The 72,089-nt window shown below is 34.9% G+C and overlaps 2 protein-coding genes across 3 annotated transcripts in view; both read right to left on the minus strand.

Moving 5' to 3' along the window:
- Nucleotides 1–410: 410 nt before the first annotated feature.
- On the minus strand, nucleotides 411–9,185 carry LOC138932246 (alkaline phosphatase 4). Of its 2 annotated transcripts, XM_070293894.1 has the most exons (8): nucleotides 8,790–9,185; nucleotides 6,973–7,075; nucleotides 5,816–6,036; nucleotides 5,127–5,319; nucleotides 3,065–3,231; nucleotides 2,459–2,770; nucleotides 1,598–2,021; nucleotides 412–1,040 (listed from the first exon to the last, which is right to left on the minus strand). In XM_070293894.1, exons 2-8 carry the CDS (start codon nucleotides 7,055–7,057, stop codon nucleotides 805–807), a joined length of 1,638 nt encoding a protein of 545 aa, XP_070149995.1. In that variant the 5' UTR covers nucleotides 7,058–7,075; nucleotides 8,790–9,185; the 3' UTR covers nucleotides 412–804. The 2 variants fall into 2 exon arrangements, with proteins under 2 accessions (XP_070149996.1, XP_070149995.1); XM_070293895.1 differs by lacking the exon at nucleotides 8,790–9,185 and having other exon boundaries at nucleotides 411–1,040; nucleotides 5,816–6,016; nucleotides 6,973–7,060.
- A 37,068-nt stretch (nucleotides 9,186–46,253) lies between these two features.
- LOC138932520 (uncharacterized) overlaps nucleotides 46,254–72,089 on the minus strand; it is a 185,957-nt gene continuing 160,121 nt past the window's right edge. Inside the window, exon 5 of the mRNA XM_070294432.1 lies at nucleotides 46,254–48,984. Coding sequence (XP_070150533.1) covers nucleotides 48,670–48,984 — 315 coding nt within the window. The 3' untranslated portion in view covers nucleotides 46,254–48,669. The remainder of the gene's footprint in view (nucleotides 48,985–72,089) is intronic.

Here is a 72,089-nt window from a genome sequence, read left to right on the forward strand (position 1 = left end):
AATATTTACAAAACGACATAATGAGGAACTTTATTTCAATAATAATTTATATATAATCGCCTAGTTAAAGCATCTAGGCCGAAAGTTTTTTTATTAGTTTATAACAAAATATCTTTTTATGACGTACTAATATCTACATTGATTTATATTTATTTTATATAAGTAACATGTTAAATTAAAGTATAGCATACCATTTTTCTTATATTTCAGAAAACAATATTTATAATTTTTTCATTACATGTGTTCTTTATTTTATATAATTTTATCTATACATATTTTTTCATAAAATCAACTATACAAAAATATTAAAAGTTTTTTCCTAATGATTCTTTGACAATATTAAATGATATTTTTGCTTGAAAGTATTATTGTCTTAAAAATAATTATCGCAATATGTATCATTCAATCAAATCGTAATCATTTTTTGCACTTAAATATTATCACAATAAATAAAATTATAAGAAAGTTAACATATCATCATAATATAATTACATCTACGGAAAATAAGCGAGGTATATTATGAAGACATCGTATACGATATTCGCGAGTGCGACTTATTGTTACTTTAGTTTATCAAAATGTTATACATTTGCGCTTCAAAAAAAAGCACAAACGTTGTGTTATTTAATAAAATTTACAGTTAAAATATTTTCAGTAGATGCAAGAAAATGATAGTATCCGTAAAATAAATATAATTTGTACTAATTTATCGAAATGAGTTTCTTTTGCAGCAGCATATAATCATTCATTTTGGCTAAAGAAATGAATTATCGTTGAAATGAAATGTATTATTGTTTATCCGAGTCATATAAACGTCATTATTAAAAAATTTATTATTAAAGAAAAGACCATTGGAACCATGTTCGATATAGTGTTTTGTGCTGCCGAATTTAACTTGTTTAGTGCATTCACATCATAAAAGTAACGATGGTAAGCGTTGTCGCAATGAGATGGCCAATCTTTAAAGCATGCCGCGTATGCCACGGCATGAGCGATGTAATTCTGCTCAAAAGTACCTCGGAACAAATGCGCGTAAGGGCCTGTAAAAGATTTTATTATTTTATTATTTTATTATATTTTATTATTTTATTATTTTATTATTTTATTATTTTATTATTTTATTATTTTATTATTTTATTATTTTATTATTTTATTATTTTATTATTTTATTATTTTATTATTTTATTATTTTATTATTTTATTATTTTATTATTTTATTATTTTATTATTTTATTATTTTATTATTTTATTATTTTATTATTTTATTATTTTATTGTTTTATTATTTCATTATTTTATTATTTATCCCATATCATTTTGAAATTATTTACAAAAATGAATAATTGCTATCTTATTTTATTCAAATTAATTTTATTGATTCAAACAATTGAAACGTAACATGTTGCAAAAACAAAATTTATATTCATGAAATGACGTAAAGCTTTTTTTTATTCTTTAGCTACAGAATAAAATTGCTTCCTTAAAAAATAACTAAAAGTAAACTGTTTTAAAAATATGATACAACTTTTAAAAATCTAGAAAAGAATCTTACTGTTAACGAATGGAAACTTTGTTAAGGAAAAAATTGTTTTTCTTACCGATAGCATAAACTCCAACATCTTCCCCGCCATGACTCTCATCCTTAAGGTATCTGCCAGCAAAATGCATGTAAAAAGGATCATTTGATCGAGTCGGATCTATGGCGACGTTTCTCCAAGTCTCATTAACGTTGTTGCTATCGTTTCTCCGATGATAAAAGAATCCAGGACCATTAGCATAGGAGAGCGTCTCATAGGGTTGTTGATTAGACTTGTTGGCGAAACCAAGAATGTCGTTACCTCTTACCGGATATCCATTCAGTGTGAACGAATGTGAATGATCAGCTGTGACAATGATTAATGTCTCTTCCAAGTTTACGAATCGAAGAGCTGCCTTGACCGCCTCCTCAAGTTCGTACAGTTCGCGCAGTGCTAGTTGCGCCCAATTGTTATGATGAGCTATATCGATCTTGCCGCTTTCAACCTAGAAAATCACATAAAAATAATAGTTAAAGAATGAAAAAGCGTTAATTTTTTTCTATATTAATTCTGTTAATATTCAAATTACGATCTTCTATAAGACTTTGAACTTAGGCAAAGATTGCAGCGCTCTCAAATTACGCATGGAATAATGCGTTCAAGTAATACGACCTCGACAAGCATCCGGGAAGACGAAACCCTAAGAACGTGTATTTAGGAACGTATTATGCGAAAATGGTCATTATTGTGTAATTTACATTTAGAATCGTATCATCATCAATTCATCAAAATTTTAGTGTATAGTCTCGATTAACGTTTTTATCCCATTAATGACATTTTAATATTTATCGAACGTTGTTCTCGCATAATGCTCGGTTCCGCGTCGCAATCTAACTTACGTTTGATATAAATATTCAGTGTTGTACAGTGACGATTACTGACCATTAGCAAGAATCCATTTTTGTTCTTCTTTAGCAATTTTATTGCCTGCGTCGTCATATTCACTAACGAGGGAGTCTCGGCGCTTTTTACAGCGTGGTAGGGCATGTGATTAGGCGAAAAAACGCCGAGGATGTGCGATGTTTTATTGATGTCGATAGACATGAGGTCTTGCGTATTGTTAACAGCTCTTCCTTTGGCATGAATTGCTTGCCATTCTTTTATTAAATTTCTACCATCAGATCGCTGACAGGAATTGTAGTCAATTGGTTCCACGTTCATGCCCAAGTATTGCGCACCGCCACCCATAATAACCTTTAGAAGACATCGCCAATATTAGATGCAAATTACACAACTTACGATTCTAAATTATTTCAGCTCCAAAGTATGTAATATACATTTATTGAAAATTTCTAAAAAAGTGCTATGAAATTAAGAAAATTGTGATAAATTTATATATATCTTATTGTACAATCACTTCTAATTTTAATTCAAATTTTTTAGATGTACACGTATATACAATTCAATTTACTATTAAATATGAATCTGTTAATTTCGGGATTATATTTTGATTTATACATATACGAAAACGCAGATACGATAAATTACTTTAAATTGATTCCCCGGTTCATCCTCAATAAGTTGTCTGGCGATATCTTTGATACAATTTCGCTGGTTTGTTGGTATCAAGGTATCGCACTCCCAGTCTCGATCGTTAGTATGCGCATAAAGTCCCGCGGGAGTAGCGTGGGTGATACGAGTGGTGGTAACAAATCCTGTTAATTAATCAAATATGAATTATCTTGGAAATTTATTTATTATAGTAATAATGATAGCAGAGAACAAAATTAAAATTCCATTAATTTAAAAATGACTTTCTTTAAGTTTGATATATCAAGAGATTAATTCTAAAAATTATTAAAGTTTATAATATTAACAATAAAGTTTCTAACATTATAATAAAGAGATTATAAGAGAAAATATTAAATGTGTGTAAAAATGTGTATGTTTTATTATTATTGTTTATTATTATCGTATAGTTTATTGTCTGTAAAAGATATTTTATATTAATTTATATATATATATATATATATATATTAGCGTAAAATAGCTATTGGCGAGGTGCCAAGGTGCAATGGAAAATAAACGTATTATATAGATTAATCGGCGAGTCAGATTGTCACATGAAAAACTTCCATTATTTCACCAAAGTAGAAATCAGTCATGGGCGACCGATTGTCCTCGACAAGATAGAAGGTCGGCACATGACCTTCTCGTTTATTGAGAAGACTTTCACTGTATATAACTTCAACAAGATCCATTCAACACCAACACTTACGTTAATAGAATAGCCGATCATGCGTGGCATGTGTTCTCTACAGAATTGACACTGTATTCATACACTATGCGGGTACAATATTCATATTCAAATGGCACTTTTAAAAATGTCTTTAATAATCACTGAAAAAATCAAAATTTTGTCATATTAAATATAGCATTTTTGATTAAATGGATTTTTAAGCTTTAATTTGAAAAACAAATCATTTAATTGAATGAAAGTCTAAAAAAATATTTTTTTAACTCGCTAAATCCCCAACACATCTTAATATAAAAAATGTAAATTACATTTTTTACCATGAAATTAATTCGGAATTACTAATAATATTTCGATTTGGATTTGTTTGTACAATATAAATACAAAATACAAAATAGTTAAATACAAAATACACATTACCAAAAGATTATGTAGTTTACCATATCTAAAACGTGATATATATAAAATATTATATGTATATTGATACAGGAAAATTTATTACAATTTCAAGAAAATTGTTAATATATATATATATATATGATTGAATCTATATATATTGTATGTGCATGTGTGTATGTATGTATAATCATATAAGTAAAATCTAATTTTATCACGTAAGCTTATTGCGTATCGCGAAAAACAGAAATGTTTGATAGATTTATTATCTTGCGAAATATATATCGTGTTGAGTAGAAAATTTAATTAACTGGCAATAATCGGCGATACATAAGAAAGATTCTAATCTGTTTTCTCAGACTTCCTATAAGAATTTTTGTGATATTTAAATCTTAAGTGCAAATTTATGTCAAGGTTTGATCGCATATGATATAGATTTTCTTATTTTATTTGTCGGTCGATTAAAGTTCTAAACGGCAATCGAAGGACAAGTCTGTTATCGCTACTGAGTGATAACTTTTAATTAATTCTCAATTAACTCTACTAGATATTTTCTTTCTCGATAGAATTGCTTTTAATTTAGACAAAATTATATTAAATTATAAATCTCGTTTAAAACTAATTCCTAATAACTCTGTAAATAATTTTTAATTAACGGAGATATAGAAATGATATTTTTACGCTATGTCGTAACTTTTTGATCGAATTATTATCTTAATTTTTCGCCAGCATTGTGCCATTATATTAGCTGTGATTAAAATACTTTCAATTATTAAGTATTCGTTATTATGTAAATAAGAAACGAAGCATTAACATTTGTAAGCAAATGGAAAACATGAGCAAAATTTATTCACATAAATTCCAAAATGTTTTAAGAAATAATTTATGTAAAATATGAGCCGTTTTGAAATCTTTCAAGATTAATAAACGGTTGTAGTCTTCGGAAATCAAAGCTCTTACCTGTGTCCATGCCGGACTGTTGTGCCCAATTGGCCATGGTGGACAATTTGCTAATTTCATTGATTTTCTTATCGCATTTTTTGTCATCGGCTCTGCTATCCAATCCAATAACGTGATATCGGGTTTTTACACCAGAAAATATCGCAGTAGCCGTTCCAGCGGAATCGGGCACTTGCTTATTCACATTGTAAGTCTACAAATGCGTAATAATCATAAGGCAATTATGCGAATTATATTTATATTTATTATTTATTGTGATTCTGATAATTAAAAATGTAATGTTGATTTAAGTAAGCAGATTTGATGTCTTATCGATATTATTGATAACTAATCTGTTGAAATTTTCAAAGCACAATATTTTATCGATATATTAAAATCAACATTACGTTATCTTTTCCGGTAAGATAAAATGTATTAATCACGTCGTTGATATTAATGCGCGAGATAAATTGGTATAAAACTTTCATATTTATTGTTAGTAAGTAATTAGAAGATTGATGAGAATTAATTGTAATGCATGTGAGCATTGCGTTTCTCATATTTTCTCGACACGGATAAGCGCGGCGAGTCCTTATCAAACGCGGCGACGGAATTAAACGGCTTAACGTGACAGGATTTTCAAATATCTTCGCGCCTCGCGAGACCGCCGTCGAGATTAAAGGCACGATCAATGCAATTTAAATATCTACCTTGGCGAAACCAGTGTTGGGGAACTTCTCGAACTCGAGTTGATATTCCTCACCGGTTTGACCATTGAGCTGACCTACGTAGATTCGACCAGACGTGATAGTGGACAGACCCATGCCGTCCCCGATAAAGATGATCACATTCTTGGCACGGTTCTCATTGTTCTGGTGCGCCAGGATCTTGTGTAGGGTCTTTTGGCCGGACTTCAGCCAGAAGGACATATCTGATGAGAGATCAAAGTTTCGCCTCGTTGCGAAGACTAATACTAATCGATTGATTATGATATTCGTAAGCAACACCAAAGCTCAAAAGAACCATCAAAAAATATGTCTCACAAGGTCATTAGAATAAAATATTTTTAGCCATAGCTATATTAACAAATAATGTCTTACAAGTGAGATTTGTTTTTTAAGATTATAATCTTATCTGTGATATATATACAATAGATGAAGATTTACGCAATCAGAATTAACGGTAATAAGCGAACGTGCAAAACTTTAAACGGGCTTTAAACATTTATTTCATTTGAATATAGATTCTCTAAAATATCAGAGGATAAAATTTAAGAAATGAAATGCATATTATGCATTTTCTGATAAAATTCGTTGTGAACAATTTTATATTAGTATAAACTTTTCAACATTTTGATTAAAAAATTTGATTTTATGAACATATAAATATTATCTATACATATCTATTATCTAGTGGAACATAGACACGAAAAAAATTTCAAAGTTATCGGTTTATATACGGTATTAACGATAATTAATCAAAAGCGAACTTCGTATGACGGTCATTTTCATCGGTGTTTCATCATAAAACATATTTTTGCGCAAGTTTAATTTAAGCATTAAGAAAACAATCTGCTCCTTTTTTAAATTTATCAAGACAAATTGCACATATTGTTTATAATTCTGTCTTTCTTTGTGATTATTATGTATTTAAAATTTGTGGCCTATTTACCTATTAATCAAATATTAATGTAATCGTGGAAAAAAATTAGAAAAATATGAAATCTTAAGCACATATCTATATATTCATTTACGATATATAACTGAAAATCAATTGCGGTTTTAATATTTGCTCAAAATCTTTGGAATTTAATTCTGATAACAGAATTATTTCATAAAATATGAATTATAAAATATGAATTACAAACCTTCGTAATCCGTAGATCCTTTACGTAACGCTTTAGAATCCTGAAAAACCGCTATGATGCATAGTAACAAGATATATTGCTTCATTGTATATGTCTTTTCTTCCTGCAACATATCGGATAAATAATTCGTCATTACTTTCTGTAAAGAAACAATTTAACAGTAAAAACGTTTTGTGCGAGATATATATTTATTGTTTATATAATAATTTGTATTACAATGTATTGAAGGTGGCCCGAAATGGGACCGACATGTCTATTACTAAAGTTCATCATATAGTTATTTTTAACTCCTTTTTTATCTTTATTTGAGAAACAATTTAGCTTCTCTTATCCACCTAATTACAGATCGAATAATATTTATTATATCGGTAAACAGGGTTGTGAAAAACTCGTCAACATTAAATTTGTTTAAACATAAATGTTGATTTATTAACATTTATTTTAACGTTAACATTTTAACGTTACATTCCTTATTTCAGTAGTGTCGATTATGGCGATCTATTATTCATTCGTTATTTAAAAAATTTATTTTTATTTTGTATTACTTACAATTAGTCAAAGGTTTTCAACGTAAATAATGAAAAATGAATAACTAATATAATACTAATATAAGATATTTGAAAAAAACTTCAAGCAAAAAACATATTTTATGAACTTAGATAATTATTGCTTTGTTTTTTATTATGCTGTAAGTTTCGCTAACGTTCTTTGTTTTAGGTAAATAGAATTTAGTATAATTCAGTACAAACAGTTTATTTCATACAATTTTCGAAGTTGAATATTTATAAGATGTTTATAACAGTGTATAATTAGTTCTTGGAAATACCTCGGAAAAAAATATTAGCTTTAATTTTTGCTTCATTGGCATTTTTTACGCGCAGCGCAACGTCTGTGCATAAATTAGTTCGCCAGTTTCGTTTTCTTTAATATTCGCAGTTACTGATTCGCGTTTACTGATATTGTACTCTGTATAAATCGCGGCTCACCCGATGCGATCAGCTGTTCCTAATTTGATACGCCATTGGCTTTGCGATTATCATATGTGACAAAGGGGAACTATACAGGGGTCAGTTACCAAGCTAATAAAATTACTATTTCACCGAATGTGTATCCTGCTTACATCGAAGAATTTTAAGTAGATATCTGTTTCACATAATTTCTTCATGTTTATATAAACTATTTAAACATTTATATGTACGATTCTTTTTTATATCTCTGTTTTGAAGCAAAAAAAAAAAAACAATTATTGTGTAACTTTATAATTTCTTTACGAGATGCTTATATTATTATTATAGATACATCGGATCGGAAATTGGTTAATTACGGTACTATGCATAATAATCGCATGTAATTACGCGGTTACGCGTAAGAAGATTTCGAGGAGTAATATGATTACTAACAAATCAAAACGAGTTTGTCATTTATATGTACCATAGTACATTAAATATATATATCCGACAGTATATTAAATATTTTTCGGGTAAAATATTACATTATTATATTATAATATTTGTAGTAATTTTACCGTCGTTTCTATTAATTATTTGCTTTTTGAGTCAGTTTTTCTTTTAAATCTAAAGTCAATTTAAAAATTATATTGAATTAATTTCTAATAATTCAGTAATCTGTCAGAATGTCGCTTGAATAATATATGATATGCATCTATCGATTATGTATATGTAGATAGAGTCGCTTGTCGACCTACTTCCTATCTGGTTTTCTTATCTAAAAACTGTTCAAGTCTTTACATATGTTTCTCGCACCCTAATGCGGTTTTAATCTTACACGCGGCGAACAGGAAACTAAGTTACACATACCTGAGTCGTTTTGGGAAGGAATACGCGAATACGATGTATTCAATGTACTATGGCACTCCTCGACGGTGTCAAATCAGTCCGATTGGACTCGTCGATATGTCAATTCAACAACGCCTCGGCGATGCGCGACTTGAAGCGTGACATTCTCGGGAATGAAGCGCGCGTTACTGCAGATAGCGTCCTTTAAATCTCGTCGCTTAATCACCTCTTGCCGCTTCTCTGGGTCGATTGGCTGTCGATAGGATCGTGACAAAAGCTGCCTGGGTTCTTTTCGAATTGCGCGACGCGGCCGGAAAATGCGAGTTTAAAGTCGAAGCGAGATACCGGAGCGAGCCAGCTTTGTCACTTTATATAGCGTTTCAAAGGCCGTGACAGATTATGTGTGCACGAGGTGGCAAAGCGTGCAAGGGACACTGAGTACGCGGATTCTGTATGCGGAAAGGGAGGGGGGCAGAGAGATCCCCCTCGTGTGCTGCTAATCCGACCATAATTGACAGGCTCCGTGCTATTTTATCTTATGTCTACAATACGGATTAATTCGTAAGCACGAGGCACCTTATCACGAGATCTTCCTTTGTCTCGAAGCAACACAAATGAAAAAAAAGAAGTTGTCTTTTCACTTTTATCTCAGTTTTAATTAGACAAATTTCAATTTGCATAATATATCAATTTCGTTCATTAAAAAAATTTTTTTTATGCAGATATAGTCTTCTTTAGGGAAAATTCGAAATGAATCATTGTTTATTAATATTTCTTAATATATAACAATAAACTTTTTGGATAATTAAAATACGGTTTAAAATAGCTTTACTTTAAGAAAGGTCTTCGCATTATTACTTTTTTATGTGCCGAGCAATAGCGAGCCATTCCGAAGATAATGAAAATAAAACGATATGATATGATTTAAATTATCCAATCGTAGAAGTAATGAAGCAATCTCAATATTATCGTTAATAAAAAAATATAAATGTTCGCTCCATGATATGTTATTTTTTAATTAAAATAAAAATGTCTGTAACATGCATGTGATATTCTAATAATAATCCTCAATTTGTAGACACTAAATCTGAAATTAGTTTTTTCCGCGAGAATTATTATATAATTGACATTCCATTGTTAGTTTACAAAACGCGCAGCGTTGTCGCCGGCACGTGCGTTAAACAAAATAGTGATTTAGCTCCGTTATTTATTACGTCTCATTTTTTAGAATTGTATTTTTGTTCTTTAAAATAAGCTAAGATTTCTTTAGAAATATATTATTGTAACTATATTGTTTGTTTAAGTATATTTTCTTGTAATATTGAAATTCTTTTTTATTCTATTAAAATTGACGTGCAATATAATTATTAGTCTTCTAGTTATATATTTTTAAAAACTTTTTCGGCTATTAAAGTATATAAGAAATCTCGAAAATTAAAGAATCTGAAGTATTAAAACACAAGAAAACTTTATAGTCTGAGAAGGATCTATAGGTACTGCAACAAAATTTCTTATTTGTATTTCTTAATTTTCTATATTACTGGGGTTATCATATTAAAAAATATATATGTAATATTTATTCTCTCATCATTTTTTCATTATTCATCCGCGCATTATTTCTTTATCATATATTATTCTTAATCATTTATATATATATATATTAAATTTTTTTTTATTATTTTTAATAATTTATATGTATATATTAAATTTTTTTAAATTATTTTTAATAATTTATATGTGTATTATATTAATTTTTTATTTAAAAAAAAAAGAGAGACAAGACATCAGTTTTCGAAATCATTTTATTATTTTTTGAAATGTGATATAAAATATTAATATTGATCTTATGATTAGTAGCCGCACTTTTCAAATCTTGATAATAATATCAATTCAAATTTTGTTGTTTAACTCATTAAATTTGATATTATTATGCACAATTTTATTTTGTTTTAGCAATTAATATGAGCTTTTATATAAGATCAAAGATATTAATCGGATTGATTACAGACATTTTCGTATCATGCTTTTGAGGAGTGAACATATACTTCTTTTATACTGATTAAGATTTGGTATCAAACTATGCATGATGATTGCGTAAAAAAACGTATTTATTAAATCATGACAATAATTTTATTTGTTACTATTATACATGGTACTCTGATTTTTTCAATTATTAATATAGATTCAGAATTTTTTTTTTTTTTATTCTGTACAATTACTTACGTGAAATTATAGAAGTTCCTTCGCGCGATTCAACTTTATATAAAAATTATTATAAAGCGCTTACGAAGTCATTGCGCGACAATTGCTTCATTCATTGTTAGTACAGATATATTCAGTATTCATGATTAGCGCATTAAATTGCGTTATGTGTGTGTGTGTGTGTATCTGTGTGTGCGGCCAATGATAAAAAAATTCATTATTAACACGTAAATTCGCGCGTAATTTATTCATGAGTTAGTTGTAACATCAGATTAATCTAGTTTGCAGGTGCACTTATTGATTTAAGATAGTTGCATTACAGGCTATATTATGTTTATCGTCGAGGAAGATCTGTTTTCCTTAACTGCGCATTTAAAAAAAAATTCGGTGCATATTTTTTGTTAAGCGTATGACAATATATTGAATACAAGAATTTGGAGATGATGACGTTAAGTAAAATTTTTTGCTAAGGAAAATAAAAAATGATAATAAAAAGAAAACATGTGTAAGTTTTACTTCGTGACTTGTGAAAGTCGATTGATGCTTCAGCAGTATTTTGAGGCAATGTATTGCGCGATTGATATATGGTATTTATAGATTGTGCAATGATCAGCGTGTTTTGCAAATAAGAAAGTCCTGTATAAACAAGTAATTAAAGTTCCATAAAATCAGTAATTCGGACGATATCGAATTTATGGTATTTGAGAAACAATGTGATGCAAAGTGAACGCTAATTGCAAATTTGTAGTCGATCTTAAGTTCTAAGAGGTGTGAATCAAAGTTTCTGTCTCGCGATTGGCGGCTGTTATCAACACATGAGACAGGTGAGAGTCTGGCGTGTTCCTCGATCGTGGATCGCGCGAGTAGAGCACGTGATAATACGGGAAAGCACGTTTCTGTGATAATGCTGCCGTGATCAGCGGCTGATTATCACAGCCACAAGTAGTATCGCAACGATTTTCGTTTGTTATCGCAATGTAACAAGCAGTAATGACGCATTGCGTATCTGTTAATCTGTCTACTACCAGATACTGTATTTGTAGAGCTTAGGAAATACTGAAGGGATAAAAATCGTCAGAGATTTTCACAACTCTTGAAATCGTAGATTTAATGTAAAATTGATTTCTCTTCTTAATTTAAAAATTATTTCATAAATGAGATATAATTATATATAATTAATGATCACATTTCGTAACTGAAAAAATATTTATAGTGGAAAAATTAATTAATTTGATCTAATTACTCTTTTTGATTGTCTACGTAAATATATTTTTGCATGTTTTATAAATGTTGAATCTTTTTTTTTTCTTAAAAAAAAAAAATTGTTGAAAGTAAAAATTATTATTCTGAAAATTACAAGCCTGCTTTAAAATATTAGATTTATTTTTCCAATTTTCTAAAGAATTTCAGAAACTTTACTTTTAGGTGTACTTAAAGGTGTTTAGATAAATCTTGTATGAAAATGAGAAGCACAAATACTAATTTCACGTTAGCATGTTATCTTAAATGTATTTTGCTATCATTAGAGCTCAATCTGGAACAAAGAGTTTCTTTACTATAAGTGCGAGCGTGTTTAAAGAAAATTGCATTAGAAGCAAAACTTTATCAAAAAATCCATGATTATCGGTGAATCTTTTCTTTATGAGTGTGCCGCGTAAATTCCGATATTATATCTTCTATCATAATCTTTAATCGAATCTTTAATCGAAAATATATCGATGTAAATAGTCGCAAAATAAAATCATCATATTCTATCAAATATATAAAAGATATAGAGAAAAGGATCAAGATTTATTAAGACTATTAATATAGTAAATTGATATTTTAATATAGTAAATTGATATTTTTAAGAAAGCTGTTTGGTCACAAAATTATTTATGGAAAATATAAAATTTTTATTAAAAGTTTTAATTAACTATTTTATCTATACCAGATAACAAGATTTGAATAACACAGTGGATGATAAAAGAATACTTACTTGCAACCAAGAAGGAATTTATCGTTACATCGTTCGATAATAAAGAAATCTTTGAGTATGCAAATCATTTTATGAAAAGAGGAAACAATTAAAAAAGTCAAGAGAATTAAATCTTTAACTATTCTAAAACTTTGTTTTAAATGTATTTCACTATAATATTTTCATATTTTCATTTAAGCTTTTTTTAATATTACACAGCGCTTACAATCCATTCACGCAAAGCATATATTATTTGACATTCTATTTTTTTTTATTCGATTGTTCGACGTTAAGTGAAATGCATTTTTAAAAATATAAATATTATAAAAGAGATATTTTAGTAGACAAAATTGTAATGTATTCTAGGATACATAAACATCTTCCTTTTGTATGAGGTCAAGAAATTTTTTACGATTAACAATTTAATTGCTTTTTCACTAATATTGATTAATATGGAAGGGCTATATCTCACCTCACTCCTGTATTTATCTTAATATAGAGTTACGCATGCTAAAAATATTGTATATACAATTCTACTTTGAGAAAAGCTTGTTAAACTCAAAAATTTTCTTAATTCGACTTTAAATAGAAAAAAATATCGAAAGATGTATCCGCTGCTGAAAGACTTTTATTTTGGTTAATAAAATTTTTAAATATTATTTTAAATTATCAATATCTGCTTGCTACATTTTATGTGTCTTATCCTGTGCATGCTAATAATTGCTACGAGGTGGTAGAGAGAAAAGGAGAGAGAGAGAGAGAGAGGAGATGGAGGTGGAGTGAATAAAAGCAAAATTGCATATCCGAGAAATGTGTGGGGGGTCATTGTCTGTGACGGGATGGACTGCGTATGTCAGCATTATACAAGAATCTAGGTGACGCAGAGTCGGAATACAAGATATCCATGATCGTGGCTGCGAGATGCTGCGCCTCGTCTCGTCCAGTCTGCAATGAGATCTCAAAGATCTCAATTATCAAATGATTTTCGATTCAAACGGCGATACGCAGAGCCACATTTGCAATTGTGCGCGTGAACCGTTTCACCCGAACATTCGGGGTTTTACATATACAGCCCAAAATCACAACAATGATTGTCTCGAATTTTTATTCAAAAACAAATCATTTATTTTCTAGATTAACATATTACTCACAATCAGTATCTTTTTGAGTATATCATTAAGCATTTACGAATGTTTCTACACATGACTCTCTTTGCTTTTATTTCAGTTTTAAATAATAATAATATAAAATAATTATGGAAAAAAAATATACAAAGATACGTTCTCATTTTCCCATGCTGTGTACTCATAAACTTGAAATTCTAGATGATAGCATTTTTAGGGTTTCCTGTTTTTTTTTTTTTTTTTTTTTTTAATTCAGTAATCAGATTTCATGAAAAAAAGAACAGGAAATGTAATTGAAAATCTTGTAACCGCGAGACTTCAAAATTTTTAGAATTATACAACGGAAGGGCTCTCCAACAAAATAACTTCTATGACTTTTACTTTACGTGTAAATGCGAGATAGAAGTAGCATCGTGCGAGTTGTAGAATCTAAATTCGTCGTTCGCTATGCAAAATACGAGAAACGCGTGAAAGCGTTCGCGGTTCGATTTCCGCCGAAAAATAGTCGAGTCGTTTCACGCGATGCGACCGCCCGCTTGGAAGTTTCGGTACTATTTCTACGGTGCTATGTTGCTACATATGTATATATCGGTGCCGACTAGATCCACAGTGCAGATATGCGTAAAACTGCACGCAGCGTCGGCGACCGAGCGTTAATTGCGAAAGCAAACAATTGTTTTGCGCGAGCTGAGCTTGCCGCCCTCCGTTGTGTCGCGCGCGTACGGATTTTCCACGGGGCGACAACTTAGTTTCGCGCTTCGTGCATACGTCACACATTTACATATCGCAATGTCAACGCGTGAGCGGATTTCACTGCGTAAAAGGCGAAAAACCACGTCACGAAACTTTCGTGTTTAATCTCGAATTTCGCCTCTCTCGCCTTCCACGCGCTTTGAATAAGAGCGGCTGCGCGAGATACACGGAGATTCTCGCCGCGTCATAAAGAAGCTAATAAAGCTGCTACTGATTGTGCACTTATGCGTGAATTAAAGTTCCTTAAATATATATATATATATATATATATATATATATATATATATATATATGGAAACATGACGCGTTAATTAATATTTGTCTCGGATAAATTGGATCTACGTAGACTAAAGAAAATATTTAAATTAGATTATGCGCGCAATTACGCTCTTGTTAAAATTAATTATTTGAAATAAAATTTTTTTGTATTTTTCAAAATTTTATCATAGAAGAAATTAGATTATCAAATGTATGGGAATAAAATTTAATTAGTCCTTCGAGAAACTCATGTATTACTTCATATACCATATTACAGAATAAATATAATTTAGAGATATAAAAATGTTAAGATTCTCTCTGTGCACTCATCAAATTATCTTAATCGGGATGTTATCTCGCGGACAGGTACCATGATTTTCTTTCACAAACTTCTCACGACTACGAATTCTTGATAAGGAATATTGTTTTATCCATTGCTACGTTGGAGGGGGTCCAATGGACGAATACTCAGGGATATATCTTGCGCGTGCTGATAAGAAACTTTGCAGCTTCTCACTAAAGTCGTCGAAAGATTAGAGTACAACTCACTTCGAGCTTCTGGCGAGTACCAGCTTTCATAAATTTCATATATATATATATTTGAATATTCTTCGTTTAATATCTTTTACGAAATATCGCTTAAAAAGAGATAATATTACATAACATTATATATGTATACCTAGAAGTGGATAGAGAATAAATTTTTTATCATGATTGATATGGGGAAATTTATAAATTATATTTTATAAAAATACGCATTGTGTGTAAAGTGCAACTGTCATATTTCTCTCTTTTGCCGATACGTAACATTTATTGTATTTGCATACATACGAACATCCTGTGATTCCGACACTTTGAAACCGGCGTTTAGAAAGTAGAACGAGACTATTTCCGCGCAAAGTATAATGTGTGTCTCATGTTGCCGGCGTCTTATTCGTAATTAATTCACCCTTAAGCCCGGATTGTAAGTCGGATTTTCTCTCTCTCTCTCTCTCTCTCTCTCTCTCTCTTTCTCTCTTCCTTTCGCGGCGGACTGGCTCTTTTAGCGAACCATCAGCAATTCGACCTCATACAGTTATACACCGCTACGTCGGACCAATATCCTGGGTCCTGCGGGATCTCCCGGCTGTCGCTCACACGCGGAAAGACCACGCGAGTACGTGCACGCACGTACACCAGCGAGTATCACGAGTTACAGGCGTACGTACGCAGGCTATGTAATGGGGAATATGCAAACTTGGGATGCGAAGTAAACACAGACCGTAAACTGCCGTGTTAATTTCAAGACCGGGTTTGGGTAGAACCGAGACGCTCGCTGTTTTAATTAACCGCGGACCCGGAGCCGCCACCGTGATATCGTGATTAAGAATTATGACGCGTAGTGGGAGTCGTCTACACGTGCGCGCGCGTGTTACGTTTGGCGTTATTCTTCAGAAATTTTATACCATGGACGGGGTTGCGCGGAAGGGTGCACGGTTAAGTTGCGACTATGACTATATCGATTAAAAGTTATACGCGGCATTTGTTCTTTTTTCACCATCATTCTATACGTGATGATGAAACGCAACTAACGTAGCGGTTGCAGAATCGCGCAATTTAGGAATATTCTTTGTTTGCGGTAAGATATACCGTATTAGCACCAAAATATGAAATTACCTTCGTGCATTCGCGTTAGCTACATGAATTTGAGGACAACAGCTTGCCTACTAGGATATTTGCATAGAAATTTAATATCTAACTGAATAAATAACAGCTAATAATGCGTGTCTTTGGTGAAACTAAAATAGAGAAACTTAAAATCGGTATTCTTTAAACATCTTCTATATTATATAAAATGACGCGGAAGATATCTTTATCTTCCCTACGTTCTCTTTACATTCGTTTTTATCTTTCGTAAAAATATCAGTGTTAACAAACTCTTCTTCGCAGAAATAGATGATAATTTACATCTGTTATTTACCGTTTTCTTTTCGGGCTTTATTATTCCCGCGAGATTATTTTTCGTTTGCGTATCTGTAATTTGATGAATGTGGGCGCGCGTGACAACGTCGTTCTTTTTATTGAAATGTATACATGAAACGTACTACATTTCGATAATTTTTTGTGACCGCAATGGCTACAGGCGCGATCAATGTTCATGACGTCTAACAGATCCATTAATGCTGGAATAAGGCAAATCTCGCGTTTTATTCGGCATGTTGTACTCATAAATCCAGTCCGGACGTAAAATCGAACATACATTTCGGACCTCTATCGCGATCACTACTACACGTATAAATGTATACAGCCTATTAAACTGCATTCGCATAAAGAAATCGATTTAATTATATCATCTTCGCAAGATATTATTGCTGACCGATTTCATAAATTCTGATCGCTATATAATCTTGTAATAGCGGTTTTTACATATGTTTACAAGAAATTATGACAACAGCTAGAAAAATGCGAAATAGAGAAAACCAATAGGAAAGAATTTATTTCGTGAAACAAGAAGAAAAATAATTATAGAAACAATAAATAATATTTTTCTCGGATAAATGTTTATCTATGGTCTTGGAGGATTAAATCCTACTGTGCGATGAAAAAATAAATTTGTATTACACACAGGCGCGAATCACATATAATTTCTCTCGTAAAAAATTACGTACACTTCGGTTATTCTACTTTATATCTTTCTATCTATTCTGCCATTTAATGTAATTTGTATACGTTATGCTCTCTTTGTCCGCGTTTTCCACCGATATTTTTACTCATTTTGTCAAAAAATTTGTAGCGAAACGAACTTAGAGTATGAGCCAACCGCGTTTTTCACGTAGTATGCTAAAGTTGTTAGATCCCAAATTGACAAAGCTCGCGGGACGATTCGATTATATCGAATAATCCAGTTAGTACTACCATTTAGAATTTTATCTTTCTCCCGATCGAGTTAGTTGGCTGGCGATAATCGATATTAAAAAACGACGTGGAAAAAAAAGCTGGAATTAACGTCACGGGAATAATCGATCATTTCGCGAAAGGACGAAAGCGGCTATAATAATTATCGTTACTATTAATGGATCGGAATAACTCGAAGTGATGTCGAATCGCGGAAAAGTCGGGTATTATCGGCTGGATATCGGCAAAGAATGTTCCTTCTCGTTTCCAATTCTCGATTTTCTTTTTGTCAAACGTTTTGCTTTACGGGAAACGACAGATGGAAAAATTTTATGTGGATCTATATCAACAGATTATTCAAAATTTATTTTTTTATAACACTTATACTAAAATTATACTAAAATTTATAACATTTTATAAGATAATGTTTAAAAAAAGAATATATATATATATATATATATAAATTGTTTTCTTGAAGCAAGAAAAGAGAATTGTATTTTTTACGCAAAAGTAATCGATTCTATTAGATGAAGGAAACTAAAATAGAAAATGAAATAAGAGTTTTTCTGCTATAAATCTAATTATTTTCTTTATATTTTATCTGTGCGGTAAAGATCTTACAAAGATCTAACTGGTATTTTAAGAATTATCATGAGACGGGAATAGACGACTGAAAAGATCAACTTTGTTTTGATGGTCCGGGCATAAATCGACAAAAGTCGCGATGTAATCGAAAGAGTGCGATCTGTTATTCTGTCGCGAGAATTGAGACATAAAGCTCTCTGACCGTAATTCCGAAAGGACTACGACGTGGTCTTCGTGGTGAGAGTGGCAGGATAAGAGTGGAAGCGGGAGTAATCGAGGTTGATGTAGCCGTGAGGAAGATCTTTCAGGCCCTTGGTCCACGCGTGACCTATAACTCCTGCTTCGAGGTTCAAAGGTCACGTAGTGGCCGCTTCAAGTATATTTTGAAAGCTGGCTATATGTGGAAAAGAGGAAGAGAAAGGGAGAGGCCATCGCTCTTTGAAAAAGCAAACTTTTAACCCTGTGACGCTTTTCTCGGCATAGAAAAGCGTTGGTCAATAGCGTTTCCGAAGGGGGATCACTTATATCACCTTTTAAGTAGAATGATCAGAATGGTTGCCATGCATCATATTATGTTTAGAATTCGTAATAACATTCACTGAGATATTTACATTTTCTGCATACACATTAATATTTATCACGTACAATGGAGCGATTTATTTCGTTCATTGATTCGAGCACATTAAATTGCGGGTCGTTTCCGATTAATTTATAATTAATCCGACATTGTAATATTTTCTTGCCGATAAATGCTTTAAATATTAAAGTGCGAAAACGCCCCTCACAACTGAACGCTCAAATATTATTCTAAAAAGAATCATGTGGCGCAAGTAAATATATAAATTATAAATAACGGGCGCGTTTGTTATGTTTTTTAATATACTAATACTAGAACAACACAACGCGCGCTTCGCGCGCGCCATTTATTCTTTTTCGTTAAACATTTTTAACGATACGTACACAAAATAACTATCAAAATATGCAATGACAGCCGCTTACGAAGTAAGCGCAATGACAGAATCAATCAGCATCGCGGAAAAGCGACAACAATAAACTTTGAGACTTTCGAGTATCGACTTTACACGCCTTTTTTAGAGAGGGATAGGACAATTAATTAATGAATGAACACAATGCGATATATATGTATATATATATATATATACGAAAAATTTAATTTTTGCCAAGTTGGATATAACCGATCAAACTACGGCTGGCATTGTCGAAACTTTCGAAAAGTTAATGGTAAAATCGTAGATTCGTTAGATGGAAAATTTATTATAGATGATACTCGAGTGTGCCGTGTCATCGGATCATTTCAAGTAACGTTTCTTTTTTACGGTTCTAACAGCAAGTCCGCGAGTGCTTAAAGCTCTCTCGTGTCGTGGAAGAGATACATAAAGAGAGAACAGGAAAGAAAATAGAATAAAAGAATACGCGGATACGCGAGGATGAGCGTGGATCTGAAATCGCGGGATTACCAAGTCCACAAATCTGATCGTCCGTAGAATTAAACGTTTTGCCGAGTTGGGATTACCGTAATTGTCCATCGTCTTCGACAATATGCAAATACTCGTGATTTCTACATCTTCCTTCTTTTCAGACGATCTCGTGTAAGCGCTTAATTAAGCGCGCGCGTCTTACAGTCCATTTTCGGTGATGTATAAGGGCACGATAAGTTGGCGGAATTAACATGAGATCTTATCCTTGTACCACGATACATCATTCGTCGCGTCAAGATTTACTATAAATCACCATCGACAAATCGCGATAAAATTTCATATTGCGATATCATGAATCAAATATAATTTATATGACGTTTGAATTATTTCTGGAGTTTGATTTATGCCAAATTTTTCGCTAACAGATTTAATCGATTGATTCTGCTTATATCTCTGATACTTCGAAATTAACTTATTCTAATTTCCTGCGATATCTTGTACAATCTTTGTATAGTTGACTCTCTTCGCGAAGGATATTTTGGATGTAGTAAACGTCAAGCGAAAAGAGCTCGATGGCGTCGACTAGCAATTCTTAGTCTCGCGCGTAGATTTACGTTGCGATATAGAAATGTGTGCGCGCGCAAACCGGATATCCGAGTATTCGGATTTCCGAACGACACCGATCCGGATTGTATTGATACAGCAGTCTGGAACCGGGATCATTGCGCAGGAAAGTAGACAGCGTTGGCTATCGAATCGAGTGTATTCCGTCCGAAGGATCGAGGGGTGGATTTATCACGAAAATGCTTCGCTCGCAGTAATCATTTTTTTTACCGGCGATGAAACGCGCGGTAGTGACGCGTGCGACAGATTTATTGCAAGCTCGAGAGGGGAAAGGGTGAAGTATTTCGCGTTGCAGTTATTAACCCGAACTGCGTATGTACGCGTGTGCGTATAATAATTGCGAACATATTTTACAATTTATTCTATTGTGGGATTTATGGTAATCTATTGGCGGATTCGGAGTGCGTTATTTATTATTGTTTCGCCTATTACGTGTCTGTGTGGAAAATGTTGGCAATATTTCAATAGCATATTAACGACGCAATATCGTGTTTTAAAAATTTATAGTGGATTTCATTGACAGAATTTTTACTTTCCACAGTTTTTATGCTCCAAATTCTCTGTAATATAACATATCCTTTTCATCACGTTCATTTTTTAATTCTCCACAATAACATACGCGAACACGTACATATTTTTACTTTCCACAATTTCTAGCTTTTAAAAATTTCATGATACATTTTATATTTTTTATGAATATTAATGATCGAAAATTATACATTCTCCTACAAAGTTGCAACTATTGAACATTCACAAAGGTAGCTTAGCTTTGTTAGGAATTATGATTCAATCTCTCGTTTAGTTTCTCGCATTAAGTAAGGCGCATTCCAATGCGCTTCAGGAAGTCACAGACGCGAGCAGGATGAAGTTCGTTGACCCAATCCATAATTAACCGTACATACGGAATTCCGGGGACAATGTGTGCGCTTGAAGGATCGCGCTGGCATAATGTGAACCCGGACCTTTGATTCGAGCGAGTAAGATCAAGGAGGAGCGAGTCTTCCCTGGGAAAATCAACGCTGACGTTTCCCAAAACGCGCGCGCGCGCGTCCCGCTCGCATTCTATGTAAATAGTAATCCAGTTTGCTCAAGGATCAGCAACCCTCAGATTCGAGAGCTTTGGCCGATGGAGGTTTCCGTCTTTGCGCCTTCGTCCTTGATCCTTCCGGCTTACCCCGCGAGTCTGGTACCGTCTTATCGTAACTTCTCACTCTCTCCTTTCCTTCCTCTGACATACGGAACTGGTGGCCCGCCGTGGAAAAGATTATATATCAGCTCCTGCCGATCATCGAATTTTCCATTCACCAGATTCACGTGCACTCTGCGTTCTGAACTTTTTATTTTTTCATTTCTTATAAATTTCCCATGCGTTACAAGTTTCAGAAATTAAGAGTTTTAGAGAATCAAAATTGCAGCAAGTAAGTCAAATGATAACAATTAGAACAGTTGGAAAGAGAAAATTATATTATGCAACTCACACGAAAATTAAATGATATAGTTCTGCGCGTGAGATTTGAATATTATTACTTTTTATTATCAAGCAAGATTTATATATATATATATATATATATATATATATATATATATATAATTTTATTATATAATTTTAAATATAATATGATATTATATTAAGATAATTCTGATCTTTTTAATATAAAAATTTAAGTAAGCGGCTTGGATATCAAGACAAGACATTGACATGTAATCTAAACAAAAAGCGATTAAGAGCGATTTTAAAACGCGATTGAAGTCGGTTGGCTTTGATGTTTCGGTTGAGTAAGTGGCTGGACTTAATCGTTTTCTCGCAGGCGTCTCGTTCCAAGTTTCAAGAAGTCCTAAGAAAAGATTTGCACTGTTTGGGAGGTTGAGCACGGTCGAACATTTTGTCGGTAGACTTTGCGACGAAACACTTTCATTAAGATAGAAACTTAATTAGGGTGCCCTCAGAGTCGAAGAAGTTTACAACTTGCTTGCAATAAATCAATTTTGTTTCAAAATTCATTAAAATCTCAACTAAAATTGATCAATTTTACGAAATATCACTCCTTTAACTATTTATAAGAATAAATTAGTTAAAATTACGATTTTTATCTTTTAAAACCAGTTAACATCAGTATCATTGAATTTTATAGAAAGAACACCGATAAATAAATTTTATAGAGAGAATTCCAATAAATAAATTTATTTTTAATTCTTTTAATTTAATTATTTAATTAACTTATCTTTTTTCTCCTTATTTTTAATTTTGTATTAATTTTATAATTAGATCCACATAATAAGTGTGTGATTTTTTTTATATCGTATATTAATTATCGATTTAAATTATGTATACGCTTTTTGCGTATTTTCATTATGAGAATTTATAAAAAATTATAGGCTGTACATAAGAAGATATATTTTTAGAAACAGAAATTATTGTTTCGTCAGTATTTTGAGAGTGTAGTCTCGTCTCACAACATAAAACGTTAAAACGAAATATCAAGTGGCATGTTACGTCAGTGCGTAACTCCAAGGGAAGAAGGATAAGTCGCGCAACATGGTCCGTCTTGATTTCCCTGTAGAGCAGTACGCGCATCAGGAGATGCTTCGTTCCCCATACATCAACGGGTCGTTTCTCCTTGTCGGACATCTTAAATTTGTGCGACATCAGTCGGTGAGACGAGGATGAGGCCGGCTACGACTTATAAGATTCCTGCAGTCGTCAAAGATTTAAAAGATATTAAAACTTCATTAGAAATAAAATCGTCTCTCAAAGTAATGTCATAAAGTTTCTTCCTTGCGGAGATGAAGCCTTCGAATAATGATGTCGATGATATACATTTTTTTTTTTTTTAATTATTATCTATTGAGAATGGCATAAATATATTCGGATTGTATTTGCGATTTGAGAGTGACGCTTAAAATATCGTGTTTTGAATCTAGAATGTATACGGATGAAAAGATATCTGAGATCACGCGATCAGTGGATAAAATTTGTTTGTAGTTTTATGATCGTAGGATAATACGAATTTCGCGATATCTTTCTTTTCTCTCGACGTTAGAGAGGAAGGAATTATTTCGCGCATCTAAAAATGCACCGCGCAAAATTGATGTATTTTGAAGGTCCGCGGCTCCAGGAGAAGATAACTACTAATTTGTCTAATCCATCTTTGCACCGGCTACGTACATCTTAGGGAGTAATGGATTCGAGAGAGGTGCTGTGCTCGGACAGATGATCGATGGGCGGAAAACTTAGGAACAATAGAGGTTCAAGGACGTAAACTTCATCCGAAGGAGCGGAGGATTGCTTTAAAGGGCGTAGAAGGATGAACAGGGCATACTAGACAAGATTCATGATAAATAATGATCAATATTAATCTGTCGGAGTGAAAAAACGTCTATAACGATTCTTCTTTATTTAGGATTCAGCGGATAAAAATGAACCGCATAGATATGAAGTGTTTTTCCCGCGGCAATGCAGCATTTATATTCTAATACACAACGCGGCTGCATTTTATGCGAGCAATGCTTACCTCGCATCGATGATCTCGTATAATTTAATGCTTAATGGTTTTGATTTTGGCTTTCGCATTATTATATATTTTTGCATGCGAAATAAAATATTATTGTTACTATATATATAATATGTAGATATTTTGTTATTATTCAATGGTGCACCAGCAAATATTTGGTTTTATCAACGTTACTTGATACAGAAATATGTATGTAATCGAGATTAATCGAACGGATTATGCGTTACAAGGAAGAAGTGGCGTAAAAGTTTCGAAATAGGGAAAATATTTCGGAGATGTCGTGTCAAAAGCGTTTAACATATGAAAGCTTTTAACTTTTTCCCCATCTTTCGTAAAATACATTCAATACAGAACAGCAAAGTATAATCGTAAGATGCAAAAGCAAGCATTCTTTCGACGAAGAACAGGTTCCTGCATTTTCATTCTTTCGCGAACTTGTTATTCTCTCCATCGTTCTCAACAGGTTTCCATGCGATTTTATCTATCCAGCAATGTTTAAGCATCTCGTGTCAATATAAAGTTGGATGATGTGGGACGAGCGATCAGTGGATAAGATATCCTTCCATTTATTCAGTAAACTCGGAAACATCTTTTTCTGATTTTCAGTTGTATACCGTGAAGCTTGAAAGCTTTACTTGGCAAAACTTTTTGCAATTCTTGCTTGTAATTGGCAAACTATTGTAATCTCGAGATTCTTACACAAAGATTTTTGTCTTCAATTAATCTTTAGAAAATACTGCTAAAGTATTGGACGATAATTGCGAGACATCCTGTATACAAAAACTACACAGTATTCCTTTTTAGAGAAATTTACTTTTGAAATATTGTGTTTTAAGACCTTCTAAGACCTTATTAAACGAATTAAATCTTTAGAAAGATATGACAAGAATATGAGAGATAACAAAAAATCGTCTCGATAAAGCGCATGTAACAGAAACAAATTATCTCTGGGAAATAAGGAACGTCGGGTTGCGGCGAAGCATATTTTCCGTCTGATAAATTACGAGGGCGCCGCGCGGCGACTATAGAACTTTAACCCGGTGAACGTGATCCTCATTTTTATCGCGAGGCCCACCACCGTTATTAGGAGCTCGGCGCTATCGCGTGCACAGTTATTACGCGCATGATTTAGGGCGCGGTCGAGCAGGAACAAGAAATGAAAACGCGAGGAAAAGAGAGCGCGAAGCAAACGTCTTGATTCGATAATTGAAAGATTAATCTAAGACGCGCTATTTCCGGCAGCTGCGAGAGAGAACTGTACGAGCCAGCTACGCGAGCGAGGATTTTAATTTTGCGACGAGGTAGGCATCTCTCCTCTCTCTTTCCCTCCGTTTCCCTCACTTTCTGTGCACCATCGCGAGCTATTTCATATTCATGGCGCAGGTAGAGCTGTTCTGTTAATTCCATCGTCGCGAGGAACTCGCGTCGCGAAGCGGGTGTACACGATGCCTCGGAAATATGTGCCACAAATCATAAACCGCCTTCGTGGGCGGGAAATTGAATCGAAGGCGCGGAAGCGGCGTAGTTACGACTTGCTTAAACCGTTCGATCGATCGATAAATCTCGACGCTTGAAAGAGGGCTATATAATTCCGGCATAGATCGTTATGCGCTTGTCTTTTGTATTCTCCGTGAAGTGTATAGAGTTAACTCTCTTTGATTTAAGGGTTTTTCATAAACTGGGGATTTCTCCTATGATTTATATTACATAGAAATAACGGATGGAGATGTATCCTTAAAATTTTAGATATTTAACATTATACCTGCTACCATTTAATATTATTAAAAATTACTAAATATTAAATACAGATATACTATTTAATATTCTTAATAATATAAATTTTATCATTTTTTCATAATAAAAGATTGATATTTCTGAATCTTCTTATTTATTTAAGTAAAAGAAGTGTCTGCTAAATGTGGATCCGATCGTTAGAATCACTGCTGGAAAACGGCCTTTGTTTGTCCGTCCAGTCCTTGCTGCGACTATTTCGCAAACTGGAAGACAGAAGCAGCTTGAATAAACGAGAAAATGTGCCATCAACTTAACGCCAAAATGTTTAAGGCTGATTTTCACGCGGATGTACCTTGACACGTCCGTGATTCGTGGAGCTCGTCAGCTACATTTTCCTCACGAATATAAGGTCTAAAGTAAACCGACTCGCTCCTGTCACGGAAGTTTCCTCGACTTCTGCACAACTTTATGGAATATAATATTTTATTTTAACTTCCTCTGTTTATGTTTCGCAATAACTGGGAACTGAAATCGTCAAATTCAAAGAATTTAAATAGAGTCTATATTTTTATGCTAGCAAACTTCCTAAAAAAAAAAAAAAAAACTAATTTTAAATCGATATATACATATTTAATTATAATAAACATATGCATATATATTTTGTTCTTAATTATAACTTTTTAAAACAACTTTGAATTAAAGTTTATTCTTCTCTCTGTACAATATATATAATTTATTTTTTATTATTAATTTTTTATAATACAAAAAATAATTATTTCCACTAGATATCGTTTTTGAAGAATGCATCTTATCGCTTTATAAGTCATGTATGTATTATCGCGGACCAACGCAATAGGAATAATCGCGATCGATCGGTGTACTATTCAAAGTATCGGTTATTCGAGAAGGATCGGCTTCGGCGTCGCTGTGTGAAAAATCTACTTGTTCCCGGAGCGTGGATTATTTTAAGCTTCTCGTCGCGTAGTTGCGTATACATATATACACGAGCTATTCGCCCGGGAATACAAGAAATACGTATTTCTACCCGCTATTCTCTTTTCTCCATTTTTCAACAAGATCCATCGGAATATTTCAGAAAAAAATGTTACCGGCGTAGGTCGGTCGCTGAATATTTTCATCGAAAATTCCTAGCCATTCCGATAGCTTTGAAAAGGATTCAAAAGCTTCGAAAGCCTTTACGTGATGCTAAAATAAAAAATGAATCTATAATCGCGCTAATATTACGATATTTAGAATAATAGATTGTGCCTGACTATTTGGATAAAAATTATCAGTATTTAGAGAAAAAAAATTTATTAGAGAATTTGCCTTCTCGTAACCATTTTTTATTGCATTCTATATAGACTATATTTAAAACTTCTAAATTTTGCTAATCATTGGCCCTATCATTTCAAGGGGTATTATCGAGAATACCGAGAAACATTGAATGGCGAGAGTTCGCCTCTTCTCGGACAAGATTCTAAACTTCTTTGGATAGAATTCCAAAGGAAAGTCGACTCAAATGATGAAAGAAAAAGGAGAAAGACGAGGAGATTTAAGAGGCAGGACGCGGCCGATCGCTTTGTCGATCTATAAGGCCAAAGTTTTTTCACGGAATTAGTTGGAGCAAATGAATTCAGAGACTGCGTTGCATTCGGGAAAGTTTTCATACTGCAATCCAGTTATTCGATCAATATCGTTATCGACATTAGTCCGCGAGCGTGGGAGGATATTCCTCGGATAAAGGAAAAGAGAGGAGAGAAGGACAGTATTAAAAAAGGAGATAAAAAATGAGAGATCGAAAGTAGAAAGGCGTGATTCCATCGAAGCTTCGTAGACAATCGATGACAATATTAAATCTGTCACTTGGAGAAAAATGCGAGATAATTTATCGCGCATTCTGGTTGCAACTCTTTTCCCTCCTGTATCCAGTCGTTATAACATACGCGTTACCTCGATATAACGATTACTCACGCCATTAAATTCACTTTACGTTAATTGTCTCTGTACGTTGTGCCCGGAAGAATCCATTAGAGACTTCAACATTCGGACGGGATGGAGTAAGACAAAATTCCGTCGGCAACTTGTTGTCGAAACCCCCGGAAGTATCGAACTTGAAATATCCATACGTTCGATAATCGCTTGAGTTATAAGCGCGCTTATGAGCGTCGAAATATCGCAGCGCAAGTGCGTACAAGCTGTTATGATCGCACCGCAGAGAACTTGACAAGTGATGGATAATGTTGTTATAACGGTCGATACGATCTCGTTCATTTAGAGAAGGCATTGTTATCTATTAGAGTTCGCGGCAAAAGCGACACAACGTCGCTGCTAATATTATCAAATGCGTTTTTAAATATGTCATTACATCATAGTTAGCTGCTACCATCTGTCACTTTAGATTTTAATGTGAACTTCTCTATTTGCAGTTTGCTTTCGGATTCTTGTCAATTTTTGTCTTATTTACAGAAATAATCGTATATATCAATATCTTGCAGAAAGCATAAATTATGTATATAATTAGTGATTTATGTATATTAGTTTTATGTAATTTGTTTATACGCGGAAGAATTAAAAAAAAATTTATTGTATAGGAGAATATATAATAATAATTGCTAATACTTTTCTTTTATTACACATTTATGTATTATATAAAAATTATTTTATAAATATTTTTTATAAAGAGAGTAATAAAATATAAAGATCTTATTGTGTAAATTAGAGCATCTACATTATCTGTCATTTATGAACGATAATGGAAGATTAATGCTGCTGTCCCATAGGAAGTTTTGGTTATCGTCGAGTTGGTTATCATGAGTTCCATTATACTGCACATTACTCATCTACGGATAATGTCCTTATTTCCAAAGCTATTTAACTTAAATGGACCGAAATACTATCAACATATGAGCTGTGTAAAGCACTGATCGTCTTTCTCTCATTTCGAAAGACAGAGGGTCTGTGAATATACTTACTTAATGTAATATTTGGTTTTCATTTTAGTGCTCCCTTTTATGATTTCAAAGAGGAGAGACGTAAAATGTGAGAAATATAAAAGAGAAAATTTTGTTTCTAATAGAATTATATTATATGTGAAGAAAAATATAATTGTTATAATAATTTATCCCGGTTAAGGTTGTTTGTATACACAGTTTTACACAATATTATTATCTTTATACTAATATTTATTTTCTTAGCGATTCGCGGTCAAAACAGACAAATCTTATCCGAGTCGTTACCGAATCTCCGCCAGTGGTATTATTTAAATAGCGTCGTTGTGTAAAGCCTGGTAATTTACGTCGTCGCCACTTCCGTTTCCGCTCGCTGCTCGTGTTTAGTAGACGGATTGTGCGGATACGCGATTTCGCCATCGGACGAATGCGGAATGTGGCGGATCGTTAATCACGTTAACCCGGGTCGACGATTTTTCTCCTATTGTCGGCTTATCGTAACGGTTGCGCCGACACGTTGCTAGGAAGTTACCGCGAAAGTTAGTCGTTGCTTATCCTGTCCGATAATTCTACAGTTGGCGATAGAATAGTGGTAAAAGCTACAGATATATCCGATGAAATTTTGAATCAGAATATTTTTACGGTTATAAAATAAAGTATTTTGCACATCTAGTGTATAAAATTATATTTATTATTATTATTATAATTATTATTTTTCATCATTGACCACCACTTAAATATTGGCAGTTTGTAAAAATATTATAAGAAATAAGATTGTATTATAGTTTTTTTTTTCAACATTTTCTCAAATAAATCTAAAACACTAGGGATGGAAACTACAGAGATGGCCAAAGGCGATAAAACAACCATGAAAGTTAAGACCAAGAGAAATAGAATAGAATATAGATTACGTGGACGGGGCTCATAGTTGCATTCTTTCGCAGATATCTTTCTAAAACATTGTGATCAGATTTGACCTCAGCACAGTAACTGACGGTTAACTCAACGAAGTCACTCTCTTTCGGTTTTCTTTTCCACTTTTTCTCTTCTCTTTTTTTTTCCGTTTGCGAATGTCGTGAGTTTTTTCCTTTTTCGTAACAACGGCAACGGCTCGTTGGACGGGCAACGCAAAAGTTTGTCCTCTCGGCTTCCTTCCTTTGCACTTTCGTCCTATCGCCCTTCCCCGCCTTACCCATCCTCTTTTGCGCTTGCTACACCGACAGCGGTATACCCAGGTCGCGTGTAAATTACTCGACAAGAGAAAGAGAGAGACAGAGAGAAGTCGGAAGAAGAAGAAGAAAGAGAGAAGCGAGACGGCGACGGCTCGTTAGGCATTTATAAATAAATAATTCAGACGTTTCTAAATAAATGCTCCAGAGCATCGCATTATCTCCGCTCTGTAGACCCTCATCTAGGACAATGGCAACGAATCCGCGAAAAAATACCGAGATGCACTTTTTTTCGGGCGGTATCTTTTCTTTTGGTTACATTTAATACTGTAGAATAGTGTAGAATTTTGGAATATTAAGATATATATAAAGAGTATGAGATATAAAATCGCTTATTTCGCAAATTATTTTGTGGAGAAATATTGTTGAGTTAAATAAGTCCCAAGTCTATCATCTTAATGCAATCTTTAATATTTAGAAACAATTTATTTTTAGAAACATAAGATTTTTTAAAAATTAAAAGCACCGGAGCGCAAAGAAATTATTTTTATTTTTATTAAATGAAAATATGAAACATATTTTATTACATATAATCAAAAAAAGAAAAAAAAAACAATGTACCGGAATTACTCTGTGATATCAGAAGAATCATCAGACATTTACAAATAAATAATTCATCCGGCTCGTTGTAAAAACAAATACTCGAAAGATCCTCGTTAAGATGAAGTTATACAGCGTGTAGCACTTAAAGCATCCTTAGCAAGACGACGAGGAGAAATCGCGATGGGGCGTCGCGCCGCGCGCGTAACGAATGCAGTTAATTGATTCTTCGCAAAATCGCTATGTAAAACAGATACGAGACGCGGCGATACTCAGAGATGGCGAGACGTCTTTCTGAAAATGTAATGGCGTAATCTGAATTTTAATGTGATTTTGATTTAAACAGTAAACGTTTATTCGCGAAAGCGCGACTAACGCCGCATAAATTAAGCGCAACAAGATGAAGATGATTCTCTCCATTTATCCTATAATTTGCGAACAATTTTCTTAGCCGATGCGGAAGGACAATCCGGCGAATTAGTCGGTGACGTCGCCATTTGTCCGACACTTTTATTCATCGTCCTTGGAAGAGATACGATCCGCGATTTTTCCCGCATATTACGCATTGTATTTTATTCGCTCGCGTTTCGTATAGCTCGAGGATATTATCAAGATTTATACTAAAGAATAGCGGAGGTTATGCACTGCGGAATCCTTGCGGGAATTTCCAATGTATCCCGCCCGGTGCGATGATGTAAAACGCGCAACAGTGAAACGAGATTGTTATCCCGTTCGCAGAAACGAGCACTCTTTGTACGAATAGCTGCTGCTTGTAAAGATCGTCACGTACTTTTATAAGTGTTTGGCAACCGATAAGAAAAATCCAGAGTCGCTTATAGAGAATCGTTGTTTAAACGCTGCTCCTCGAAAGACTGAAAACGGTCAAATGTAATTTCCGAATGGAATTTAATGTCAGAAGGACGGTTTCGCGGAACTATTACTATGGATCTCTAGTGGTTAGTCTGACAACAGTTTGCTATAACATTGAATTTTGCATTTGTAAACTTAGTATTCGAATGAAATTCTTCAAAATATATAGCAATGCCAAACGCGAGTAAGATTAAATTATCATTTTGAACGTAGTAAGTGACATCATGTGAAATAGCATTTCTTTATGCAAGTGAATTGATGTGAACAAATATATATTAAATTAAAATGTTAATAAATATGAATCGTGAATATAACGCGCATTAAAAATGTCGATTGTGCTTGTCATTCTGTACTTTGGCAGATTGTACCGAAGAATTTCTATTGTATCAAAGTGAGTTGCAAATATGAGAATACATATACAGTAAAAGTTCTGAGACGCGTCACGTCAACTTTTATATTTTAAATTTGCAAGTGTAATATAACTCTTCGACATAATATACTGTAAATAAAAGTTAAGATTTTTTATGTCTTGAAATTTATCGATGAATATATAATTGTAATTTTTCAAGAGAAAAATTTTTAATATTTATGATATTAATTAACACATAAAAACTTATTTTATATTTTTGTTTTTAATTTCGCTTTCCTTTCTTTTAAATTTTAGAAATGTTGCACTCCGCGAAAGTGATATCGATAAAATTGTGAACAATGATTGTCTCTTTTAAAGCTGTCAACTAAAATATACGTGGCAGGAAATGATCTCACTTTGTAGCAAGTGACACGTACTTTCGGTGAAGCGCGAGAACAAACGTCGGCTTTAAAATAAGCGGAATTCTAGGCGTTCGCGTGACGTTTCGCGACGCTACCTGCGAAAAATGAAACTTATTTTTCTATTTGAGATGTAAGAACTAGGCGTCGCGCTTGTCTCTGTACGCGCAAGACAATGTTTTCTCGTGCAAAAATATGCGCGGTCGTGAATCAAAGAATAAAAGCGCACGTGCATTGTTTCTCGATGTAAATAAGAAAATTAAAATTTGGTACAATAAATGCGAGATTATATTTCTTATTTGCTAAAATTAATTTCATAAAGATATAATAGAAATATTATTATACGAGTAATATTAATAATAATTATCTAACAAGTTATATTTATTTGATATCACATTAATTTTCACATATATTAATAATATTCTCAATAAATTCTAGAATTTACGATATTGTAAAAATCATTGCGTTTTTAATATTGCAAAAAATGGAAGCAATTATTTATATTAAAAATAATTAAATTTTTTAAATATTTATCTACTTACACACAATATAATATTTGTAAGAATTATTTTTGGGCGCGCAATATATTAAACGATGATCACAAGCAAGCATACCTATTTAATCTTCTCGCTCTGAGTTATCGCAAATATTCGGTGTGTCGATGCTGATCGATGGGCTGCGTCGGAAGAGCAATGTGGTAGGTTACGAAGCGCATGAAACTGATAAAGAGCGAGTTGGCTATCTACGCGTTCCCCCTGTAAATTCTGGTATGTTGGTCCCGATGGGGATGGCAACAGTGACGAAAGGAGTGTATCAATCTTTCGATATGTTCGAGAAAGTCACGTACCCGATGTTACGCACTTCATTCTATCACTTCTTGCTCCTCCTCTCGCGTCTCTCCCATCACCCTTTCTCTTATCTTTCTCTCGTCTTCGACCTGTTCTTTTTTGCCATTTCAACTCGAGTTTTGTTGCGCCGATAAGTTTCTTCTTAGAGTCGTCTAACTTGCGATATATATCGTCCCGATTGCGTTTCTTCCTAAATATTCGCTTGCTTTCGGCGAAATTTTAGCCGACTAGCACAATATTTCATGAGAACGTCTCATTAACGACAGATTCTTTATAGAAGAATGCGAAATAAAAATTTTGATATGGAATAATAATGTATTGTTAGAATCTTTGAATAAATGGCAATTGATATTGCGCGCCGTCGCAGTGGAAAAAGTAGATGCGTTGTCGGACACGTGCAGTGATAGAGCTTACGCACTGGCGCGTACCGTTATTCCTTTCGTATAATTATAGACACAGAAAATAAGGCTCGTGAATAACGCTCTATACTATTCAAGCTTTATCGTAAACGTTTGCAATTATTGCAATTTTTGCCCTACATAAATTGCATTCTACGTAAATTGCAAGCAATTTTATTTGAATGTATGGTGTATTTGGCGATCGCGATAAAATTATTTCAGTTTCACATTTTGATGAAGCACAATTGAGAAGCCGATGCAAAAAAGTAAAAAAATGTTATTTTTAGATAAAATGAAATTTTTTATGAGATTAGTAACCAGTCGGAGACAATCGAATATAATATTCGCGTATAATAGCTGCGAAATGAGAATGCGGAAAGAAGAAATTAAATCAGCCAATTTAATTGACAAACATTGCAAATGAAAGCACGGCGGATTCCATCAACGCGGGTATTTTTATTTTTCGTATCTGCATACGCGACTTGCATCGCATTGGCCTCATCAAACATATTTTCGGATTTAATCTGGAATCCGACGGATACTCGGTGTGGATGCGTATATTTTGTAATGGTTGGATATAAAACTGATTTATCACATTTTCTGCGTACTCAATATAATTTTTAATTGTTTCGCCTACCTCAATTATAATAATCAGTCACTAATTTGCATTGTCGTTTGTTGTTCTCTTCAATTTAGGCAAATTTCCTCCGTCTCTCTGTATGTTATAATCACGCTTCTTAATTATCTTATTATTAAATCGGATTTCGTATTCCATGCGTATTATTTGTGTTTTTTTAATGCTTTTAAGAGCATTATCGTTCAACATTTATTCAACCGACGTAACGATCGAATATAACCGTAGGTTTTGTGAATTAATCTGCAAAAATATATTGTTCGATTTGATCGGCCCTCGTGTAAGATCAAATCTGATGTAACCGGAGAGACGGGAATTATACAACGTTATTGCGCGATCGTCAGATTTCGAGTGGCCTGTGTGTAATACGACACATTGCCAGGACCGCGAACAAATTTCTGCGACGGGGTCGTGTAACCGTTTATTTGAACATCGTAACGGTGATATTTCTGCGCGCACGCGAATATAACATAGAGATTATAGACGACATTATTATGCGCGTATCACCCCGCGTAATCCTGCCATTGCAATTGTTTTTAACGGCTTTAATCAGCGTCGAATGTATTGCACTTTTGCATTAAATTATGCGCGTTGCGCGACAGGCCGATGAGGAGAGGGAGGGGGAAGGGGCGTTTATTAAATCCCGCAATGCCGAAATCAAAAATGCATTCGCACCACAAATTATTGCTATACCCGCGGGCAGCCAAATATTTTTATGATATTTAACACGAATTTTTCTTTAATCGAAAATCTTTTACGGAATTGTATAAGAAAGGATCATTACAACAATTATATAAAGTTATAATTTGATATTTCAATAAATTATCAGAATCATGTATGTTCAATTGAAATAAAAAATACATACACATATATCAGCAATTTTCGTTTTACTTCTTGTATATACAATGACTTAGATATTGATTTTAACGCATCGTTTAATTTCATACGTTTTTATTTACCCTGTGCAACGTATTTTTGAGGACTTTATCAAATGGAAATTTTGATGGAACCGTATAAATCTCTATATATTGTATAAAATGTTTCAGTAAACATGTAAACATATTTTATGGATATAAAGCATAGTTAATCGCATCGACACCGCTGCTCGTTAAATACACGCGTTCAAAAATTAAAATAATATTTACTTAGAAAATTTTTCGATTCGCATGGCATTTTACGAAGGCAGCGAGGCTTAATCAAATTCCATGCGCTTCAATCAATTTTTACGCTCTGCGTTGTGTGTGAGCGCAAGTGTTTATTTTTTATCATGCTAATTTTAAGTGTACACATGTATATGTATATCTTTCATTTTGAGACTTGCTGTGTATGTATATAAACTTTTTTATTTCTACAACGGGGATTGTGATACGTGCGATTGCGTATCCGTTACAACGATATTACGCTGAGATTAATGTTTTTACTCGGGAAAATTCCTTATTTCGAAAAAAAAGCCGTCTGATCTTCGAGCCGATTCGCTGTATCGTGGATACAGCGTTTATCTTGATTATAAGACCTAAGGGGTATCGTGGAAAAGCTGGCACGTATCCAATATTCTCCGGGACAAATAATCCCAGGTGTTTGCCAACATCGTTTAATCTCGCGTGACGCTATCAAATACACCCGACAAATCCCGCATACCGCGTCGCTAATTCGTTGTTAAATGACACGGCCGCGAAATCCAACGCGGAAAAGTGTGCAGTCACGTCTCCCCTGCGACATCAGGATTTGCGTGCTCGCTATCGCTATTATTCTCTTTCCTCCCTTTGCCATTGTCGAATATCTCGTATTTTGTATAACGTTATACGATAAGCGAGTGGAGAATAAAAAGATCATAACGATGTTAATAGGAAAACAAACAAGTAGCAATTTTTGAGATAGAATCTCCAATTATTTAATTTATAATGAAATTTGATAATTACATATTAATTGCAATTTTATTTAAATAAACTGGCAGAAGATTATGTTACGCATTGAATATTTTTAGTAATTTTACGTTAACTTAATATATAAACTTTTTATATTATTTTGCAAAAAAATATACATATATATGTATGGTATACATAATGTAAAAACTATCGCAAGCAACTTTTATAATTTACAAGGAATATTTGTTTTACACGAATTAAATATTTCTTAATAATATATGTCATTGTGTATACATATATAAATTCCGACACAAGCGAGTTCACGTACGTAGTCGCGACAGTTTGACTTAGGAAGGTCATAGGCTTAGAAGGACGCGTGAACATGTACGTACGTACTTGACGCGTATTATCCACAGTCGACATTTGTGTCTCTGCGCGTTAAATCGATATCGCTGGATTAAACGATGATAAGAGTTAACTCGCGTATTGTGTCGCGAAATTGTGTGGAGAATAAATTTGCTCACGGACGCGTTGATAATTATTGCGATCATCGTAATATTATTGATTAAACGTTTGATCCGCTCATCTGGGATATTAAATTGAACATTTATCTTACATTTTTTTATGTGTTCTTTATATAATTTTTATTTTCACCTTGCAATTATGTGTGTGTTATTTAAATTATAAACTCGTGGAAATCGTGTATAGTTGGTGAGAATGTCGTGTCGCGAATGTATGTGCATAGTGCCACCAGTGAAGAAAGCTGTATGGAGAATGCATGTTGCAGAAATGCAGTAGCAGCGCACATTGAAAATCGTAAGTCCCAACATTTATTACAATTTTAATATTCACGAATTATGTTCAATACAGAGATGTTTGGCTGTTTCATTACTTTAGCAATTGATTGCAATTGCATTGAAAGAATTGACGATTCGAGAAACTAATGAATACGTTAAATCAGATTAGGTTAAAACATAATTGTAAAATATTGCATGTGTTAAAATTACAGCCATCAGTTAAATTATTTTCGATTGCGTTATGAAGATTTTCGTAATTAAAGATTGTTTATATTAATTAATGATTAGAATTGTCGATTTTAAGAGACGGAAATAGATATTACAATTACATGATCGATTAGCTATTGTTTTATTATTTAATTATTTATAAATAATAAAATGCATCGTTTTTGCAGAGGAAAGGATAAGATTTTACACGAATGTAATATAATTGTTGGAATAACCGAAATTATTTTTCTTTCTGTTTATTCAACTATTTAATTGAAACTATCTAATTAAAACTAGATAATTGTCGTACAGCTGTGAAATAGCGCGGATCGTAGATCGCTTAATGCGCTGGCATTGTTATTTATTATGCGGTTTGCAGGAGCACGATGAAACGTGCAAATGCAGCCACGAGAAAATGCATGACAAAACAACCCTAATCGCGTCAAGGTAGCGCGTGGAATTTCCGATGCTACCCCATCGTGCTACTCATCCGGTTAAATTAATACTGACGCGTGAAATGAGCCTTAATAGCGTCACGCGTGATTGCGACGTTCCGAGTAATGCGCAAATTATCCCCGGCCTGCGCTTCATCGCTGTTTAATCGCGATTCCTTCGCGAAGAAATACGGTATTGTAGCAATGTGTATTATGCAAGTTCTTTCCGAAACATTTAATCTTATTGGTACACGGCTTATATTTTTTAAAGAAAAAAACCAGGATTTAATTTGTTATATTTGTTAATTTGTCGTAAGAATTGCAATTCTGGAAAACTGATATATACCTATATAAATTTGACTCGATATACATATCGATATATTTTCGTAAATATCTTTACCATAATTGATTTCTCTTTAATCGTGTAGGAGAGAGAATAATTTCGCGATGCGTTTAATTAATTTGACCTACAGGATAATGTTGGAAAGAACGCGTATTATTGAGAATATTATTGAGAATGAGAAGGGTCTGTGCAACCGCGTACGCATTCATCTAAAGAAACGTTGTTCGATATAGAACTTGGTCATTGATCTCTTGCTGTCGCAAACGCGATTGCGTTACATGCTGTAATGTATGACGTAAAATCGACGCGCGATATACAAAATCGTGCACATATCGTGGCGCTCGATTTCACTTGTTGTTACCCATTCGTACTTGTTACACCTCATTAATCGTACACATTCATCTCTCTTATTTGCTTGCCGGATTTGTGCAATGTGCATTCTACGAACGTATAATATATTGCGATCGATCAGTTTATTTCTTACTTCAATATTGAAGCGCGCAGCAATTTTAACGTCGTATATAAATTCAGATCTATAAAGCTTATTGAATCAAATTCTTAATTCTTCATGGTGATCAAATCATTATTTTAAATGAATATCAATATTGTTTAATACAGTGACGCAATAATTAAAAAAAACCGATATTTCCATATAAATACTATATAGTTGATCAGCATAGATTTTATACGGTTCGGTAAACTTACGGCAAGACATGTATTTTTGCGCGCCAAGTTCCTAACCGATCCGACCGAAACGTGCGCGAACGTTTATATGGTTATGTAAATCTTCACAGTTTGCCCTTAAAATTCCAAGTTTCGTTCGTACGGAGGCTTTTTTACTCGGTTGCTCTCTCGCCGAGTTTAAGGTACAAACTTTTTCGTGCCTTTACTTAACCGGCGGGTTCGCTGCAGTTTGCGAATTTTGCTGTATCGCCAAAGTTTGCAACTCTTTGTTGTTCTTCCGTTTTCATCCTTATTTCCGTGCATCATTGCCGTTGCATAATATTTAAAATTTGTACCATAAAATTTGTACATCCACAATCTCATCAAATACGAATATTACTGTGTAATTTCTTACGATCTGTTATCCGTCAAATCTTGAATCCTATTTTATGATTTATTTTTTGCCTCTATTCTATTTTTTTAAATCCATACTAAAATCTTTTACCTGTTAATCTGCAGTATATTATTATCATAGTTTATATTTTATTATATTGAATTTGTAGTTTATATCTTGATGATCTCATAGGCTTTTCATAAAACAGTGAATTGATATTTCAAGGATAACACGCGATTACGTTTGTAAAAAGACAATAATTATAGCTTATATTTGATTGGCATTTATTGATAAAATCCTTTGAAGGAAAGCATTGCGATGCTTAATCATGCGCGAATTGTAGAGGCAATTTAAAACGGTGTTACGATTTCAGAGATATCGAGTGTCGTTTTGTTCGAGTCTCCGGTAATACGCCTTTAATGTCATCACCGATAATGCTTTCCGGTATCGAGATTCCGTGGCACGTATAAACGATAGAAATTTGTCGGGTTGACTCTCGCAATCGGTATCACGACCGGATTCTTCCTGCGGTGTGCAAACTAGAAGATTGCGTATTCATGACCGGTGCAAAGGATGCAAAGAATGCGCTGAGAAAATGTGAGCACACCGATACAAAAGATTACAAATAATTTTGTGGTGCACATAGTCGCAAATATATCTGTCAAGCCTCCTTAGATTTTCTGATCAAATTTGGAGAATTTTGGTGGAGATTGCATTATTTTAATTTGAAAAAAAACTTTACAGACTAAATATCTCTCTTTTTTTCTTTCTATCTATCTGCTTGAAAACAATAGTCATCGTTAAATAATTATTAATGTTTATAAATAATCGAACAACTAACTTTCCTTGATTTTGCTTCGCCGGTTAATGGCCCAGACGCTGGATCTGCAGTATATCTCGCATAGATATACGGATACGTGTAAATAAAGAATGGCATATTTTTATTGCATTGCATTCGTATATATAATGCATCTAAGATGCGAGTGCCGTTCTTTGCGCGTTTGCCTCGCGCGCGGAATTGCATGCAGATGCACATTTTTTTCTCCGACATATCCCTCCGGTGAGCGCAACAATAATGTGCACACACCGAAGTGCGCTTGCGCAAGCCCGCATTATGCCGAATGCACTTCCGTTTTCTTCTCGTAATCTTCGTCGCGCGCGTAACGCTCCAGTCACGTCCGCCGTTTTTACGACTGCGGCGTTTTGCGTTTTGCCCAAGTAGCGTAGTTTCGGTTTCTCACACAAGAAACATCGCAATGTAACCGCATACTCGCAGATGGTGTAGCGAAGATATGCACGTCAACGTCCGCGATAAGTCGAAATGATTTATTTACAGCGTGCCAAATAATATCCAATGCCATTTTCATTGTTGAATAATCTCTTGAAGCTTAACTCAATCCCCGTAATTATATAACTCAGATTCTAGTCATATTTAATAACAATCTTGCGTATTACAAATTTAAAAAATGCGCTTGTATAAAAAAAAAAACAAGCTCCGTTTTTCAAAATTTTTCTATTTTATAGGATAATTTGTTACGAAAATCATATTCAATTCAATTTTTTGTTCAATTGTTATCGATTTGTTATCGATAAATTGACATATTATCCTAAGTATCTCTCAAAGCATGTCTTTTGAATCTCGTGCAATCGGTGCTATTTTATTTTTTATCGAATTGTTGTCCCAACGAAAATTGGAACGTAAAGTGAAACATTCAAAATCTCTCCTCGTCATAAAAGATCCTTTTGTAACTTAACGCGGCAGATAATAAAGACCGTAACCGAGTTTAGTAACATCGTCACGTACGCATGATTACACATGGATTTTTATCGGTTTCGATCTCATTTATGGCGGTTTTTACGGACGCACATGTAATCTCCCAGAAATTGTATTTGCTTAAATTTTCATAACATATTTATGAGTAAAAAAAATTAATCTTCTTTTTATGTATTTCTGCGAATTAGAGAATAGAAATAAAAAGACGGAAATTTCAGTATATATATAATGCATTTTATATAATTAAATTAAAAAATAAAGAGAGAAAACAGAGTTGCTTTAAATATCATTGAAGCTGCGAGCGCGAAGTTAAGTAAGATCTTGGATAAGGGACAAAGAAATATAAGATTGGTGCATTTACATGATATTCGAAGTCGTGTTTAATTCGTCCAATTTATTTAATATATTATATCGTAATAATCTTCCTAAGAGAATAAGGATTATAAATCAATCGGTAAATCACAGCTATTTCGACGTGACATAAATCTAGGTTAATCTATGTAGACATGAGCGAATGATGTAATTTATCGGAGAAATATATATGCGCTTATAAATTATACATATACAAATGCGTCGACGAAAGTAATACATGTTATCACAGTAAACACAGTAATAGGTAGATACTTACTCTTGTCAGATGTGTCGAGGAGAAGCTAGAAAGGAAAGTGCTGTTTCTTATAATCATAATATCGATATAAGATATACGCTGTCGTGTATTAACTTCATCGCTGGATTTTCGTCGGTTTAGCAAAAACGTCTGGTCTAACCTATAAAATATATCCAATGATATACAATATATACACATATATATATATATATATATATATATATATATATATATATATATGTACGCGTGAAACACTCCGACAACTTACAGTGGCAATTATTGCAATATATATAATATATATATATGTATATCTATATATTTTTTCTTCATATTTATATATATATATATAATCTTTGAATTTTCTCTTTTTTCGTCAATATATTCATCTTACAATTAATGTTACTTACATAAACGTATATAAACGTCCTCGCGTTTCTGTGCATTACATTTTAAACATCTAACTGCCTCGCAGGCACGCCGGCACGCATAGAGTGCTCGCGTATTTACGCACGCGGTCGAATTTTCTCTCCCCATTCTTCCTATGGGGGGTTCTCATATTATGTATGTTTACATTACACAAAGAATATTTACCGTTAATCGCCGAACGCGCTTAATCGCGAAATATTTAATTGAGTATTCTCTCCGCATCGCGAGATCGCCTCTCTTATGTGCGTACATACATACAGGATGTCCCATCGCTATCTTTTTTCTATTCCGTATCTTTTCAATACGACATATTTCATAGAATATTTTAAATTATTAACAATATTTTGTGTGTGATATCGAATTTAGAGAAATTCTATTCGAAATAGATATTATTTTTTGATATAAAATCAATTTTTTTAATCAAAATCTTTTCATCCAATTTTTGCTGAGAGAAAAAAATATATCTCACAAATTTAATTAATTTTTTTTTTTTTAAATACATACGATGGAACATCTTGTGCACATCTTGTGTATCATGTATCTTAACTAGTATTACTTTAATCTATTAATCTTTCATCGTGTGATCACGCTATATAATATCCCTAGCACAATTTTTATTTAAAGTTGTCATAAATCTCAATAGCGCATCCGTGAGTTTGAAAATACGAAATGCGACAAGTAGAAGGTGGATTCGTTCGCGTTGGATTTTACTATTCTATTTGATAGATTTGACAGATATTACGTAGCTCATATTCTCTTTATGGCTTCAATAATTCTACGTAGTCGACCGAAATCATTCGATCGATTTAAACTTACCACGGGGAACAAGTTAGTACAAATTGATGTTTTGATTATCTGGAAGAAAGTAGAAAGAGAAACGTTAATTTAATTTTATTAGAGAAGAAGAGAGAGGAAGTTGCCCCGCGCTTCTTCGGAAAGCTGACAATTCTTAACGCAATGGAGGATAATTGGGGATCTCGAGTTTTCAGGCAAGTTTAATCCAACTCGATCGTAATCCCGCGGCCCTTCCAAGGGTACCTTCGCGATCCACGATTACATCGATCGAATGAATACGTTACACGTGCTAACGAGATTCGATTGTGGCTCGCGAGGGTGCTCTCTTATAATTACAGGGAGATTAACACTTGAATTAATTAAATTAATACTTTATCGATTTACATGTTAAACGCTGTATCGCTAGAGGGGCTTTTCGTTTCCTATCTAACGCTCTCGTAGACCGGCAGCGTATGTTTTGTGTGTACTATGTATATCTGTGTTGGTGCGCGCGCCTAATTATGGTTACATTGTGCATGTCCGCAGGGTGTTCATGTAAAATTAGGATTTGCAGACTCGATAATTCCATCGTTATCAAAACTAAGCAATTTAAACGCGCAAAGTTGCAAAAATATGTGCCCCTTATTCTTGCACTTCTTAAGGCCGTCGGACTTTGTACCGCGATCGTGGGATTTGTGTGCGACCGAGTAAAGAAAGGAAACCAGAAAACGTGCAAAATAGAGAGAGAGAGAGAGAGAGAGAGAGAGAGAGAGAGAGAACGCATTTCGAATACGCGAGCTTTTCGCGAGCTTTCAGATCTCGTCGGTCCATCGAGGTATTGATCGCGTTCATACAAAGGGCTTTTCGATCCACGATTTTATCGGATTCACCGACACGCTCGGCGAATAAAAGAAATGTTTACGACTGTTAACCGCTGAACAGCGTGTACGGGCGTATGTAGATCTGTAAAAATGGCTTCACACTTATTCTCTTCTTTCCTCAAAGAAGATTGATTTTAATAAGATCTAATATTGTCTAAACACTATTGTTTTGATTTTCTAATATTGTCTTTTTTTAGACATTCTGTGAGTCTCATCTTTCTGTGAGTTGATTATGATGAGAATTTTAATGCGTATTTTTGTTGTTGTTAAAGTTATCTTAAAAATTTTACGGAATACTTCTTTAATACATGTTCCCGATTAATGGCAATGGCAGTGCTTGGATGGCAAAAAGATGGCAGTTTTCTTGATGAAAATTATTTTAAATCATGATAGATTTCAGCTACGCACATTCTTTTTATTTTTTACATTGAAAGATATAAATTGAGAAATATGGGAAATTGAAGAATATTAGAATATCTTGAATCGAGATCAGCAGTTTTCTGTGTTCGAGATATGAATTTTGCACGAGAGAGTTCGTATATTAAATTGACAAACAAAGAAAATGTATCGTAAATTTCTTGGAAAATATTGTTCTGAGCTTTGCTTCATTCGTAAAAATAAGATTCAACAACACACGAAAAAAGATAAAGTTTTCTCAAGGAATCCAGTAAAGGATTCTACGACAAGACGCAAATTTGCGGGATCCGAGCGTGATCTCGAGGACATTCTTCGGTTGAAGTCTCGCGCATCTTGGAATTTTGGTGCTCGACAGACTGTAAAATTGAAATATCGATCTGTGCTATCAAAATACCTTCGTAGATAAATCTTGCAGGTTTTTATTATCTGTATTTTGAAGTTTCCTTTTCTTTCAAATCACAAAATTTGGAAAAGATTATAAATTTTTTCATTAAATTCTTATTTTTTCAAGTAATTATTAATTAGCGATGGTTCTGAATTTATATTGTACTAATCCATATATAATTTTAAAGCAGGGCGAAAGATATATCTATGATTAATTTTATACATGAATAACGAACTCTCTTGATCGAGAAAGTCTAATTTTGTCACAAAAATAGAAAACCTTTTACACGAAAATTTGGAGAGAGTAGCTTTCATCGTCAAAATGAAAACCGTTTACCGTGTTTAAGTTTACTAGGAATTCATTGAAGTCTTTTTAAAAAATACGAAGGATCTAACCGGGATCCTCGAATCTGCCTCCGGTTTTCGCGATTCGACGGATCGTAAAATTGGGATATCGATCGATCGACGGACGAAGAAAATTCTTACCACTGTCCATTTTAAGCATTTACCTGGGACCAGCTGCATTTCGCGACATCAATAACTTTAGGCAAATATAGGTAACTTTCGACAACGTAACTCATGCTCACGATCGATTGGTACTGTTTAAACAATATTATATAATTTTACTGACACAATTTGAATATTTTTTTGGAATATTATTACGCTCGAATTATTTGCATTTGCCAAATAAAGATTAATAAAGTGCATATGGAATTATTTGTTGAAAATAGAAAACGATATTAATGTTTTGTAAAGCAGAAAATAACGTTGCAATTAATTTATTTAATTAAGAAAATAAATTTCATAGTAATATAATACTTAATATTTGTTTTAATATACATGTGTATATATAAATTGCGTAAAATAATTCATGAGATTATACAAAATTGTTTAATTGGAGAAATTAACCGTAGCGATATCAAGCCAATAGCAAATTTTCTTTGATATTTCAAAATTGCAAAAAAATAATAATTGTACAAATACAATAATGACTAAAATTAAATGATACTTTAATGGAGAATGCGCTAATCCGAGCTTTTCGAACTGCTTTTATCGTAGATTTGAATTGTGTCGATAAATGATTTATCATTAACGAAACAATCTATACTCATTCCATCTTCAATATATTTTTACTGGGTTTATTTGAGAGAATAAACTGTCCTCCGCAAGTTTTGGTCTTGCATGAACTTCATAAATCTATAAAACCAAAGTATATAGTTATTGCAAATACGTTAGAAAATAGAAACAAACATCTTCGAAAAATGTGTGTGAATTTCAAAATGGGAAAAGCTCATTTTTCATGATTTTTATTCCATTGAGATATTAATTATTGTTTCAAATTGTGTTACTTAACAGGATTATTTTAGAGAATTATATGTCTGATACCTAACGATGATACATGACGATATCATATATTATTGTTAAAGAGGACTGTCTAGGTATTAAATATTTAATCGTCTAATTCTAAGATAATCCTGTTAAGTATAGCACAAGGTGAAACAATGATCAACAAATAGCTGAATCTGATCTCTATGAAATTAGAATTATGAAAAATGTGCTTTGATATATTATACATACGAACACATTTTTCAAAAATATTTTTTCCATTTTCTCATGTCATGAGCATGCTGTGTATTATCATTTTTTACGATTCTTTCGTCGTGCGCATAAATACGTCCGATTTGCGGAAAAACCGATATGCGAGAGAAGTATTGTTGGCACTTTCATCGGGAATGAATGGATCTTGGGTAGGTGCGCCGAAATGTTTTGCGAATGGATTCCACATAGACGTTACGCATATAGATACAATAATACGGTTGAATATCGTCGCCGGAAGCGACGTTTATACGCGCGGTAGAACGTGTCTCTCTCTCTCTCTCTCACAAACTCATAAATTATTACAACCAATAAATAACGCTCGGGTCGATGAGCGATAGCGATCAAAAGGAAACCGTCTCGTGATATATGCGTATCCTGCGCACCCTGCGGGGGTTGGTTGCTCCTTCCATCTCTTAATCCAACCGTACGTGCGCGCGTCGGTATGTATATGTGCGCGATGTTGTCGTGTGTGCGTTAAGCACGTGTTAACGTTGTGTTGTGATATGTGCGGCGAGGCCAGTCGCGTTAATTCTCACGTTTTCACTCGTGCACGCGCTTTAGCATCTATTTATTTCCATTAGTTACTCGCTTTCTTCGAAAATCGACCATCTTCGATAATCTGCATTTATCAAATAAACATGAACAGCGAACGGAATTATTGGTTCAATAATTTGAAGAAAAATTTTCATTCGTTATTTTATTGTTTGTTAATTTAAATATATCCTTTACTCATTTTATTATTAATCTTTATACGAATTTAGATGAGACAATCAATAGATCTCGTAACACAATTCTATAAATTTGCTGAAAAAAATAATTGTTCACAACGGAATAAAAAATTTATACAGTTAATACTTTCGAAAAGCAAGAGAGAGGAATCAAAGATGGAGATGGCGATTTTTGAATACAGACGAGTCTCGTATCTTAGATACTATAATATCACACCTACTTTCATTCTTGAAGTCAAACTTCGCATCTCCGCCTGGATCACACACAATGTATCTCCCTGTTCGTCCTGCTGTATTTTTTTCCTTCGCTTCTACGCGCGAACTTTGTTTCATTTTCTCTGTATCGCACTTGCTGTCTCACTCACAATCTCTTACTTTCCTGTCACGCTTGTTCTTCTTTTCTTAGCGTCCTCTCTGAAGGGCGGTCGAATGGACCGCCTCTCTCGCAGAATCATCTCTTAGGAGTTTCTTCTTTTCTTCGTGCTCGTACGACCGAGCTCGTTTCTCGCGACCAAACGCTTTCAGCGACGAAACACATGAAACTGCAACGGCAGGCTAGATCAGGCGAAGTGAAAATCCGTCGGATTCGTCGTCGAAATCGCTCAGAGACCGTCAAATTTTTCGTTCAATTGTGTATCCATGAAAAATGTTATGCAACTTTACGATCGTATAAAAATATTGTTTCTTTGAAACGATGATCACGCGTATTGAAAAGTAATTTCATTCGCGGATATGGAAAATATAGTATTTGCGCAGCTGATTAAATTTTTCAAAAAGTTCCAAAGAGAAAAATTCCATTGACCTGTTAATTCGAAATCTTTTGCTGAACAAATTTCGCGCCGATACTAAAATATTGATGTACTAATTTTAAATTCGACATTATATGTTTTCATTATGGCAAAATTACGGTTGAATTTTCGTTCCTATTGAATCATTATTCACGTCGTACCATGTCGTACAAATTGTTTTTGTTGAAATAATCGAGAAATTTAAAACTTTTACATAATTCCGTATAACAGAGAGATGCTCTTTTTCAATAAAATATTATTCGTATCTCTATAAATGCAACCGCGCGTTTGCAATTTTACAATACGAGATATCCGAATTATTAATCTTGTTTTTGTTAGTACCTCGGCGTAGTAAATCCATTTATTGATTTATACGTAATTCGCAGGCGTGTTTCGTAGACTTATATGCGTTTCGATAGTTAATCTCACGCGTGTCGTAAAACGGAATTTGCACGCGTTGCACCAGAATTTATATCTTCCCGGTACAATGTACCGTATGAAGTACAGTTAGTTCTGTCTAAGCTCCATAACGTTAATTGTCGGAGTAAAGTAGAATAAACTCTATTACGAAAATAGAGTAAAGTATGAATTAAGTGTAACTTTCCAAATTTGCGCACTAAATTTTATTTATAAATGTCGAGAACTTGAAATGTAAGAGAGAAACTACAGGAGGGTAAGAATTATATAAATCTGGAAACTTAAATTGTCGAGGTATCAATTGATAGTTATTATTATTCGACAACTTTGCGCTCGCTCTATCTGACTCGCGACATTTGCTATTAGCAGTAAAACTTAAAACTCGAATGAAAAGTTAATGACGACTACGGGCCGTAATCGATGAGAACTTTAAAGAGTCTTCCAGATCTGGAACTCGTTAAAAGGATTGGGAGTTAAATATGATAAGGAGAAATCGAAGAGAGAGAGGAGCCGCCGCGAAAATTATGGACAAACTTTCGGTTGAGTATCGGCCTAATGGGAAATATTGATCTAGGACTAGGAAGTCGTTTAAAATATGTTAGGATGCTCGTGCAACAAATTTTCTGCCTACAAAATTAACGTTGCAATAATATCGATTCCAAACGATCCCTCGACTCTTCATACGAATCGGTAAATCAAATATAACAATATGAAGTAAGATAATAATAAAATTAATATAATAATATTTTCAAACACCAACTAAATAATTAATTCGCATTATAATACAATAATTAGTAAGAATTTATTCTTTCGTTACGATCGCCTTATCTCAACAAGATTTTCATCTTCTATGTGTTGCTTGTAAAGAACTTGCCGATGATGGTGTCGTCGCGGAGCGCGTTCAGATCGAGAGCGAGCCGGTTGTTCGATTAATCGCCGATCGTCGAGTGTATCGTCGCTTAAATAGCTAAATCTAATTTTTATATACGTAAGGATCGGACAACTGACACTGAACCGCCGCGCGTTCCTGAAGCAATCGCACGCGCGTTGCAATATGATTTCCGTTCGTGGAGGCCGACTCACGCGAGAAGAAAACCGGTAGGTCACGTCGTGAGCAAGACGAGGGCGAGGATTGCCGTCAGAAGTTTGGCTAGAAGATCGGTGCGGATGTTACGCGCGGACGCATGCATATGATCACCGGCGCTGAGCCTCTGATTGTTTACGTATGCTATCTGCACTGTGCGCTCGGTCTCGTACTTGTGTGAGCCCACCTCGGCGATGCATTTGATCTTTATTAGCTTGCCATCGCTCACGAAGTGTTGATGTTCAGCCTCCAATCTTAGCCCCAGACTGTTCGGAATACCCTGGCTGTTCGTAGGCGTCATTGGTTGAAGCTGGACTATATTCTCGTGTGGTACCTGCAACGAATACGAAGCGAGTTGTTGGCGATATTTAGAAAAATTAAACGACTCGGAAAAATTTGAAATTTTTTTTCGGTACAAATAATGTAGATAGATGACTCTAAATAATTAAAAAATAATTAAACCTTCTTGTGTGAAAAGCACGTGAATATTAATTCTCCAAAATAATTCAGGACGCAAAGCTATTATTTCTCTCTCTCACAATAGCTTCTGATAAGAATCTGATTTGTCAAAAAATAGTTATATGTATCGCTAGAGAAACTAGTCCATCATTATAGTATGATTATAATCGAAACAATGTTATCAATTTCGGATTAGATAATCTGATGATCATTTAATTATAGCACATGTACAATATACAGGATGTCCCCAATATAAATGGCAAAACTTCAGGAGCGTGTAGGGGACCGAAAAGCTAAGACAGAAAGTCCTTTAGAGGTTTGCTCGTTTTTGCTCCATTTTGGAGAAAATTACAAAAAAAGAAACAAAACAAGTTTTCGTTTATTTATTTATTTATCTACATTTTATTTATGTTATCATCTATTTAATGCAGATATTGTTCAAAATGTTGCCCTCTTGCGGCAATGCAAGCATTACATCTAGCACTTACCTTATTAATTGCAGCTAGACATTGTTCTAGTGATATTTGGTGCACTGCATCTATGATTCGGTCTCTTAATTGCTCTATTAAATTGATTGGCACCGTAAAGGATAACATCAAGTGTTTACATATGTAAGGAACCTTGAAGCAGAAAGTTTATTCGGTGCCAATCGACTCAAGAGAGCAACTGACAATGAGAGATTGAATTTTTGCGATTTTCTCTAAAATGGAACAAAAACGAGCAAACCTCTAAAGGACTTCTTGTCTTAGTTTTTCGGGTCCCCTACACGCTCCTGAAGTTTCACCATTTAAATTGAGGACAACCTGTATATATATTATCATTCATTCTTTTTATTATACTATTTTTTTTATCTATGAATTATTCACTTAAAAAGAGAACATAATTCTAGGATAAAAAAATATTCCTAACATTAATTTATATAGGAAAAAGTTTTTCTATATACTTAGCCATATAATTATATTGAGAAGGAAGAGATTAAAAATTAGTTCGAGAATTGTTATGATTCGCTTTAATTATTTTCTCATACGTATTTAGTCCTCGATTAAAATATTCTCCTTCTCATTGTGTATTAGAGGCTGTACTATACACGGTCCTTAAATATACACGCGTGATGGTAATAGGAGGAAAATTCCGCTGAAAATTGACACACTGCGAATCGTTTGTTACGTGCCGGATTACAAGAAAAGAGAAGCCGCGACCGGGGACGGTGGTGTAGCCGCGGATGAGAAACGAGCTCGCTGAAATTTTTGTCTCGCGCGCTGTTAAAGGTGAGCCTCAGGCCGAGACGGTGCGAGAGGGTGAGAGAAATCGTGCGACGAATACGTCGGCTTTAATTTCTGACGGCGGCAATAAAATTCGCGTGTCAGATCATTTTTCGTTCCGTTAACCGAATTTTTTCGGCCATTATTTGCCACTTCCTATTTTACACGACGACGCATTGTTCCTCGTAGCGAACCGTCGGCCATTGTGCGACGCGAAAAAAATGATTGCTCTAAAATTTCGTTTTGTCTCGCGTTTTCCGACGTGCATAATGTCGCGGTAAATCTCATATCTTAATTTCGCAATAATTAACGTCAAGTATCTTGGTAATTGTATCTTGAATCGAGACTCTAATACAAAATACACAAAGTTTCTTATTTATCAATTATGAGTAATTAAGATTTTCTCCCTTTTCCTTGTAAAGCAATTAAAATATTCGCTCTTTCTACTTATGATTTTCTTTAAGCTCTGTTGAGAGAGAGAGAGAGAGAGAGAGATGAGCAAACTTTTATAGTAATTCTAGAAGATGGCTTTTCGCAGTTCATCGTTCCGATACAACGAACGATATTGTTTAGAGAGGGAAGTTTCGGAAGAACTTGTGGACAGATCATAGGATCGTTCGAGTAGCGCGGGATCCGCATACATATGCAGCGGGCGATTGGCGGGCGTTTGGCTTTAAGCGTTCGACGTTAACCATAAGCCGTACTACGAGTCGTGTAACTAATCGAACTAGCACACTGGACCGATTCAAACTATCGTCCTCGCTTTGTGGCGAGGATCGCCGAATCCAAAGTTAAAGCCCCAGTCCATGGAGAACTACTGTAGGTAGATAATGCTTGGGTTTGAACCATCTTACTTACCAATAACTTCCGCATACTGAAGCCGAGAATAATGGACGCTGCGTGACTCGAAATTTCCGTATGAAGCGTCGGCGGGCGGTTGTTGAGCAAACAATCGCGTCGCATTATTAGCCGCGCAATATCCGCCATAAATAAAATGAAAGAAAATTATGCCTGACGGACACGATATTTTCAAAATAGCTGGAATATTGTATACACCGTCGAGATTAATAGTAACGAAAAGGAAAAAAAAAAAATTTATCGAAACACGCCGCATTGCAAAAGCGTAACTACTGCTTCCTCGAAATGTCAGTTGCGTTAGGTGCAATTTACCACTCGCGTTCATACTGCTTGTATTGGGTTTATTGATGCATTACAGCGTTTTGTTTTTTGTATTTTGCGCAACATCGCGCATCCGTGAGTCTAATGCGTGATATGGCGAGGATTTTAACAAATGCGTGGCAAAGCTGGCTCGATCGAATTTATTGGCCGGTATCCTTTTGATTTATTCGTTATTACGTTTTTATTTTACTATATCTGGCTCTCAAAGTTTTTAAAGGTAAGAATGCGTTGCGTTTTGTGATAATTATACTATATGTTTAAAATATAATACGTAACATACAGTTATAAATTTCATCCCTACTAGCTCTTTTTTATATGTGCTTTCATATTCTAAAAGTATAATGGTCTTGCAAATATTTGTCAGCTCTGTAATAAATTATTAGCACATAGATAATAAACTAATAATAAACGGATTAATTATAAGCGCGGTCTGATTATACCCGTACATTATTTACAGTTTTACATTTTGTTTTATATGTAAAAGTTCTATTTTTTTTTTCAACGCTAATTACCGCGTTAAATATAGTATCGTTTAATTAAATTCGCATCTGGAGCGCGTTAAAATTTCACCGACATAATTTACGCGCGCGACGTATCGCGGAAAAGTGTGCCGTGCTAATTACCCGGATCCTTCCATCGCGGATACCGAGCTTAATTTCGGAAGGATGCGAATTATTTCCGCGAATCTCGCGTCGCCGACTTCCCCGATTATCGGACGCTGGAACTCCCGCGCTCGAACGAAGACGCCAATAATGTAATTGGCAATAGATTCTCGGCGGGACACGATGGCCTCCATAAACCTTCAGAAGGCAGTTATATTATCGGCGACGGCGGTTAATCGTCGGGGTATGCTAGCTGGCGATATTTCAAGGCCGTCGTCGAGGCCGCATCGGCGACGATTGGTTGACGTCATATCGGTGTGATTTACGCACGTTCGTACGGATATACCGGAAGATTATTGTTCGTCGTTTGGCCCCCCGCGCATCCACCGCCGTTCGTCTCCCGCATTGCGCTCTGTCTTTTCACCCCGCGAACAGTTCGTCCCCGCATGAACAATGTTTGCCGCGGGCCCGCGGGGGGCCCGATCGTAAAGGCGATTTGCCCGCAATTTCTGAAAGATCCATTGTTCGATCGCCGATCGTGATCGGAATCTCGCGCGGGCGGACGTGTTCGCGACAATGGGAAACGATTGGGAAACCGTACGTGTGTGTAATATGCATTCTCGCGTCGCGAGAGGAAACACTCTCTCGCATGCTGAGAATTTTCAGATCGCGATTCTTCAGGTGCGACGTATCTGGAATTATTATACGTAACGGGAAGACGAAAAACGGATAGTTTTTTAGAAATATATTTTTCATCGTTATATTTTATGTATGCGTATGCAGCTACAGAAATTGAAGAATGTATAATTAATTTCTTTTTACTAACAATTTCTATTACACATTTTATAAACAATATTAAATACTTTGATTAAATATCGAAAAAAAAAATTAAATATATTCTCCTAATTAAAATCGGCATCATCTTTTCAATTAGAGAATAATTCAATGTGGCGAAACGATATTTTATTCTTAAAAATATTTTATACGCATGATCATATATACATTATCAAGTGTTTTATGACAATAAAAGGAAAATGTAATTTACAGCTAACTTTTGAGATATTTCTCGCTCGTATTATAAACGGCAACTTTTAGTAACAATGAAAGTACACGAGAATAATGAAGCCTGCGGTACCACCAGCCTGTGAACCGTAATTATATTTTTTGAAATAATCTTTTCTACTCGCCGGCTCGTTAAGAACAGTATAAATTCTCATTTCCAGTGCGAACATTGATACGCATACTGCGTAAGCACGTATATTTTTTAAATAAAGTTCCTTTTGCAAATTATATCTAGAGAAATATTTCGCGATTTAATTACGTACCGTAATTCTAAAACAAAAGTTGCAAAATGTTACAACGAGATGTACGCAGTGTAGCTGTAAACATTTACTGTTTAGAAATTATCCTAAATGAAATTAACCATTTTCGTTGCTCCTTGAATCTTAATCTTTATTTACGGAATTACGCTTGTGCAACATTCATGAAAATAATATTAGCATAAACTTCTCACTTCTCGTAAACAAAGATTTCTCGTCATATCACTTTACAAGGCCCTGCCTTGATGTTTACCTCGCGAGGCCCCAAGAAAATAATATAACTCCACCGTGACATCGTTTTGGACGGCTTACATGATACGAGGAAGGCAAAGGTAGAATTTAAAACAACGGTGGAAAAGGCTGCGCCTTGGGATACAGCTTGGTGTTCATAGCCAACGTTAAAACAACGTTTCCGTAATATCTGCTTTAACGGCGCCTCCGGGTTACATTGCATGAATTGCAACGGCGCACGGTTTTCTTTCGTTTGCTTTGTGTACGCTCGCATTTCTTAATGCCAACGTGGCATTTGCGAGAATAATTTAGACTTTATATGAGCATATGATGGAACTTATGCGCGCGAATAATAAAGATCCTCGTCGCAAAGAGAAAATCAAAATTTGAAATGCACTGCAGTATGAAATCTGCACGAAAGACCCACGTTAGAATTAATTGTCAAAATCGAGCTGCGATTAATTCTTTGAACAATCTTTAGGAAGAAAAAGATAATAACATTTTTCCGATTTTTATTTTTTTACAAAGAAAAAAATCGAATAATATTTTTCTCATAATTATTCAATTCAATTTACACGAATAGCAGGATACAATCGTATGTCGCGATGTTAAAAGGATTATCTGAGATTGATCTTCGCAGGATAATGGCTGCGTTTCGTCGTTTTCATTAAAGCCGGCATTCATTACTCGGGCGCGAACGAACGGCGCGAGGAGGAGAGGGCGCGGTATCGGGTCGCTCGAGACATTTGTCTCGCAGAAGCGAATAACAATCGCTTCTGAATGGTAATTCGTGGATGCTCCGATATCGTTGATTTACGCGGGGGATGGGCGTTATGATCGTCGCGCGATATTGAACCGAATTTATGAGTAACGAGACTCGCGGAGAGTCGTCGTGCCTTCTAAATCCGCGAATGTCATCTTGCGGCGCCGGGGCCATCGTCGTAACGAGCGCGCTGCTCTTCTCTCAGCGTTTGATGAATTATACATGCCGAGTGGCACCCTTGGGGCTTTGTCATTCTAATGGGACATCGATGGATTTTTATGAAACGGCAAACATATTGATGATCCATTTCGATAAGCTTAGAAATTTTTTGATTGGAGAAAAGCGCTATTGACAGCCATGATAGATGAATTTGCTAACACGTTGATTTCTATAAATAAAATTCCTCGTATTTCTCCTTTTTTTTCTAATATTAGTTCTTGCGATAAGAGCAAAAAAAAAATAGCTAAAATTAATTAATATTAGTAAAATGGAGAGTTTAAAGTTACTTCGGAAAGGCTGATTATTAATGCGATACTGTTTCGCTCGTAACTCGGTATATGTATAAGGATATTAATGGTAGAATTTGTAGATATCTGAATGATAAGATAAAGCTTCTTTTGAAATTTTATGAGACGTCTCTTTAGGCCATTGATATGGATGAGATTAAGCGCGCAAACCTTTCAGAACTTCTTTGAGCCGCAAACCCCTTTCGTAAGAAGCTAGTAATGAAACGTCCGTTCTCGTTAAGCTAGCTGGTGGCAAATTCACTTACTGGCTTCCCAGAGAGCTGGAATTGCGCACAAAATCCAATATAGGTTTTTGTCATCGAAGAAAAAGTACTTTTGTCTCCGACTCGACAGCGTCGCAGAAAATATCATTCGAAAGATTCGCTAAATTGCAATGCTTAGAAACTGAGCCGCTTAATTTTCAAATATAAATCCAGTTTTCAAACCGTATTCGTTTTGTGCTCTGAAATAGGAATATAATTCTGTGTATCGATTTTATAACAAGACTTTATGCCATTTTGAAACATATAACGTAGTTATGAGAAAGAAATTGTATTGCGAGAGCGCGATACAGCGCGCATTAATCACGAGAGCAGCAATTGCGTCCCGCGATTGAAATTACCTTCGTCGCGAATGAACGGAGTAAAGTCTCATCGTTGGAAGTCTCATTTGGCCGCCTGCGGCTATTTCGTTTTGTAATCACGTTTAAACGCCGACGATTTTTCGCCTTAACGCCGCATTCTAATTTTGCGCATCCAGTAGCCCGAAGTCCGCAATTCTTAAACTATTTTGCATGAAATTAGACTTTTCACACAGTTGTCAACAATCGACTAATAGTTTATCTTCTCGATTATATAAGAAAAGCATGAAGATTAATTTGCTTTTTAGTCTCTTGTTTCTACTTAATCATTATTAAAATACTTAGGGCTTAGGTATTATATTGGTTTCGAAATTTCTTTTTACAATATTTAAGACATTACAATTTCCAAAGAGCATTAAATATTGTATATATATAACTTTTTTCTTTCTCTGTAATTGACAATCTCTATTAATAGAAATAGAAAGAAATATACGATAAAGAGAATAATATAAATAGTACAACGAATAATAAATATCCATTAACATAAGAAATTGCGTCTACTTTACTACGAGATTCATCAGCATCTCGGAGAAAATTCGCATTCGGGCAGGTAAGTAGAAGAAACGTAGAGAATGTGGCGGCCGCGCGAGATAAATCTCATGGCGTTTACAAAGTTGCGCACGAGCGTCTCGCGAATGCATAAGATATTCGTCTGTGCTCTATCCTTCGGACTTCCTTTCCTGCCTTACGCGACGCGCTTCTCAAATCGGCGTTGGTGCTTTGTTATCGGCGTATTTTCCCTCGCGAAACTTTTTCCCCTGCGCAATTTGCCGACGACAATGTGTCCTGCCATAGGATTCGCCTGAAGGCTTTGCCCGGAATATCTCTCTCTTATATCTTTCATCGTTCTCTCTTTCTTCTTTAACGCCAAACTTTCACCTTTCGTGCGCGTTATCCGTTACCTGCTTTCCGTTCCATCATTTTGAGTGTTACGCTTGCTTAATGTTTTTTCCCTGTTTTCCTTTTTCCCGAAATTTTATACCCGAGGAATATTGCGTTCGTTTCTTTAAACCGCTGTTAAGATGAAGTAAATGTAGCAGATGGAAAAAAAGACATTGAGAATATCGGTATAATAATGTTTGCTTTTATAATCGACTTTTCTTCACATCGCAATGAATGTTGATCGACATTCTATCTTTGATTTCTCAGTACGTCATTTTTGACGTAAGTAAAAATGCAATTCTATTTTATTCCATTTAAATATGTTTTTCTTTTATTCTATGTCTTTTTTTTCATCCTGTCATTTATACATTTTGTCTCCGTTAGATGCACGCATTTTCATGCATTGTATGCATTCATGAAAGATGTAGAATATATTTTGCATATATATTAATGCATCGAAATTCAACCGAATAAGGACATAACGCATCGCAGACGTACGTACATATATGTATCGAGAATATATTACCTTATTTCTCGAATAGCCCTTTACGATGATCAATTTTAACGACTATGGAGCATATCTTTCCAAATCTTTCTAGCCCATTTCCGCTCTTTCTCTCAGATATATCTGCATACGAAAAATGTATTTGCTTCGCTTTATATCCGTCTTTCGCTCGTGAATAAAAATGCGAATCATTTTTCGCTCGTTTAGTACCGCTCGCGAACTCGTAGGTTCACCGGTGAAATATACGCCAGGTATGTACCATATATCGTCGCCTCCGTCATTTTTTCTGTTCCCTCCGAATAGTCTCTTTGATTATCCACTTTGCGACGCATATTCTTTATTTGCTGATTTCTCTTTTTATTCTTTATCTTTTCGTATCGTCTTTATTTACTTTTACGCATAAATTTATCTCAATGCACTCTCAGAGTTAAAATTTTATCTTGTTTCCTTGTTTATATATATTAGCTCCAGTTATTTTTGTGCAAGTTGCAATTTTTGTCATAAATTTTCTTTCTTATTCAGGTCATAGAGCATGCGCGATTCTCTCTCAAATTATAGAAATTATTTATAATGTCTCTCACATAGAGATTATTACGTATATATTTTATTATTTTATAAGGATTATTATACGGTGCGTGATATTTTTATTTCATTTTTAATATTTTCTTCAATTTATATTTTACATTGTTTCACTTTGCTGCATTTCTCCTTTTCGACATTTTTGCTCTGCAAAACTACACTTCCCTTTCAATAAACTCTATTAACTTTTCATAAAATCCATTATGCGGATACATTGTTTTCTCGCATATGATCGCATCCGCTTCCATTTCCTTTGAACTTTTGCGCTTGTCTCTCGACTTTCTTCCGGCTTGGCTTCAGTTTCGCACACTTCTAGTCTTTATTTACCTCATCGCGGAAATGCGACGTAACTTTCTCACCGGTTTCGTCTGGTTAATAAACGACATCGCGAATCGAAGCGCGCGTCGACTCTTCATCGTCGTGTCCCGTTACTCGCTAAAAGTTATCGTGATTCTCTTCCCGAGTATCGCCCTTGATATCCTACGACGAGATTTAATTTTCTCTCCTCTTGAATAGTCGCTGGCGGTAGCGCACTGTGGTTTCCGCTAAAGATTTGTCTCTCGAGCTTGGCGAGTCCCGTCTCAACAATCTTTTTGTCGTGCGGTCGTTCTATCCCATTCGTTTGATCTCGGTATCCTTGCAGTTTCTCTTCTTTCTCTCTGTCTGTCTATCTACCTCTCTTTCTCTTTCTTATGTTTGCTTCTTTCTTTTATTCGGCTCTCGTCACGTCGGCAGAGATTAAGTGGTCGAGTTGGCCTGAACCCAACCTGGATTCAGTCCGAACTCAACCTGGACCATCGAGAGTATCATCAAGGGTACTTTCGGCTCAGACTTGATCAGAATGGTTCTAGGCTAAATATAAAAAAATTAAATTTTAAAAGAAAAATAATAGCGCGCTGATACTGTAATAATAAAATTATTTAAAAAAGAAATTGTGATTTGGTTTTCGAGAAAAATTAAGAGGAACAAACGTGTTAATTATCTATCTACTTTTTCTCCTCCGATCTCTTCTCCGCCGAGATTTATACTTAATGATATTATTTCGTGCCTTTGTTACATTGTACAAAAGATCTTTGTTTCTTTACTTCCTTCGTAATTATGGTACGCCAATATTTTTGTGGCGATAATATTGACCCTGCCTTTATATCTAATTTCCTCAATATTGTCGGATTCTCTCTCGTTGTCGTCCATTCCGGCACAAGACGATTCTCCTGCTTCCCTTTTCCTTAAAGTTTTCATTCCAGGAACAGGGATTAAGTGATGAAACGGCTGTGCGGACAATCCAACGGGTTTCGTGCGTTATTGAGTCTTCGTTTCCGCTTCTCTTCTCTTTTCTCTTTTTTTTTCTCTTCTACTTGGCTTTTATTTCCTTCGTTCTCGCAATTGCTTTTGTTATTTGTTATAAACCCGCCAATAGAAAAAATAGTGATGCCTATCCGACGTTTTTCCGCCGTCTATTTTTCTCGCGACACATACGTATTACTTATTATATTAATCGTAGCACGAACACGAGAATTATAATTAGTATCTTTCGTGTTATCAGCGTTGGAAACATTTAGAGAATTTTTCCCCTCTAAAACGGATTTTAAATTTAAGCTTTGCAACTGCTTGTAATATTTTTTTCTTAATTTTGTCAAATCCTGTGATAAATATCTTTTTATAAAGTAATGAATCTCTACGTATATAAGGATGTTTATATATCGTATAATTATTACGTGCTCATCTTTTAATCGTTATGATTTAAGTCGATAAAAAAAATAATCAAACGATATCCGTTCGTCGAGCGAATTTTTCTCATCATTTTTCCGCGCTCATTTCGCAAATGGTCAAAATTTATACAACTTCCGCCGCTTCTCTTTCACCTGTTCACGGTTTTTATTGCCGCGGCGAAGATTAAGTAGCAGAACGACGGCGTACTTTGTGCATTACCGGGCTCTTCCGCATTCTCTTCTCTCTCTCTCTCTCTCCCCTTTTCACCTTCTTTTTATATCTTTCTTCTTAGCTTTTGCTTTCTTAGCATCGGCTTTTATCCTCCTGCCTTATTCTCTAACGCCGGAAGAATCGACCGGAATCTCCCAGCGGAGAGCGCGATAGGCGTGCGCAATTTTTCTGGCTTGCCTGCTATACTTCGGATTTTCGTCTCGCACGCAAACCCAAAGCCTGACAAAGCACAATTTTGGAAACTTTGTAGACTCGTTATGAAGGATGCGGATTTTCCAAACGCGAGACGCATTTCTCACGCCCGCATCTCTTCTTCGTGATTATGCTTAGTTGTTGCCGTTATTATCTTCACGTTTTATATAACATTGGTTAACTTATATTACAACTCTTTATCAAAACTTTCGTAATAATCTATTGAATATGAGAGACGAAACTTTTCATTCGAAAATTCCGCTTATATTAATATATCCCGAGGATCGATTAACAACCCTTTAATTCTGTCGATATATTGATAGCTTGATGTTGAAACATTTCTGTTAAGCTTTTCAGTTCAGTCTGCCTGCGGTTGTGGGAGAGAACTAGATAATTCGGAATACCTTTTGTATTAGTTTGTGCCGCGGCTAATTTGTATATCCACAGCGAAGTGGTCGCATTTCATCGGACGCGATTATATAACGTTGACAACGTTAATTACAATGAAACAACAGATACCATCGTCCCGACCGATTTCAAAGACGTGCCGTATTTGAATAATCCTCGTGTATGTCTCGCTCTTTCTCTCTCCCTCTCTCTAGTCTTCTCCCTTTGATTGGCCAAACGCGTTAATCGCGTCTCGCGATATTCTGTTATTAATCGCGACGCGCGTCAGCGCAGCCTTACAAACTCAATTGCAAAACTCGAAACACTGACATGATCAGAGCGATCAATCACGCCACGCGCTTGCGCGTTTCATTGCATTCTCTAATTTTGTGTGGCTTGTATTAACAGTTCTATCTCGCATTTTCTCCTGTCTCTCTCGCATTTTCTTACGCGTTTTCCCTTTCATTCATTATATCGTTTCTACTGTCTATCGCGGCGCTTCTGCATATTCATTTCCTCTCTCTGAAACACGCGCCCGCTATAGATACGCCTCCTGCGATGTGCGAACACGCGTATATGTTTGATGAGTCGCTTGCCACGACATGACACACTGCATAATTCATCCACATGCGCCATTTGCGCGATGGTCAGACGGCTTGACATACTGGTTGAATTTTGATTCACAGAGGATAGAGACTTGATGGGAGACACTTCATGGCGATGTCGCCGGATGAAACTCGATATCTAATCCTGCAACCGTGTCGCCGGATTTAGGGACTTGGTTAGCCATCGCTCTTCGAGCGATATTTGCCAAATTGTCTATCATTACAATGAAAGCCTTACGTGCGTCTTAAACTATGACAGAATTATTGTCAGATAATTGTTATTATTTTGTGAAAAAAAATCTAGAGAATATAACAAACGAATTAAATAATTTTGTAATTTTCTTAATTTCATAATTTTGTTTAATCAAAAGAAATTTTTAATGAGAAAGAATATTCAGAATATATTGGCAGCTATCATATTGTATATATGGTATATAAGATTGAATTTTTCCGCCAATAGACGACAATGTCTTTTTGACGCGATGCCAGATACGTAAATCGATCGGAGACGAAATTTCTGAGCCCAATAAAATCTCAATGTGTTTCACGATCGTACATTCGACATCAGCGATTTACACGGTCCTTTGCGATCGCATCGAGGGAGATCAATTTTTATTCGAAAAGGAGATGCACGAGACACAGAGAAATTGAAGTATGGATAGAGATGAATGGAGAAAGGTAAGCGCGGGCGAGGGGGTTTATGGTACTTTACGAGCTCGTGCTCGATCGATGGTGCTTTAAAGCTTATAAATCTGCAGCGGCAGCCGGCCAGCTTCGTTTTATCGTCGATTTTAAACTTAAGTGCCTGACGTATGCGTTTCACACAAACACGAGTCTCGTCTATCCCGAGGCTGAATCGACGTCGCTCCTTGATCTCTTGATCCAGCTTGGAATTTTTACCTCGAATCTCTCCAACGCAACGCGTGTTTCTTCCGTGATCTATCGGGTCCGTGCACAGTATGATGGATGCGGTAATAGTTTGCACGAGTCAACGCGAACGCGACTAAAATCGTAATTATGGCATTTATCGCACGCGACTACGATCTCGTGGCGTGTCAAAGCGTCGTTAAATCTTTATGTGACAACGTTATTCGAATCGCGAAGACATTTCGTAGCGTGTTTAAACGCGGATTATCCTTCATTGGTGCTGCGCGACAAGTTATGTTCGTATAATTATATATTTTTCTCCCATTTTTTTTCCGGTATATTAGCGAGAGCTAGACATTTTCTTCATTCTTAGAGATATACGGATTGCTAAGTGCGAATTACGCGTGTCGATGCGATAAAAGCCCTTGTAAATTAAACTCGACGAACCATCGGTTTCCAGGCGAAATTATATTTCGCGCTGTCTCTCTTTACGATTTCAACTGAATCGGTTGACAATAGCGTTCGAATCGCGCGATGGTTTCGGTGTCGGGTACGTGTAGCGAGTATGTATATTAAGAGGGGCAATATCCCGAATGCGAATACGCGTTTTTTATCCTCTTTTTGTCGCAGACAAATATAATGCGCCGATACGACCGTAATCCAAGCCGTGTTTTGTCATTGAAAATACATGATAACGTCGCGGATGAAATTTCGCTTCGATAATCCGTCCACGAGCGAGTTGAAATTCTGTCGGGTGTGTCGATGAATTGCTCGGAACATTAAACCTCACTCTTCTATAACAGTTCTATTTTCAACAATTAAATATTTTCCCCAAAGATATATATTCGTTAAACTCATAGTAGCTTTTTTATGGCGTTTTTAAAATTGCAGAGAAACGCATCATTTTAAAAATGCAAATAAAAAAATAAAAAATTTATTACAAAAATTTATTATTCAATTATTTTTAAATACATCAATTTTATATTTGAAAAAAAAAAAAATTATTTTTGATGTAACGATTGTGTATAATATGGTTCTTTTTTACGATATATATACTGTTTTATATTAAACACAATTATTATGAGATCCTTTTAATTTTTTACACGAATCCCGTGATCTCCATTTTAGAAAATAAATAAATTAATAGAAAAAAATAAATTAGTTTGCGCGATTCATTTAATGGAACATGATGCATGTGAATGTGATTTTTGTTTTTATTTAATATGCCGAAAATATGAACGAAGGATCACTGGCAGATAGGGAGGCCGGCAGTAGTAACAGCTGTTTCCGCTCAGACCGTCGTTGCGATGGAAGGTGAATATCGGTGGGCTCGGACCGCAGGAAGAAGTATCCGTTCCGTAATTGGTCGCGAATGCTTTCCGCCATTTATCGGTTAGCAAAAAGCGTGCCGTCTCCCTTTCACGCTCGATCGAACTTAACCGTTTCCACGGCGTGCTAATCGTCACATCGTTTAGCACTTTCTCCTTTCGTCTTTCCGTCCGCGGTAATCGACGGCTGCGAAAACCATCAGACGATCAATCGGCAACGATACATATATTTCACCGCTTTGTAGCGGTCCTTTTCGTCTTTTGACACGCCATAGTAATCACAAATGTATTTCGCATCGCTGAAAATCACATCTGGCCATTTGGAAATTTCTCCTACCTTTGTAGTCAAAATGAATTTTTCGGCGAGCCCCTGATCGTATTTTATTACACTACAATGGATTATACATTTAAATTACTAAATAAATAGTCTTTCTATTATAATTATTATAAAATTCATAGTATTTTATTTAATTAAAAAGTTTGTGTAACGTCCATATTATATCATTTCAATTTGGAAGTACTTTATTTAAAAATTTTATATTTACGGATCATTATATATAAATTATATATATTTAAAGCAAAATATATATTTATATATTATTAATTCTGCTACAGTGTAAATTTCAAATTGCTGTAAAAATATGTAGTATTTTGTTTTTATAGTCTCTGTATAGTAATGCGGCATAATTTGTGCAGGATCGATTCATGAGATACACAACATAACATGTTATATATAATTCGATAATATATTCACCAGATATTTTCATTAATCAAGCTCGTGCAATAATTAAACTTATTACATATTTTATAATTGTATGCACGTGCATGTTGTATATCCATGAAACAATCTGTCATCTGTATTTAGTATCAGTAATAACTTGAAAATGCGCTGGCTTTCTCTTTGCGTACGATAATTCCTCTTTTCAAAGTCGGAACTTTTTGAGCTCAAGAGAAAACGTTGCTCGGTAGTTCTTTTTCGCAAAGCTTCTTCTTCTCTTTCCTCACGAGCGCGCGAGTCTCTTTTTTATCTTCGGGATACTCGTCCTCCATCGGCGAGTATATCCCGAGGGAAAAGTTAAATGAATATTCAGGATCGTCGAGCCACGTTTACATTCAGCCGCTACTCGTATGCAAGGATGTAAACGATCGCGCAACATCGATCCGTCTCCCACTCTTTCTCCTAGCGTCTCTCGTATGCGTCAGAAAAACGGGCGGTTTATACTACTAATTTACGCGCCAACAAAAAAGCGGGTTTATCGACTCGTATTTCTCGTATATACCAATTAACAATTTTTATTAATTTAATTTATGCTATTAAAAAGATTCATATAAATGCCAAGTAATATCTTCTTTAAATTTTGATTTCTCTTTGTCGATTTGTTGATGTTATCATTGATCGCCATATTTTGCCATTAATTAAATAGATAGATAAATAGTTGTTGTTATTGAAAAATTGCACAAAAATAATGATTTATGTTTATAATATCCGATATGGTTTTCGTGATTTGTAGTCGTGCTGTTGACAGATAAAAATATTATCGCGATTTTTTAGGATCGGTCGCACATGTCGTAAACATACGTCTAGCGCTTGAAAGAATTAATACGACTGCAATGCACAATGCATGGCGGCATGCATAAATCCATTTCATTTTTTTTGTACATAATATTGAAATATTGTCGAAGATTGAAAGTTACGGAAACAAACGCGGAAACTTTACCGTTACAATCCGTGAAAATTTGCCTCGTATAGTCGAAAATTCGAAGAAAGAGAAGAAGAAAGAGAGAAAGAGAAGGGAAGTTAGAGCTGGAGAATTGCAAAAGACTATTTTGAATTTCATAGCGACGCTACTTGGGATTCTGAAATTAATCAAATTCAGTTGCACAATTCTGATTATAGAGTCCGTAATTTGATTTATCTCCGCGTTATCACCGTGCCATTTGTTTTACGATACGGTATATCGCCGGACGCCGTAAACGGGCTTGAGGTACCGGCAGTACTTCGCGTACTGGAATGAACTTGGCCGACCCTAGCCGGCCCTAGGGTAATTTATCAAATTGCATGCTGGTAATCGTTATTACAGCGCGGCCAGTCATTATCACAGCCAAATCTCAATCCGCATTTGCCTTTTAGCAGACTATAATTGGATCGTTAACATGTATCGCGTATACTTGCTCGGACTTTTATATGGCATTTTTTAATTCGCAGATAAGTCAAAATGCAATTGCTGTATCAACTTACGCGGGTGGTAAATTTGCAATCTTAATAAAATTGTATGATGGAATATCGAGATTGAAAAGCAATTGTAAACTGAGACGATCTTTTTATCTTCAAAAAGAGATAAATAACAAAATATAGAAACGGATAACTAAAATAGATATTGATTATAAATATCAATATTAGTTTTCACCTTATTATTATTACACGAGAATTTACATTGTTGCCAACGAGATTAATTCTGCCATGAAAATGCTTTCGGAAATGTTGTGATTTAATGATGTAGAATAATTTTCATATAAAGCTCTCTCTCCCTTTATTTTAACATCATTAAATAATTCCTAAATTGAAACGTTACGATTTTCATTTTGCGGTATTTACTATCGCCATACACATATAGTAAACGATAAATAATTTTGTTTCGATTACATTATGGGTACACTAATAAAGTGTGTTTCCATATCAGCGCAAATATATAATAGTTGCAAAAGGAAAACCGTAATTAACATTGCAGCGGGCAATCGTAAGCTACTACGAGTGTGACGCGTAAAGAGTCGAACATACCGTACAGAGAGAGAGAGAGAGAGAGAGAGAGAGAGAGAGAGAGAGAGAGAGAGAGAGAGAGAAAGAGAAAGAGAAAGCGAGGAGAGAAAACATTTCACGAAGTTAATGAATTTTCATGGGAACGTCGTGGAACTGGCTTCGGGCCATTAATACGGTCCATTCACAAACACAACTCTTCGCTCTCTCGTACCGTGTGCCCTCGTTAAAACTTTCGAACATCTCTACGTCAGAGGGCAAAAAAAAAAGAAAGTTCGGCTCATATGAAAACAAAGGGAGGGTACTGTAACCATTCTCTCCGGACGAACTGCCGACGCCACCCCTCTCGCGTTATGGCGAAAACGTGGGGTTTCCGCGACGTTTACGAATATTTGACGAACTATGTACTTGGTGCCAGGAAATGCTTTCTCTCTCTCGAATGCTAATTTCGTAATATAACATAGCGAAATATGCGATTGTTTGCTTACTCGATGGAAGCGACAATCGCACCGACATCTCTGGACAGATTATCGAATATATATCTCGGTTATTCATGCTTGATTATAGTTTAATTTGGCTAGTTGCCATAATAAAGAGAAAATCAGTGGTAGAAAATAATATATTTTGCATCAATCTTATATTTTATTTCATTTTATTTGATTTTAATCGTTTTACACTTTAGATAGTAAGATATAAAGAAGAGGCCGACTACATAAAATATAGTGAAATATTTAATATATTTAATATTCATTATGAAATGTATTTTAGATATTAATATATTCGTCGTATGTTTTAGAGGAGCCATATGGCATGGATCGAAGCGGAAACCCATCATGGTAAGTTGGAATGAAACATATGCTGCTCGGAAATTACCAGTCTGTGATATCTGTTAATTCTACGATGGGGCTAAAATAAATACACCAAGTTCGTACCATAAATTACATATGCTCGCACGTGCTTTTCCTTCGCCATTATCTCGAGTGGACACTCGGATAATCGCACGGGTACGTACGTACTCGGCACGAAAGTTGTCCTGGTACCTAATTAAATATTTAACTTGCACCCGCTGGTAACTCGTATATAAATGTAACTCGTTTGTATTTTTGGCTGAGAGATTAACTGGTAAAACCCAGGTATGTAGAGATGAATCAATTCAAAAATACTGTTTTTTTAAGATAGAAATTTTAAGAAATCTAATTTTTTTCGAATCTATTTGATATTATAGAAAAAATTTGAAATTCGCAGAAATCGTTTCGTGTCGATCGCTCCATGTCCAAATTTTCTTTTACAAGGACAATAGAAATCGTTAAAGAAACGCAAAACGCATATTGCATAGCTCTATCAAGTTATATCAGAGTGTATATGCTACGGATATTATTAGTATTTACATACGTGTATGTTTGCATATTCGCAAATGTGAATGAGGATGTAGATGAAGCACTATTTCTAGCCGCTTGTCTGATATTTCTATGAGAGCGTTGTTGCAACTTTCTACGCGCACACGATATAGAAAAAGTTTATAAAAAAGTTTATAGGAAATTTATGAAAATGTCCGTGGATACGCGCTATAGAGTTTTATTTTAGCGGCGCGCACTGTATATACTATTGTATATACCGTTACAGGGGACTCCAAACAAGCTTTGAATAACAGATTCTGCGACGTTGAAAACATTTTTCTGACTTATTATTCTGGATCTTATATTGGAGCCAATTTTCGATGCTATTCAACTCTCGGAGTATACTCCGAGATATTTATCTTCAACATAGACATTAACATTTTCTCGCGAGAGAGAGAGCAAACTTTTCTTTATGTTTCTTAATGTCTTTAATGCGAATGATATAAATACAATAATTTCGGATATATATCTGCATATCGAATATAATTTGAATTTTTTAACTTTTAAACTTCATAATTCAGTTTTCTCAATCTTAATTTTCCTGAATTGCCAATCTTTAATTTTCGATCTACAGCTCTCAATTATGTTAATATTCAACTCTCGTAAAACTTGCAACTCCCCCTTCTCTCTCAAAAAACTTTTTCCTTAATCGTTGAAAATACAATACAAAATACATAAATAAACATGTTTCGATACATTACGCCAGAAAAATCTGGTACACGCGCATTCTTATCTCAAAATTATTGGGGAATCTCAAGGAAATAGATCCGTGCGTGATCCATTGGTCGGAATGGCGGGTTAGCCGTCGAAGAGCGGCATCGTGTCGGTTTCGCTCTTCTGACACGTACGTATCATTTCCGCGGTAACGCATCTCTTGACGAGGGATGTCGATAAGTGGATATCGGGATGAACAGAGAGGATAGGGAGTCGCGCGAGAGAACTCGAAGAGAAGAAAATCTCCCGTGGGAGCACCACGTACAGCGCGTCACGTATCCCTCGAATGCCACATACACTGAGACGAGATTCTCCTCAAATTCTCCCTTTTCCATCCCGTCCTTTCTTCCTTTCGGCATCCTGGTCCATTCTACAGCAGGAGGATCGGATTAACGATTGAACCGCGTCTCGTCGATCATTGTTCGCGATTGCTTTTTTCTCATATTGTTTCTTCGCTCGATTGATGGAAAAAAATATAGAGACACGATAAGCGATTTATAAGAAGTATAGTACAATAATATATATATACAACGCAAATCGAGAAATTATTTATCGGAAATAAAACTGACCAAACATCAGACTTTGTTTGCAAAAAAACATTATTCTTTACTTGAATGATTGATGTTTCTTTTATAGTCATATTAAAAAAAAAAAACGTATTTATATTAATTAATAATAGTAATTAGTATTTTTATTAATACTTATTATTAATAGTATTAATAATAATACTATTGACTAATAAATGTATTTATATTAATTAATAGTATTCTAAAAAATTTTTAAGGATAAGATAAATGTGGATACATTGAGTGAATTTTATGAATTGACGATACTCTTTTTAACTTTGCCATTTTTATTTCTTCTCTTTTTATCATTGCTTTTTTAATTGTTGCATTTGATTGATGCTTCTCTAGAATTATACTAAATTAGGTGATTTTCTATTTCGCTTAACACGAGATCGATGTCGCAAGTGGACAGGTTTATCGCATCGTTAGTGAATTATATGTCCGCATGAAGCGGTTCTAACGAGACGACAGCATCGTTAATGGATCCTTCTTTGAGTTCTGCTTTACAATGATATGTCGTGCTGACCCGTGCACTCTGCAATACATATGTATATAATGTATACGTGCACACATACATGCATGAATGTCATGAAGAAATAATGGAATATTCGAGATTTAAATTCTGTCAGGCTATAACGAGGGGAACGCTTATTACATCTCCGCGATGCATCGGAAGGGTGAAAAACGTCATATTTTTTTGTAAAGTATATAAAAAAAGGAATGAATGATTTTACCGAATTGCGAGAAATCGCGGTTAATATCACGTTGATAATTATTTTATGAAGTATATACATACGCGAGAGATTATGAGATATCTGTGACGCATATTTACGTGACTCGTATAAAAACATTGTCGTTTCAGGTAAAATAGATTTTATTTTATACATAAAACGATACAATATTATTATAATTAAATTTATCGAGAATTTAACGCGAGATATCAAAGTGAATTTATTTAATAAATTTTCTCGCGTATAAATATATACGGAATTTTTTTGACAATGTCAAAGGACGTAACGATGTATGATACCGATACATATCTCAAGATTTCCGGTGTGACATTCGCAGTAAAATGGCATGTTATTTTTTGAAACGGAGGCGCGTCGGATTTTGAACCTGTCGTTCTAACGAGAAAAGCGAGATTAAGCGTCGGAAGCGGCAATCCTCCGTCGCTCTGCGATTGTATTCGTTGCACCGTTGCGAAGGTAAAACACAATACAATACAGAGAGAGAAAGAGAGAGAGAGAGAGAGAGAGAGAGAGAGAGAGAGAGAGAGAGAGAGAGATCGGCTCGTTTCGTACAAAAGCGACACGTTCTTGTGGAGGGCAAAATCAGCGCGCGATAGGCACGCGGTCGAAAAATCGATGACCGGTATCGGCCGCGCGGATACGAGCTGAATAAATCTTTTACGCGCCGTTTTTTCCTTCTCTCCTTTCTTTTTTTTTTCGCGCCAACCCACCGGTTGCGCGTTTCCTATCGGAGATTTTCCGCTTCCCATGCATTGCGCGAGGCCTTATCGACGTTCCGCGTAAAAATTCATTGCTCGATCGAACTGCGGATAAACAACAACGGGGTCAAGGATACTTCGCGAACCGCTAGAATATTTTTTTTTTTTTTGCGATTGAATCGCTGCATCGAGCTACCTTTTTATGTCGCGTATTATCAGGCTTTGCGAAATAGTTTCGGCTGCAATTGCCAATTTTGAAGCTTCGCGAATATCGGAAATGGATTGCTATCGATTCTCTCGAGCGATCGCGCTATTGCATACAGAATGCGACGGCCGTTTAGCGTCTCGTTCTTAAAATTCGCGAATGGTATCCTTTAGCTATTAGGTATTCAGCGAACAGCGCATAAGCAGTTTCCCGTGAAACCAATTTCGGAATAACAGAAAAATGAAGAAGAGTTATTCTTCAAGATTGTGATTGCATAAAACTATCGTATATGACCGTGTTTCTTCCAGAAGTTATTTTAAAATTATATCTGGAACTGCATACGTTCACCTCAGTATACTTCGTACTTAATTTATCGAATTTGCTTAACTGTGACTGCTATTCAAATGTAGCTTTCTTGTACTGCGTCGATATTTTATACGGGGGAATTAGAGCAGAACGATTCGAGAAACTTTATTAAACTCTTCCGCCAGATCCTCTGCACAATCAATGTTTTTTTTTTTTTCCTTTTGCGGCAGATTGCTTATTCCCAGAAGCAAAGTCGCACGGCTATAAGTACGGCATAGCCGAAGTTACGAGGTCAGTTGCAATGAAGTTAACATAAATACTCGCTACGAGTCGCGGAAAGTATATTTGCATAACAAGAACTTTTGGAATTGAGTGTCGAGGAAATTTTCCAGAGAGGCTACACAGAGCATCTCTCCGCAGTATTAAATAAGCGCAAAGTTGCTTGACGTGAAACGTTACTCGATCCCATTGTTGCCATTCTCGAGTTTTTAATATCTTTTTATTGCACGCGTATTAACTATAAATTTCTAGTATATTCTCACTTTTCTTCTTTCGAAACATTAGATCAAGTATTTGTCTATTTATTAAAAACCACTTAATGTAATACAGTAAAATAAAGAGATTCCTCAGAATACATAAATTAAAATTATTGTCCTTTCAACTTTAAATGCGCGTGAACCTTTTTTCTCCTTCGATATTATCCTTCGATCCGAATATATTATTCTTTAAAAGATCAACATTATTCAAATAAAACGTTTGCCTTCTTCGCACGAATTAATTATCGCACGATTTCCCAGCAGACTTAGCTGGAACAAATATTCCATGAGAAGAACATTTATACATTTAACCGAGATATTCAACGAGGCGGAGAGTTCGTTTCTAAAATCTATCCGACTTCTAGATTGGAACACAATTTTGCGACAGCTTTCTTCCATAATGTGTGCATTTCACGCGTTGCAGCGATCGTGGCCATCGGGATAATAATTTTTTAATTCTTGCATAATCTTCAGTCTTCTGAAATAATATTGTGTTGGTTTTTTTTTTTGTAGAAAATGTTGCTCTTACATTAATATCTGTATATTATTTTTTTATTATTATATAAATATTAATTCATAATAGAGCAATAATTTATACGATGCATATGTTGCATACGCGATTCCTACATACGCACACATTATGCTTTATTATCAGCATTTAAAGGAGGATCTACTACATGTTATAGCGAGGCGAGAGAGAGATGATATAATTCGAAGTAATATTCGGTATACGTGGCTATATATCATATATGTATCATATCTGTCGAAGACAATGCGAGCATGCGGAACACACACACGTGGAATCATTAGCATTCTCGTGCGGATATCACGAATGACGATAATAATCAATGCACGCGTGCGAGGGCGAATCAATACAATAATCAGACCAGACCTTCCTTCCGCGTTAACGAGTCCGAGATTCGTGATTTCGTGATTTACTTCCGGTCACGTGCGCCGGATCGCCGAATTTGCCGTCTCAGGCACGTGCACACGTGTGTTCCCCTGTTTGCTGCGCGTGTCTACATAAGCATACACACGCTGACTATTATACGGGCGGCTATGTGACGGCGGAGCTTATACCGATATGTGCAAGACACACATGGGTGTGTGCGCGTTTGTGTGCACGGTCCGCGATGAGTAATATTGCCGTGCAATATTGAGTGAATCTAATGAGGGGTATGCCCCCATGCCGGCATTAATATCGCTAATCCAATTAGTTGATAATCTGCAGTGCTTAAATGTGTGTGACCGGGGCTATTAATAGGA

Source organism: Polyergus mexicanus, unplaced genomic scaffold, assembly GCF_030449975.1.
Source record: "Polyergus mexicanus isolate NDT 795.1 unplaced genomic scaffold, iyPolMexi1.0 SCAF_4, whole genome shotgun sequence".
Lineage (NCBI taxonomy): Eukaryota > Metazoa > Arthropoda > Insecta > Hymenoptera > Formicidae > Polyergus > Polyergus mexicanus.

What these genes read in the sequence shown, in the direction of transcription:
- LOC138932246 (XM_070293894.1), bottom strand. Translation starts at nt 7,057, where the DNA reads ATGAAGCAATATATCTTGTTACTATGCATCATAGCGGTTTTTCAGGAT. An exon ending in ACAGTCCGGCATGGACACAG is followed by an intron (nt 3,232 to 5,126) that starts GTAAGAGCTTTG and finishes ATTAATTAACAG; the next exon opens with GATTTGTTACCACCACTCGT. An exon ending in TGTTGGAGTTTATGCTATCG is followed by an intron (nt 1,041 to 1,597) that starts GTAAGAAAAACA and finishes AATCTTTTACAG; the next exon opens with GCCCTTACGCGCATTTGTTC.